The 72,089-nt window shown below is 37.5% G+C and overlaps 1 protein-coding gene across 1 annotated transcript; it reads left to right on the plus strand.

Moving 5' to 3' along the window:
* The first annotated feature begins 13,050 nt into the window (after nt 1–13,050).
* Nucleotides 13,051–53,095, plus strand: LOC145994299 (protein takeout-like). The gene is made up of 6 exons (XM_083130402.1): nt 13,051–13,143; nt 14,524–14,616; nt 26,018–26,165; nt 29,924–30,057; nt 34,265–34,417; nt 52,668–53,095. Exons 1-6 carry the CDS (start codon nt 13,071–13,073, stop codon nt 52,817–52,819), a joined length of 753 nt encoding a protein of 250 aa, XP_082986528.1. The 5' UTR covers nt 13,051–13,070; the 3' UTR covers nt 52,820–53,095.
* Nucleotides 53,096–72,089: the final 18,994 nt, after the last annotated feature.

The raw sequence follows: 72,089 nt of genomic DNA on the forward strand, positions 1-72,089 counted from the left end.
TGATTTTACAGGACAGCATGTTATTTCCATGTTAGAGCATGCTCTTTCCTTGTATAAGCAACCAAAATCTCTTTGCAATGGATGGAAAAGAACGTTCCAATCTTGGAAAATTCCTAGTTACAGAGCCCCTTCACAGAGCTATTTAACATCAAGTCTTAAGGGGGGGCCTTTGGCACTTGGTCATGCTCTTCATATACTGAAATATGTCTATATAAAGCAATAAATGCAGTACTGCAGAGCAGGGTGCGAAATTATTGAATACTAGTGGGGGGAGAAAGTTCTAAATCTACAAACCCTCCTCCCTCACAAACATATGTGTACAATATACATATTTGTAATGTTGCTAAAAGTAAAAATAAATTACTCAATTAAAAATATATTATTTCTATTTACATAAAGTAAATTAATTTGTTACTTTTATACATATTAGGTATATACTGCGAAGCAGCTAATTCCTTTACTAACTGGTCATAGATGATAAAATTATGAAATAGTTGGTGGTTTTATTATGTGTTAGTTTTTGATTAGTTTGTGCTTTATGTTAATATAAATCAATTAGATTTCAAAGTTATTATTGTCTTGCATTCTTCCTATACTTTCATTGTGTGTATTGATGTAGATTTGTTAATGATCTCTTGAGAGAGAAATCATTGAATACGCACAATTACACTAATTTTTGTGTGTTTTCGATATTATTCGCAGTCAAGTATATTTTAAATTGAAGTAATTGCCTCTATTTTATTTGTTACATCAAAAACTCTCCCCCCGGAAATTTTCGGGGGGATTTTTGAGGCAAAGATTGTTGGTTGGCAGAAATCCCCCATTCACCTCCACAATTTTGCACCCGTTGCAGAGCAGAGAAGAAATTACTATACAATATTTTAAGGTGAAATGATTTTATTCTTATTAGCTTGGCTAACATGCAGCAGTTTTTGGTTAAAAGCTACTGTGAATGCTCCATACCACGAACTAAACATTCATTTCCTACTAACCACGAGCGTTTTTTCCCTAGTTCTGTGGTGTGAAACTACTTGCTGAGACTGTTCTGCATGTACAGTCAAATCAATCAACCAGGGCTTCCCCAATGGCGCAGTGGTAGCGTCGTCGCCTTGAAATCAAGGGGTCCCGGGTTCGATACCCGGTAGAGGCACAAGTGGTTCGGATCTCACTTTAAACTGTAGGTCCAGTCCCGATTAGGTTTACTGTGAATAAAGTGGACTTAAAACACCAAATCAACAGCAAATCAATCAACCAGGGAGCAAGGGACGAAAGCCCCATAAATAGAACATTGATTGATTGAATTACTTTATACACAGTAAGGTTAATCGTAACTGTACCTACAGTTTAAAGTGGGATCCGAACCACTATGCCCCTGGAACCTCTTGATTACAAGGCGACGACGCTATCATTATGTCATTGGGGAGGCCCCGTAAATAGAACAAAATTACTATTTACTATGGAGACATCAAATCTTAATTTCCTTACCAAACCACCACTTTACATGACCAACCCAACGCATAACGCACTGCAAGCAAAACTACAGCTATTACAGAAATAATCTGAAACAGATATCAACCCATCATTCCCAGTTCAATTGTTGTCGCTTTCAAAAGTAACTTCTCGAAAGTTTCATCTCTATTTGATTTGGCAAAACTTCAATTCAATTATATCTAGCTTTCCAGAAGTGTATGTCGACCTTCGTGGCGTAGTGGTTAGCATAGCGCGCTACTAAGCTTGGATACCGGATTCGAATCCTGGCCAGGGATTGAGTGTTCGTTGTGAGTGTTCCTTCATCAACTTGATTCTATCATACTCATCCTCGTCGTTACAATTAGCCAAAAGTGACAGAAAATCGAAGTTAAATAACTACAATGAAATCTGGCTACATACAATGGAGAAACTGAATAAGAGCAAACGTTTGACATTTTCTTTCCCAAGCCCGATCAAACAGAGCGGGTCGTTCAGGCACTAAGCCCAGGAAGGGCTCGGGGACTGAAGCTCCACCCGAAATTCTACAAATTTATAATTTAAACACTGTATAGTGGAAATTAATTTTACTTCCATTAAACATCTTGTATAATAACTTGTACTGATAAATTCATCCTAGGGGATTGTACCGCCCCTCCTCACACACACAAAATTTTCGCTTTAGATGGCGGCTGCTGCTCTCCTCGATATAAAATTCAGGCTATGGGCCTGGGGCCGTTAGTAATATTTTACAGGAGGGCCCAACATTTGTAGAACCGGCACTGTTTGTATGTAGTAGTAATTTCAAATTAAAATTCAAATAATCTGACATGTAATGAGGAAGAGAGGAAAAGTTCTATTTTTAGAATAGCACACACTGATTTGCTGTTTCCATTTCTTCAAAATTTTATGGTTATTTGAAAGATACAGTATTCTTTAAAACAGGTTTAAAAATCGTTTTTCTGGAACAGACGAGACTCTGTACAGAAAAAGATGCATACACAGCTCATATTGAATTGTTATATCTATACTTAGTGCGTCTACAGATATTCATTAAGAGGTAAACCCTAATGTGGATTACAATGTGAAGCTGATCGTAGAAGAATTTGAATAAACAAATCTTGGTATTAAATTTGCATGGAAAACTACTTTTTACTCGCACAAGTTCAAGTATCTGTATATACAAAATTTTGATACATTCTAACGCGTAAAATACGTATATAAACTACACGAAAAGTTATTATAATGCAGCATCTCCTCGTTCAATGTCCACATCGCGTGATCTTCGATGAAAAAACGTTACAACACAGTTTGAAAACCTTGAGCCGGGCGTATACATTCTGCAAAATTCGTGCCAGTAATTTGCATCCATTTCATACTCTGGGGCGAACTGCAGCGATCTACGGGTGAGATTTCGCAACCGTTGTAGCAGTGTTCCCCCCATGTTTGCTAGCATCGTTATAACGTACGCTGGAATGAAAACTATAGTAAGAAACGATGCCCCCCACCCTGCTGCTACAGTCCAAAGGGGGAATGGCTCTGCCCCGTATGAAATTGGTTTGCTGCTGCAGACAACGAAGGAACCATAGACACAGAGTAATGTTGCCGGAGTTACGACCACCCAACACAGCCACCACAATCCATTAACTGTCCTCCTACCGTGAACAAACATCAAAAGTCTTTCGTACTTTTTCATGCCGTAGATGAACACAAATGCAAGCACTTCCATGACGCAGATGATCAGTAGCGTCGGCGTAGCGTGGGTATCCAGCAATTTGAACCAGTATATTCCATTTTCTCGAATGCAGAAAGCAGAGACTAGGAAAACAAAAAACACGGTGACTACGATGCGCGGCAATCTGACCTTCTTCAGAGTGGGATAAACGTCGTACAGACTCCACTGGAAAGCGTCAAGTTGTATCACTATCCAGGAGAGTGCGGTATAGCCGAGAGATGCAAATACCAGGACGTTCCATAGCTGGGGACAAGGCATGGTAGCTATCATCGCAGGATAAACGGAGAACATCACTGCCGGCCCGTCCTTTGCCAGGGAGAAGAATGGGATGCCAGTTTGCGCTTGCAAGAAGCCCAAGCCGCTAAATAGCACGAGTCCGAAGATTACGCTCACGGCCGTACTCAGACCAGGGACGCAGAACACTTCCCACCAGCAATTATGATTCACGTAGTTGAAGCGAGCTCGATGTACTGCAGTGCCGTCTCCGACCCGACGGTGAACAGCGCTTGGACTGCTGCGTCCACCCATGTTCCGACGCGAAGAAGTTCCTTAATTTCTGGTACAAAAAAGGCTCTAAGCCCGTTCGCTGCGCCTGGAAGAGTGACTCCACGGAACATCATGATTGTCATGGCAATGTAACCGAGCGGCACGAGAAAGTAGAAGCTGATGCGAAAGTTCTTCCAGCCTACGTTACAGCAAGTAATAATCAGAGCGCATAATACGAGATGCAACACCTCCATCTCTAGCACAAGTCCTCCAGCAGGATCCTCGATACTTGAAGATGTCCTGAGGGCGAATTTCGTAAGATACTGCTCCGACGGGCTTTGTGGGTTACTTGCTAAGCTTGTCAAGCCACTGCTTCCCAGCTCGGTACAGTTTCCGTCATTATAAACGTTCTTGCAGGTGCTCCAATCTACACTTTCTCTCAGGGGATATGCCATGAAGAAGAGTGAGTACGTGCCAATGACGCATGCGAACGCGCATAAGAACATATTCACTATCAGCGTTGCATATCCAGCTCCTTTCGTGATCGGAGACGCACCAAACATTTTGATGTATCCGCTACTAGTAAACTGAGCCACCACATGTTCTAAGTGGAACATAGGTAACCCACAAATGAGGATGAAGATTAGGTACGGTACGAGGAAAGCTCCTCCCTTATGAACGTAACACATGTATGGGAATCTCCAGACGCCACCGATCCCGATGCACGGGCTGAGGTAGTAGAACAGCACCTCCATCCTTTTTAGGTAAGTCTTGGCTTCGGCGGGATGTGCGTCGGGTTTCATCCGCTTGATTCTTCCGGTTTCGTTCCGGATTCGAAGTTCGGAGATTATTGACCGCCAATAGTTGCTTATGGTGCACTCCTCTACAACATCTGAGAACTGAACCACTCTTGGGGGAATGTCATCCGTCTCCTCCTCAGCTTCATCGTGTGGTTGTGGAATTCTTTGTGGGCGAATCTTCAGAGGAATCAATTTCGACCTGGTTTTCCTCAGTGGAATTTGAGAAGGACCGCTCTCAACTGAAGGGCCAGTCTCATCAGCCTCATCAGTTATATTAGTAACTATCTCAATCTCGGTAACTCTCTGGGAATCGATTTCTGTCTTCTTCTCTTGAACTGCCTCGGTCTCTTCTAGGCTTGGCAGCGGTTGCTCTACACTTGACTTCTTAGCCATGTCTTCAATGTCTTTGTTATCTTTCGCTCTTCTCAACTGAGGGACCAGCCTCATCAGTTATACCAATAACTACATCGGTAACTCTCTGGGAATCGATTTCTGTCTTCTTCTCTCGAACTGCCTCGGTCTCTTCTAGGCTTGGCACCGATTGCTCTTCACTTGACTTCTTAGCCATGTCTTCACTGTTTCTTTCATCTTTCCCTCTTTCGCTCTTCTCAACTGAGGGACCAGCCTCATCAGGTATACCAATAACTACCTCAGTAACTCTCTGCAACTCGATTTCTGTTTTCTTCTCTCGAACTGGCTCGGTCTCTTGTAGGCTTGGCACCGATTGCTCTTCATTTGACTTCTTAGCCATGTCTTCACTGTTTCTTTGATCTTTCCCCCTTTCGCTCTTCTCAACTGAGGGACCAGCCTCATCAGGTATACCAATAACTATCTCAGTAACTCTCTGCAACTCGATTTCTGTTTTCTTCTCTCGAACTGGCTCGGTCTCTTGTAGGCTTGGCACCGATTGCTCTTCACTTGACTTCTTAGCCATGTCTTCACTGTTTCTTTGATCTTTCCCTCTTTCGCTCTTCTCAACTGAGGGACCAGCCTCATCAGGTATACCAATAACTATCTCGGTAACTCTCTGCAACTCGATTTCTGTTTTCTTCTCTCGAACTGCCTCGGTCTCTTGTAGGCTTGGCACCGATTGCTCTTCACTTGACTTCTTAGCCATGTATTCACTGTTTCTTTGATCTTTCCCTCTTTCGCTCTTCTCAACTGAGGGACCAGCCTCATCAGGTATACCAATAACTATCTCAGTAACTCTCTGCAACTCGATTTCTGTCTTCTTCTCTCGAACTGGCTCGGTCTCTTGTAGGCTTGGCACCGATTGCTCTTCACTTGACTTCTTAGCCATGTCTTCACTGTTTCTTTGATCTTTCCCTCTTTCGCTCTTCTCAACTGAGGGACCAGCCTCATCAGGTATACCAATAACTATCTCGGTAACTCTCTGCAACTCGATTTCTGTTTTCTTCTCTCGAACTGCCTCGGTCTCTTGTAGGCTTGGCACCGATTGCTCTTCACTTGACTTCTTAGCCATGTCTTCACTGTTTCTTTCATCTTTCCCTCTTTCGCTCTTCTCAACTGAGGGACCAGCCTCATCAGGTATACCAATAACTATCTCGGTAACTCTCTGCAACTCGATTTCTGTTTTCTTCTCTCGAACTGCCTCGGTCTCTTGTAGGCTTGGCACCGATTGCTCTTCACTTGACTTCTTAGCCATGTCTTCACTGTTTCTTTGATCTTTCCCTCTTTCGCTCTTCTCAACTGAGGGACCAGCCTCATCAGGTATACCAATAACTATCTCGGTAACTCTCTGCAACTCGATTTCTGTTTTCTTCTCTCGAACTGCCTCGGTCTCTTGTAGGCTTGGCACCGATTGCTCTTCACTTGACTTCTTAGCCATGTATTCACTGTTTCTTTGATCTTTCCCTCTTTCGCTCTTCTCAACTGAGGGACCAGCCTCATCAGGTATACCAATAACTATCTCAGTAACTCTCTGCAACTCGATTTCTGTCTTCTTCTCTCGAACTGGCTCGGTCTCTTGTAGGCTTGGCACCGATTGCTCTTCACTTGACTTCTTAGCCATGTCTTCACTGTTTCTTTGATCTTTCCCTCTTTCGCTCTTCTCAACTGAGGGACCAGCCTCATCAGGTATACCAATAACTATCTCGGTAACTCTCTGCAACTCGATTTCTGTTTTCTTCTCTCGAACTGCCTCGGTCTCTTGTAGGCTTGGCACCGATTGCTCTTCACTTGACTTCTTAGCCATGTATTCACTGTTTCTTTGATCTTTCCCTCTTTCGCTCTTCTCAACTGAGGGACCAGCCTCATCAGGTATACCAATAACTATCTCGGTAACTCTCTGCAACTCGATTTCTGTTTTCTTCTCTCGAACTGCCTCGGTCTCTTGTAGGCTTGGCACCGATTGCTCTTCACTTGACTTCTTAGCCATGTCTTCACTGTTTCTTTGATCTTTCCCTCTTTCGCTCTTCTCAACTGAGGGACCAGCCTCATCAGGTATACCAATAACTATCTCGGTAACTCTCTGCAACTCGATTTCTGTTTTCTTCTCTCGAACTGCCTCGGTCTCTTGTAGGTTTGGCACCGATTGCTCTTCACTTGACTTCTTAGCCATGTCTTCACTGTTTCTTTGATCTTTCCCTCTTTCGCTCTTCTCAACTGAGGGACCAGCCTCATCAGGTATACCAATAACTATCTCGGTAACTCTCTGCAACTCGATTTCTGTTTTCTTCTCTCGAACTGCCTCGGTCTCTTGTAGGCTTGGCACCGATTGCTCTTCACTTGACTTCTCAGCCATGTCTTCAATGTCTTTTTTATCTTTTGCTCGTGAGGATATCGCACACTATTGTATTTCTTAATCTTTTTCTTCTTGTCGCAAAATATACGTCTAGTGCTGATCTTGTTTTTCGCTGCACTAATTCCATGGGAACACTTTGCCTATTTTTAAAATATCAACAATCAGGAATATCCAAGGCATTGCTCCTTGCTTGAGCACGAAAATTGACATACTTTCCATTGTTTCGAACAATTTATGTCGGGAAAGAAAAAAGAAGGGAACTTTCAAGTCTTATCAATCAGTGATATTGGCTTTAATAGAATTAAAATATTTTTAGTTTACCAAAAGATAGCCTACTTCCAGTTCCAAACACTTAATCCGAAATAAATAAATACACACACATACACGCACACGAATTTCTTTAACAATATTATTTCTGTTTGGCGTATATATAGTTCGGCTTACCTATAAATAGTCAGGTTGAAACCTGCTTAATACGTTTGAAGAAGTTGCATAATGAAGTTATTTTTGCGTAAGTCATTTTTGACATAATCTTGTACAGTCACGGACACTGCCGGCTTGTAATGAATACATTGACTTTCGATGGAATCGTTACAAGCCAGCAGTGTCCGTGACCGTACTCATGGGGTCCCGGGTTGATTCCCGGCAAAAGCACATCATGTGGATATCTTGTAGTTCTTCTTTTGAGGTATTAATATTTTGACATTTTAAATTGCAAATTTCCACATTTTTTCATCACATTATTAAAATGAGATAAGAATGCTTAAATAACTATCTATATTCATTAGCACAATGAAGTACATTGGCCATCTCTGAGGCCACCATATTACGCCTGACGGATTATACAAAGGGCGACATAATCTTTACCATGCACCAGTGTTTGGAAGTAACAGTTACCTCTTTTAGGAATTACAACTATAAGTAAGTAGCTGTACCTGTAACAAAGTTACCATTTGCAGTAGAAGTAACTTTATCAACAGTTGCATTACTACACTTAAATTACTACCTTTAAATTTTTTAACTTGGGGGAAGGGCTGCACTTGGCAACTCTGTTTCCAATTTGTATTCTCTGTATGCTAAGGTGAAAGGATTTTCATGGAAACTTGCCTCCATTGCATGCTAATATCAGAACAGACACGTTTTATTACAATTCGCCATTTCCCGAATTTAAAACAAATCTCTTCAAGTATAATACTGGCATGCACACCATATCTGCAGTCAAAAGAATGTTCATTTCAGGGAATGACAAAGGGGTACTGGTAAAATTACAAGTTTGAAATTAAGTTGCTGATACCAACTTCATGAAACTGAAAAACCTTCTTTTGGAGCTGCTAGTTTCCGGAGAAATGTGTTTATCTTTTGTGCAGTTTTCTTGAAATGTATGTAAAAGTTCTTACTTAAAAAGAATGATAAATTAACTCAGGTTAGAACCATCATGAGTCAGACCCTATAAAAGAACACGTTCAAGAAAAATAAAATTGACCTGTTGTTTTGTTACAGATTCATTTTACTATTTATTCATTTTGTAAATGAGAATAATATTATTACCATTTTTATTATTAACTTCTTGCTATGAATAATAATATTTATTTATTTATAATTAAAATGAGAAACGATAAGTTATTAAATATAACAATTTTGTTTTTCATCCGTGTATGTAATCTTTGTTTTACCTTTTACAATTTAATAATATTATATTTAGTTTCCTAATAAACTATTACTAATTTATAAGTAAATTTGCGTTCTTGCTGAAAATGAGAATATGGATTCATAGAAATATATAGCCTTTTATTATCGAATTAAATTCAACTCTAAGTTGCTTCTTAACTATGATAGTCGACCAGATTGCACCTCTAGCGATATGTCAATTTGTTGATATAGTATAATTGCTAAAAAAATCGTAGTACACGCTTTAATGTACAAAATGCAATCGTTTAGTCCAAATGGATTGTTCAAAATATATTTGTTTATTTGTTGATATTATACTTTAAAGGATTCACATTTTCCTGTAAAATGCAGGGTGGCTCAGAGAAATGGCAAAATTTGAATGTAAAATTGGCAAAACTGTAGCGCCGGAATTTGTTTGGGACCGATAAGACATCGTTGAGGAGGCTTTGCCATTTAATAATGATGCAGTATTGGAATGGTTCGGAGCGTGCTTTCGCTGTGAAAGTTTTTTATAAGAACGGTGATACTGTGACTGCAGCGCAAAGGGTATTTCGGCAGCATTGCCAGCTAGGACGTCATGCTCGTGTCCCATCGGCTCGTGTGATTACAATATGGGTGCGTAATTTCGAAGAAACCGGTTGAGCATTGAAGAAGAAGCCCCCAGGTAGAGTGCGAACAGTACGTATACCAGAGAAAATTTAAGCAGTTCGATCACCTTTAGGTGATCGGGTGATTCTGTCTGTCTCAAGAGCAACGGTTTTAGGGGAATCATTTTCGGACATAGGCTATAACTCTTGTCGGTTCTGCAACCTGGCTTGAGAAAAGGCGATTTTATGACGAACAACATTCCACCTGACAAGTCACGTGACTTTCCTACATTTCCTGTGTCTGTTGGCTATTGCATGAAAGACGAGTTGCTCTTGAGACAGACAGAATCACCCGATCACCTAAAGGTGCAATGTGTGTTGCCTACCTTTCCGGCATTATTTACTGCCATTAAAATCTTATGGGGAAGAACTTTTTCCACCACTGTACGCGCGCGATTAAAGCTTTTGGATATTTCAATTATAACATATTTGATTTTATTTACTGTCACGTGTCGCAATTCACTATTTACCTACCTGGAGGAATGTGGATCGTCTTAATCCCGATCACTAGGTAAGAGCTGATGATGCTTCCAACTGTCTAGCCGGAGCAAGAAGCAGTGTTGCCAATTCGTGGTTCCAAACCCTGGAGTGTGGTGGCACGTTGCAGCCGCTATGTTGGGAAACCTGCAGTTGCTTATAAAAAATACTGTTACGTGCGAGTTTGTTCATTTAAAAGGATGCTGCTACTCAGTGCTGAGGAGATACTTTGTCGGGCTTTGGGGTAGGAGGGGGTGCCTGTATGGATCAAGATGGTGACAATGCAGTAAGTGGGGGGAAGCTTATGCTCCATCTTTTCACTTCGAACATTCCTACTACACCCTGTCCCTAACTATCTCTGGAGCATAGCGACAAAGCATGGGAGGAAATCGAGTAGGCAGAGCGAAGCAGTACACGCTGCTGCGAAAGTTGGTAACTTCATTCCCTCCCTCTCCCTTCATCGCAATCGAGTTCCCCTTCACGTGTTCATTGGTGGAGCCGTCTCGCGTCACTATTTGCGCAGAGCCATGTTTTCGTTTACATGCTCCAGAGATAGTTGGGACAGAGTATACATATTACATATTAGATATACTATACAATTAAAACAGATCCAATTCTAGAGTGATATATTTATAGTCTCGAATACAATTTATAGCTTTTAAATTTTGTACCTATAAACGAATTCAAATTTGAACTTTTGCTTTGTATTGATTATTCCTGTTTCTTATTTAAATAGTGGTATTCGTATAATTTCTTTATTCTTCTCAAGCTTTTATAGTTTGTTACCTGTTTATGTTTTGTTTCTTCTGTCCTTTAGTTTTCTCCTCTGTTCAAAATTTGTAATATATATATGTTATTTTTTGTATTTGTGTAACTTTTGTATTTGTATAACTTTTTGTATTCGTATTTATGTAAGGTTTTGTGTAATAATTACTATGTGTTTGTATCATGTATTATATATTTATGTAAATTATATTGTATATAGCAAATTGTAATGCTTATTGTAATTGGAGCATTCGCTCTGTTATAGGCGACTGTTTATTAAATAAATAAATAAATACCTTCATGTTCTTACTTTGGATATTGTCTGTGAACATACACTTGCAATTGGTGAACGAAGTTCAATGTTTTATCCCTAGATTGCAGGAGCCTGCTGTTTCGGACATTTCAATCTTGAAAGTAAAACTTCTAACGCAGCTAGCGCACCCCGAGAGGGTAAGCTGTTGACAGTGATGGATTGCAGGACAGTACGTGGTTTACTTTGCGGTTTTTTTATTATAGACAAACGGTTTTTCATTTAAATTTACAATTTTATAATTCGGGTTTTACAGAACATGTGAGGGGGGAGGAGTCGTAACATACAGAAGCCATTTACTACTTCGCAGGGGCGCAGGAAGCTGTTGTGGCCGGTTTGCCAACGTGGTTGGTTTTCGCCGACACATCCCTCCCTTTCTGTCGTCTGCTCTTTTGGCGGGAAGGAAACAAGAGTTATACCTCTTACCCTATAAGTACCACACCAAAAAGATAATATTTTGGCTAAAAGAGCATTAATCTGACTAGTTTTATTGTTTACTGAGAGAGGAGAATTTTCAAAATTGCAAGTGGTGCCCTCCCCATGCCTTGATTGAATAACATAGTCAGATGTGTACACACTTGATACTGGCCTCTGACACGACCAATGTTGCCAGTGCATCTAGTAATTTCGAAAAACACTTTTTTATGAATATGACATAATTAACCCAATAAAATCGTCTGTAATGCATAAAATGTTTAAATATTTATAGCTCTTTTATCGATTCGATAAATATTCACACAGACCATCGATACATGTGGAAAATTTTTGCATGTTTTTCTTAACTTTCTACAACAACTTTTTTTCACCTTATTAACTTGTTCCACGTACTGAACGTTCTTTAAAGCATGATTTTATTGTTTAATGTTTAAGAAATATCCACATAGACAAAATTAATACCCAGTGTAATTAATATTCATGTCTCTATCGCTTTTTGTACAAAAGTTACGTACGTTCAAAATCTCGGTTCTGCGACTTTTCGGACACCCTGTTGTAGATCAGCATTAAATATGACATAAACCATCAATGTGTAGCTCCTGCCCATCTCGACAAAATATTTTGGTGACGTTATGCTTCGTTGATTCCTAAATTAAAATTAAATCCAAGTTTTAAGGAATTTAATTAAGTATATTTCACTTCATATCACGCTCTGCCCGACTGTTTGTGCTAAAACATCACTTTTCACAATACAACTTCACAGTTTATTACAACACTCCATCATAATTTTCGTTTATTTTTTAAACCTCAAAGTCACCTAAGGAGATTATTCTTGACCTGCCCCCGGAAAACACCCAAGTCCCAAGATGTATCGACTCAGGAGAGTCACTATTCTCTGACGTCATAAGAACAAGTCTAAAATTTTGAAGATACATCAATCACATACTAAATTACAGAGATTACAAACTAAAAACAAGAACTATTTATTTGTCCAACGGGAAAAGCCATACTTAGCAATTTCCTACTGAGCAGTTCGCTATAAGCAATTCATTATCGTAACCAAAGCTCCAACATCTCAGCCTCATGCAAACTATGATTTTCAAGATAGGAAACAAGAAGGTATTATTTATTCGTATGACGCAATTCTGGGAACAAAATGACGTAACAAATTTGAGAAAAGTGAGGGTAATAAATATACAAATACAAGGAAATTGTTTTATACTGCACATATATGTTTTCCTTTCAACTTGTATTATTTTGAGTAGCTATAAAATCATCACATACCTTCGGACCATGAAGATGTTTTATAATAACTATATTACAAAGGTAAATTCTTCTGAATACAACAATCTTTTTTGTCTGTGGCACTTTGCAATGTACATTTCAGAATCTACAACATATTGCCTTTTTCTATTGGTTGAAATCCTAGCCGAAGTTACATTGAAAAGAGAAAAATCTAAGTTCCTTGTATGCAAGGGCACTATTGTCAGAATATCAACTGGGTTCAGATCTCCAAATGATGAGTTGGACTGTTACTATCTATTGCTTCTGGCTTTACTTTACTGTCACCGTGGAAGCAGCGAAACTACGTAAGTTTTTTTCTATTTATTACACGCACGTATTTTCATAGCTCAAATATTATTTGTTGAAATATCTAAAAATCCCAATTATTGTTTAATAACAATAGCTCAATAACATCAACAACTTACAGTTTATCGCCTAATAACATTAACAACTCAAGTGTATCGTTTAATAACATCAACAACTCACAGTTTATCGCTAAGGAACATCAACAACACACAGTTTATCGCTTAATACCATAGGCGTAGCTACGGGGTGTGCCGGGTGTGCCTAGGCACACCCTAATGGACTGTTTTATCAAAGAGAATTAAATGCAGATATTTCAATAAGAGAGAAAATAAGCGGCAGTTTGTAAGAAGTTGAAAATGTCATTACTTGGTACAAACGTGTGCATTATCTCTGATGAAACGACTGTCTATAGATTTTCATTTTTTGATGTCATTGGAGAAAGAAGATATTTACTGATTGATACTCTGTACTACAGCGCTTTTCTTCTATACCTGTCACAAGCTACACGTGTAAGAGAGCTTTCTCCAAGCTTACCCAAGTTAAAACTAAATTAAGAGCAACTCAGAAGCAGGATAGATTGGAACCCCTGCTCTTGCTATTTGTGGAACAGGAAAACGCTTAGTCTATTGATGTAAATGATGTTATTGATGAGTTTAAGAACATTGTACCTTTTGACAGACGTCTCTTGTTATAAATTACATGTATTTTGATGTATTTGTTTGCATTTATGAAGATTTTGTGTGTGTGTAATTTCTATGCAATTTGATTTTTTCTACTACATATATTCAGAAATATTCAACACTGTTATTTAGTGAATTTATATTCCTTTACAAACATCAATGCAGTTAAAGACATACAAAATATGCTATTAAAAAGGTACAAGATCTATTTTTTTTCTTTGTGCACACCCAAATATAAAGTTCTAGCTACGCCTATGCTTAATACCATCAATAACTTACAGTTTATCGCCTAATAACATTAACAACTCAAGTGTATCGCTTAATAACATCAACAACTTACAGTTTATTGCTTAATAACATCAGCAACTCACAGTTTATCGCTTAATAACATCAACAACTCACAATTTATAGCTGAATGACATAAATAACTCACAGTTTATCGCTTAATAACATCAACAACTCAAAATTTATTACTAGAATAACCTTAGCTAAGAGTTTATCGATAAAATAGGCTTAATTACACTTTTATGTTTAAATAACCAAAACTCGCAGTTTATGGCTTATAATACCGCTAGTTCATAGTTTATTGCTAAAATAATTATAACTTACATTTTACAGCTAAAACATCCACAATGCATAATTTCTCGCTGAAACAACATTAATGTACAGTTAATTTTTCAATATTTTAATCCTTTTCAGCCGATTTTTTACAATTGTGCCACAGAAGAGACCCAAATTTGAACGACTGCGTGAGGAATTCTTTGATCAATCTGAAACCACATCTTGCTAGAGGTAAGGAAGTTCTAAAGAGGTTACAATTCCTGTAAATACGAGGGTTATCCAAATAGTAACTTATTAATTAGTTTGATCTATTTCTCAATGCGTCCTGTGGCTAGGGTTGTGTAATATATCGAGATATTATTGATATCGAAATTATATTTTTAAAAATATCGTAAAAGTATCGACTCGATATATCGATATTGACATTATCGACGTCGATATCGCTGTTCTTAAATTTTTCGATATAAAAATACATGTTGGTCTGTACATGCATTCTGTTGCGCTTGACGACAATTATCAACAGCAAACAGTACAAAACAATGAAATGTACAAGATTAAGAATTGCCCCTGCTCTGTTTAAGGCTCAGCTGGACCTTTGGCATGCAAATGGGCGACTTTTTTCAAATTTTCCTTTCCATTCGAAAAACTTCTTGGATATTTCAAAATATGAAACATTACATCAGCTTAGAATTCCTTCTAGAGCATTGACGTGAATTTCCATGTAGTTTTCTTTCATTGTTGTCTAGATATTATCAATAGTTTAATAGACTTATGTAATCACAAACTATTGATAATATCTAGACAACAGTGAAAGAAAACTACACGAAATTTCATGTCAATACTCTAGAAGGAATTCTAAGGGTATGTAATTTTTCATATATTGAAATATCCAAAAAGTTTTTTTTCGAATGGAGAGGAAATTTTAAAAAAAATCGCCCATTTGCATGCCAGAGGTCCAGCTGAGCCTTAACCATGATCTCACAATCTCGTAGGTCCGAACTTCATACTGACAATCTTCACCAGGAGTAGAAGGTGATTGGAAATTATATCCTTTTACTTTGTCGAGCTTTGATAAGAAAAATAACACTCCATACATAGCAGTATGATAATATATATACGTGAAATAAAGGTAGGTGTACAGTATATGAGAACATTTATTTGAGATTACATACATACATACATACATACGAATACATACATATGAATTATTCTTCGGTCAATCCATTTCTCAGGAGATACTCACGGACTGCTCTTGCATAATGTGGAGGGGCACCATCTATTCCATCTATTCTACCTACTGTCCACCTATTTTTGGTTCACCCTGTATATAGAACTGTCTTCAGAAATTTGTGAGAATAGAACTTATTGGTGGTGTATCACTATGTTTTTAAATTTCAAAGATATTATTATCCTGGTTTTATTAGAACGTCAACGTGGCAATTTCGTATCTTGCGTCAACAGCATAATAAATAAGAATATAACAATTGAAACCCGCACGAATATTGAATAAATTCATGATTGATAATGACTCGATAATGACACCTATAGTGTATAGCCGGTTCGTTTGTAATGGTGCTTTTTGCCAACCAAGATCACCACAGCAATATAGGTTACATGGTGTGAGAGAATGCCGTAGGCGCCAAAAAGGTAGTGAATAGGCGCCGTGAGGTAGTGAATATCTGAAGAGAGAAATGCCATATTGACAAACAAATGAAACGAAGTTGGGACATGGAGAGTAAAGTAAGTCATGTGGAACCTGGGCACCTCCTAATGTGTCTTACCATTAAAGTAATGAGAATAGTATTCGTGTTTTTTTAAAAAAGTAAGGAATTTTGTTTCTATGAGCCCGCTTTCTCTCTCTCTTTCCCCAAACAATGTAACTTTGTTTACTATAATAATCAATTATCGAGTAGCAAATATGTTTTCCACTTTATAAATTACACATAGCTCCTCCGCAACCTTTCTCAACTCAGAAGACTCAACAGTTTATGGAGCTCTGTGCAGTATATAAAGTGATAATAGGTGCGTTGCGTTTCACCTACGTCACAAACTGTTGCATTGTGGCTGCGATCAGCCATAATGGAGACAAGTTCTTTCTTGTAAGCATACGGGACATCCCCGATGGCGCAGTGGTAGCGTCGTCTCCTTGTAATCAAGGGGTTCCGGGTTCGATACCCGGTGGAGGCACATAGTGGTTCGGATTCCACTTTGAACTGTAGATCCAGTCCCGATTAGCTTTACTGTGAATAAAGTGGACTTAAAACACCAAATCAACATTGTAAGCATACGGAATTCAAACGGGCGGTCGAGCGGGAGATACGAACACAAACATTCGTGATTTAAAACAAACGTGCATTTCGTGCTGATGAAACGGGAAATAAAATTGGCCGCAAACATGGCTGTTGTGCACATCCTGACGTCACATGAAACCCACCTATATAATAGTGTTTTAATAACGGCAAATAGTAATTACAAGGAGTTATTTTTGTGGAATAAAGTGGACAATTTTTTAAAATGTTTTATCTTACAGTAGACCACTAAGTTACAAACCGCAACCCTCCCCTCCTCCCCGAACCCCCTCCCGTATGTCTGCTCCTGGCTGTAACCCTTGACATACATGCCTCATATTCTGCATATTCTTCGTAGATTGACATGTAATATTTTCAACCTGTTTACCTTTCACGATGTCAAGGATGACGTTCCTCATTTCGAACGAAGGCAAGCACCGCTCGTGGTGTGTTTTGTGTGAAGGTTTCAATGTATCATTAGTAGACCTTGGATTTTTATGTAATATGAAAGTGCAAGATATGTATAATGTAGCAATAATTGATAAAATATGTACCTAAATTTGTATTATCAAAAGTATAAATAGATAAATATGTAATATCAAATAATATGTAATGTTAATAATAATCGAGTATCCAAGCAATCCAAGAATTCTACTAGATATTTATTTGATTTGAACATATTCAATATAATTTTAAGGACATAAGTTTATTTATTTATTTATTTTCACCTATAACAGAGCTTTTGCTCCAATTAAAATAGGCTTACATATATTATAAACAATTAAAAAATTATAACAAAACAAAACTACACTAATCATTGAGTACAGAATACTAGTGCAAATTTTATAGAAAACATAAATCTAAAAATGACATTTACAGAGGTATAATAAGATGCATATCTATATGCCGACATTCATAATTATACACATGTATATACTCAAAAATATACACAAATATACACATATGGGCATAATTATATTTACAAACATACCAATGTACACAGAAAACATTTATAATGGTTTGATTTGTTCATTACGTTCTTCGAAGGACAGACAGGAACTGTTTGAATGGCATGGTGAAATCCAAGTCTCCACCGTTTCTGATTATTTCATTATGTTTAATACTTAGTCTTAGAATGAGCGAATTTTGGTGTACTGTTGAGTGGGATTTACCGTACTACAAAGGCTACCTGAACCGTAACGTGTCCTTCTTAGTATTAAAGTTTAATGTTTGGAGGAGATTTGGAAGTTGTTAAAATTAAAATTTCTATCAAATTTATAAAATCAAAATAGTACAGCAACGTGTACATATGGTAACAGTTTCATACATCGGAAACACATTTCTCTAATTTTACACAAGAAACTACTTACGGAAATGAATTTCTCCAGGTTTACAACGTTCATCGAGGTATTTTCTTTCATCGTGGAATATATTTGACCAGGAAATCATGTATTTTTCAAGAGAAATATCTCACCGACGCAAAATTGCCATTGCTTTCATTTGCTTACCCTACGACAACCGGATGCTGCGTACGTTTGATGACGTAAGCCCCTGTCAGTGTTTCAACCCCACCTTTTTTTACTATGCTTGCCTAACGTAACCAAACCTAACCTAACCTCATCGGAAATGGTTCGTGGGGCTATCCGTGAATGGTTCGTGGGGCTATCTGTGAATGTTTCGTGGGGCTATCGGTCAGCTACCGTGCATAATGGTTCGTGGGGTTATCCGTGAATGGTTCGTGGGGTTATCCGTGTATGGTTCGTGGGGCTATCCATCAGCTACCCTGGCTATTCGTCAGCTACCCGTGCATAATGTATAATTTCCACCGGTGACGAACACGATAGTAGGTATTTTTCGGTGCAGAAGGTTGAAACACTGCATACCCACAACGTGAGTCAAAATGTGCCCGCCATATTGTGTGTTCCGGAAGAGAAGAAAGGAATAAAAAAAAAGCACTCAGAATGTGAAGAATTGTGTTTGTTTTCGTGTAAAAAGCATAATGGCACCTTCAACTATGTTCCGCGATCCACAATTGGCAAGTACGAACCATGCGAAACACAAAATATGAGATTTTAATGTGTCTCCGATCTATGAAACTGGTAACGTAAATATTTACGACACCAATTTTGACAACTATTAATTACTTCTCACATCCACATTTTTGTAGAAAAATATGTAAATGTAGGGGCAGATTTTAGAATAATTAATGCATTCAGGACTTACTTATGTTTTGTTACAGAGTTAATCACTACGTACTTTTCCATGTTTTCAGCTGTCATACACTGCCATTGATCTTTCTGAACAATCGAATGAAAATACATAGCTACTTTTCTACTTTTTGGTGAAGGGAACATATTGTGTAACTCGCGACGTACAGGAAAGTAGCTTTCTTGTCCACCGATGCCAAGTTTCTAGGTGCTTTGCTTAAACCTAAAAGCGAAACGAAAATACGTAACCAGAAAGGGGGGAGGGGCGGAACTCCAGCATCTTTCAATAAGTAACAGTTCCCGTTTTCATTTCTTTCTTCTTCAGCCTGTCTTTCGACTTGGCAGTTAATTTTAAGTGACCGTAAGCACTATGAATCTTATTGTTTAGAAAATATGACGTCACATGAGGTACAAATTTTCTTCATCATGTTTCACAGATCAAAATATAGTGAAAAGGATCAAGATAGAAAAAAATCATCGAAATATGGTGTTTTATGTAAAGTAAATTAGCAAATACGTAAAATATGTAATACCGTGGAAAAATATGTAAAAACATAAAACTTATGCAAAATCATGTCATTCATATAATTCGTTGACATTTTCCTGTTCATGGTATGTATCGTGATACCTATACATTTTTATCAACATAAAACTAGATTCCAATATTAATATTTCATTCATTCTTAACTTAGACATGGTACATAACTTTTTTACAAACTGTTTACTATATTCGATAGTCATTTGTTTCATTTTGAACACGTATGTTCATAAATTCACATTACAAACTCATCATAACTCAACATAATACAACATTGTAACTTATATTTCAGTTTGTTCTATTATCCAACTCTCGATTTTGATATACTTATAGTGCCGACGCAGAGGCTTAAGGGCTGTCATTGGAAGGGCGTCAAACCAAAAAGTTATTACAATCGGAAAACGGTATTTGATATTGGATTTAATAACAGATGCAAAGAAAGGGGTTTCAAGAAAGAAAAACAGATGGCAGCACAAAATCAAGGAATATTAATATATTGTTAGGGGGGCAAGTATTTATTTAGTGGAAGTAACGAAATGACAGAAATATTTTAAAAAAAGATGAAAGCAATGTGTAAAAATTAAATAGTAGACCGAAGGAAAAAATAGAAGTGATTTTTATCGTTTTACAGGTTCGAGCCTATAGTCAATTTGTAGCTATGCATAATGAAGTATTCAACAAAGTAATAATTTAGTGATTACAGAATAACTGGTCGATCGGCTTCATTTATTTATTTCGTCTTCTTTTACATGGCGAAGTTAAGGCTGTGGAGCCTTTTCTTCCACTTGACCATGTTTACAAAAAAAAATGAATATGAAATAATTAAAATATAGAAAAAAATATAAAAATTACAGAGAAATAAAAAATACAAAGAAAAATTACATATAAGAAAGGTAATCTAACCTATAGATACGGGCACACGTACTCACACACACACATACATCATTATGTGCATCACTCCAAGGAAAAGAGATTTGAATTTACGGCTGCTTATCATAATATAGTATGCACTGCAACATTAAATAAATGCTTACTTGTGATATACGTATTTCTTAACAGTAATACTTAAAATATTAAAAAAAAAAAGGTAAAGTGTTCCCCTGTGCTTAGCACCACGCCATGAAGGCGTATAGGGGGTGTGGGGGTAACGCCCCACACTTTCTTGATCCGGTCGTGAGTGGGGGTGATGTGATCAGCATCACGCCCCTGACCGCCTTTACCCCCCAGGGTTTCCCCCAGGTACCCATGTTATTCGACGCTGGGTAGGCGCCGGGGCCGCTTCCACCGTTAGAAAAGTTCCCGGATTTGAACAAATAAGGCTATTATTTTTTAATTTAAAACCGTAAATATATAACATGATGAAGGATTTTATTGGAAGTGGAAAGGCCGCCAGGGTGGAAAGTTAAGGATGGCAGGTTGGAAGGTAGGGGAAGAGACGCCGAAAGTTCACATCGCCCGGGGGAAAATTTTATCTCGAGCCGCCCCTGAGAGACGGCTCCCTAAAAAGGGCTGAATTAATTCCATGAAAAATTATTTTTGCTTACATTTCAAGCAAGGTATTTTGAATTATGGATTTTATCAATTTCCTAATTTTAATATTTTCCGCTAGATGGTACTGTAGTAAGATTTATGTGTAATGTGTAAGTATATAATGTGTTTCCTACAATGGGAGCTTTCTATCTTGTATTATTTGTCAGAAATTAGCCTGGTAAACATTTACTTTTTACTGCAATGGATGTAGGTAAGAACTTTCAATATCTCGGAAGCAAAAAGGTGTACAGCTAGTAATTTTATGTACCGAAAGATATAAAGTAATCAACTTAAAAATGTATTGTCGATTGTTGCTCATATTAAAATGTTTGATTTCTGTTCATTGCTCGGTAACTAAACGGACATTAAGATAAAATTTCATGGATTGAAATACCTATATTCTGAAACAGCTAGCATCATGGAAGGTAATTATACAAACATGCACGTATGTATTATGTTGGAATTAATTTGTTATCTTATCAACACTTTAGTTGGAAAGTATAATAGTAACTTGTAACTATTTTGAGCAACGTAAACGTAACATATTTCTCAGTCCCATATTGAGGAAGTTCTTGGTAGGTACAGTCCCGCCATTCACTGGATAAAAAATGCTTTGAAAAGAGGCACAAAATGAAGCAAAAGCGAGAAATTTGAAATGTGGCAGAAATATTGATGTTCTGACATAACACTAACTGTTATAACTGACGTTGCTTGTAGGGAGGGCTTACAAAGTTGTTGTCTTCAGTCCTCCACATATATATCGTATCCTGGCTTGCCATGGCAGGGCAAAATCCTGATAGTTCGATCATGGCACCCGGCCTCTGTCAGGGGGGCAGAAAGTATGCATAGGCCATATTTGACACACTATGAATAGGGTGATTAAAAATAATGATTTTTATTTTAAAAAATCATTTTTGATGATTGTTTATAATTTAATCGGACCTCTTTGATTTAAATCAATTTTTCATATTTTTTTTTTTTAAAAAAAACGCTTAAAATTGCTTGTAAGGTTACTGGCACAATACGTATAGATACGATTTTTTTTTAAACAGCAATGTGAAAATATTTGAACAGTTTGATTTACAAATAAAAAATTATGTGAATATATATTTTTCTAAACTAAGCTTTCCTGGCGGCGAATATTGAAGAGGTTTTCTCTGGAAATCAGCTAGGTGATTTCCGGAAAGGCTTTCGAGAGGTAACGTCACTCTCATCTTCATTCCTTCATATATTTTTCGGTTTCTGATATTGTATGCATGAAGCTACTACGGAAATATTAATTGTTGAATGTGTTATTGATACTATTATAATATTAGTAGACTTCCAGTGAAAACAAAACATTCTGGATGCATTATATAATTTAACTTAAAATATTTTTTTACACTCTTTGCAGCTGAATTTTTACAATTTTTTTAATGACAGTTTGCAAAATAGCAGTTGCCATGTATATTTAAAGATTATGACACTATTTAAGGTTTAACATGATTAGTATTTTGTATATTATTGACAAAAGGTTTGCTATTTTTGCCTACAAGAATTATTTAATTTTAAATTAAGATAGATTTTATCGTGTTACCAGTTTACATATTACATTTCATTTCATATGAGCTTCAACCCATTAGTACATACATTTCGTTTCCTTTCATTTCTTTTCTTAGAGACTAGTAAACAGCCATTCAATGATTACAAGATTAATATTACCTTCACCAAAAGAGATTCTGGTATTAGTGATTTAGCTCAAGGTTATTAGAAGTATAGGTTGGGCCAATCCGTTGTTTACTCGTTGTGACGAAACGACGGTAAGAGGTGAATTTATCCATGAAATGAATTCCATATCTATGCGCTAGTGTTGCACTATGCAGATAGGAAACCATGCCAGAAACTGAACACACGAAATCGAGTACACAAATGAGCATTTCCACCCATTTACATTTTGTGGCTTCAGACAAATTGAAAATAAATATAGATAGTTATTTATTGTTATGCGGGACAGAATATCTTTGATCGGAACGGGAATTTTTTTTAAATCCCGACATTCGGGACGGGAAATATTCGCAATTTCTCGACTAGTCGGGAAATCTCAAATTCTCATTTTCACCTTAAGTGATTTTCTTTGCATTTCTGGAATGAAAACTAACAATTTCCGATAAGTTCCAGACACTTGCAATGAAGAAAACGTCAAGAATTAATACCGTTTTAAAATGACCATTCGGTATTTCCCGACTGCTCGGGATCCAGAAATTTAGGGAAGTCATTTGCTGAAGTCGGGATAGGTACGGAATTTTTCTTTCCGATCCCGGTCCCGACTTTTCGAGATACCGCACACCTCTTGTTATTATTATTTATTTTAGTTCAGCACAGGATACATCTTCCAAGTACGTTGAACATAATATATACGTTTTTCAAAAGGATTCTTCGGTCACCGAGCTTTGGATTCGTGTGGAAACGCTAACGTGAATCATGCTAATGCTAGAATCTGCAGTGCGCATTTCTGCCCAGAAGATTATGTACGTAATCTGAAAAGTCAACTTTTAGGTTTACATCGAAGAAAGATCCTTAAGCAAGATGCCTTCGACTCCTTATTATGAGCAGGAATGTAGGGAGTATAATCCTGGTAAATACTTCGCCTACCATTTCTTTGCCATTGGTGTACAATTCTCTCTCGCTTTTTCCCTACATATTCACATAAAGCAATAAAAATACAAACTGCTAACTTTTCATTCCATTTTGGTTATTTATTAAACGGTACGTGTTTGTATTTATATTTGATAAATTTACTTTGCTCTTCCGGCCATTTAAGTCAATTGAGATGATGAAGAAGTGATAAAATAGATGAATGGCCAATCACAGTTCCCCTTACTTACAAGAGCGACCACAAGAAAAAGAACCTTCCTCCTCTTCCGTTCAACTCGGACTATAAGAGAGCATGCTCCACTCTCCCCCTCCCCTCCACACTGGAGTACGGTGCACAGGAGTCGCGAGTCTGCGCAGGTTTCTTTGCTTGTGGTTGCACTATAATAGTAATAAAAAATTGTACACTCACCTCACTTAGTTCTCCGGCAGTTTGTTTCTTTATACATCATATATATAGAAGATACAATTCAATCTATAGTTGTACGTACACTGTATATAACACACCTTATTACTGACTTCCTTGACCCTGGATATACAGGGTCAAGGAAAACAAAGAAATGAGCATAATTTTCTCTTCGGTGAAGATGTTGAACCTAAACAAAAAAAAAACTCAAATAATGAATTCGACAACGTAAATTGATGAGATTTAGTAAATCATTTGATGAAGTGAACTAATTGTGAGTGGACTAATCGCAAAGGACATAATCAGCTCAGATCCTATTACTTCTTCATCGTATGTGACGTAAAGTTCCCGCCCAACCGTTTGACGGCGTTAGTGGTTTTCGCATCTCCTTTTCCACAGCCTGTAATACACATCCTCATCTAGATATTGTTCTTGTTCTGGTGTTTAATATCTGCATACTGCAACACTGTCGTTTTGTCATTTCACGTGACTTCACATTGAAGTGATTCATTCACTTGGCCGGTTACACGTCATCGCACGCAAAAACTTCAACCGTTACCATGGTTTTGGGCCAGGGCTGATTTAGCTGTTATTAATTAGAAAGACATTTGTTAGTGGCTGGAAGTTGCGAGAAAATAATCTCTCGTTTATTGCAAGATTGCAAGGTAAAGGTAAATCCATAACCAATTGGAGCAGTTTACGTCATTATTACAACCCATCATGGAAGTACAGCGCCACATTTCAACCTCGTGGCGGAAAATTGAACTATTTTTATCGCCATCCTCTTCCCCATGGTCCGCATAGTGGATTCACCAAATTTCAGAGTTCTACGATGCCTCAAACATGCTACAGAGGGCTCTAAGTTGGGTAACTTTAATTCTGTCCACCCGGTATATAAAACCTTAGGTCAATATCAGATAGGAGAAGTAATCTTTAAATAAATGAACTTTTATTTATTTTGAATAACAAAGTATCATGCCCCAATATTCTTATTAAATTGGCCCTAAAAACCATCAGTATGCTGTTCAAAATTATAGAACAGTAAGCGTGATGCATAAAAATAATGGGAAGAAATCATTTTTACATAATCTAATAACTCAATATAATGTCAATAAGAATAACGAATGTATATGTATTTTGTTTGGATTTTCTGTTCTTTGACATGTATCTTTAATGTTGGACTATTTTATATTTCTGTTCACATTTTTATATTTTTCATGTCCTCGTCAAACATTTTGTATTTTATTCTTATGTTCATTTTCTTCTTTTACTTTGTGACATTTGATATGACTGTATGTGTAAATGTGCCGTAATTTGAAATTTTCTGTAAACCGCACTACAAATACTGTTCAAAATATATTCTTGTAAGAACATCCTATAATATCCACCTACATTAATCCGCTCGAATGGCAGTGGAATTATGTACCAAAATTAACAAGCTTCTATTCTCGTTCATAGATGGCAGAAGATTATCACCAACTGTTTCGTTAAAAAAATGAGGTAAATCCTGAAAATTCGCAAGTGCTTCTTAGCTTTTTGTGCACAATAATTAAATCATGTGAGCAAATGACAAAGTGTGATTGATTTTATAGTAATGTTAATAATAATTTACAGTTTAAATTAAACTCTTAAATAAATAAATCTTCACAAATTCCTAAAAAAAGCCGCCAGACATTTTTCTTGAGATGCCTTTTTTCTTGTAATTTCATCCAGTATTTAGATTGTAATATACAGTGGCAATCACTATTGCTATTGCTCTCTCCACGAAAAAGGACCAGTCAAGGTCGGAGCTCCCCCCCCTTTGCCCTCCAGGGTTGCCACACTTCTTTTAAGTTGCTCAGTCGTCACTTCACGCGTTGTACGTATGCGGTTGATTTCGTCGGTTGAAATTGTTGCTAATTGGCAACACTGTAGATCGATGGCGTGACCTTGACTGGACTATTTTCATGGCTTTAGCTTTTATTACCGTACGAACAATGTCTAGGCTAAGCAAACAAAAGAGCTTATCTACCTTACAATTTTTCTCATCTAGGAATTAAGGAGTTCGGCGTGCCTTCAATAGCAGACGTGTACAATGAGGTCGTCAGCATAGAGCGTGGAACCAGATCTTTCAACATCGGGCTCTTTTTGGAACATCTTCGGGCATTTGGCATGGAACATTATGAAGTTAAGGAAGTAAGGTACATACATTAACTAGAAGTGTAAAAATTCAAACAATGTGACCACGTAACTGTTAATTTTTATTACTGAATCAGCCAAGACTATGAAAGTTTACGAATACTAATCTCTTTAATTTTCATTAGAAACAGAAATTTTGGTTTTCCTTTGGTATTTTGTGTTATTTAGGACTCATTGGTCATTTTCAGTATTTCTTTACGGATTTTTAAGCACGTTCTCCATGTTTCTTAACTGCATTTTGCACGTTATGGGTTGATACACGCATTTAAGATGTATTTATTTTTCCAAAATTCTGCAATGAAAAATCGGGCTTTCATTTTTCGCAAATCGCAAAAGAATCACGTACTTTCAGTCTACTTGAATAATTTAACACAACTTCATTTGTGTGGCTTAAGCTAATAAAAATGATAACAATTATTCTACTTTTAACTTGCATCTGTTCTTTTTCCTATCTCTGTTGTTATCTGCGATCAGGCGCCAAGAAGACGCCTGTTCTCTCGTTGTTTTTGTATCTCTCTGTTTCTCCGCTTTCTCTATGTGTATTTCTCAATTTCTCTGTTTCTCTCTATTTCCCTCTCTCCCTGTTTCTCTGTCTCCTTCCTGAATTCTCTCTCTTTACCTTCTCTCCGTGTTTCTCTGTCTCCTTCCTGCATTCTCTCTCTTTACTTTCTCTCCCTGTTTCTCTGTCTCCTTCCTGCATTCTCTCTCTTTACCTTCTCTCCCTGTTTCTCTGTCTCCTTTCTGCATTCTCTCTTTTCCTTCTCTCCCTGTTTCTGTGTCTCCGTCCTGCATTCTCTTTCTTTTTCTTCTCTCCCTGTTTCTCTCTCTTTCCTGCATTTTCTCTCTTTTCCTTCTCTCCCTGTTTCTGTCTCCTTCCTGCATTCTCTCTCTTTTCCTTCTCTCCCTGTTTCTGTGTCTCCTTCCTGCATTCTCTTTCTTTTCCTTCTCTCCTTGTTTCTCTGTCTCCCTCCCGCTCTCTCTCTCTCTCCTTTCATTATTTCTTTCCCAATCATTGTTGCTCTTAAGCTTGATTCACATCTACAACAAGTAACGCTCAGATCAGCCTCCTCTCACGGTGCTGTCAGATATTGTTCAATGATTTTTAAATAGCAGCATTCACACCTAGTGGTCCGATCAAGGTTCGCTTCGATCACGCTCAGCTCGCTCTTCGGTCACGATCAGGTGGAAAGAATATTTGGCTGGAGCGTGAGGGGGCGGAGCTTGACTTTGCCGAAGCTTGATCCTTCATGGGAACTTGTGTAACGCTTAACCCACGGTTCAGTAGCAGTCTTCAGCCCGTCGCAGAGGATATGTAACCCAGTTTTGTGCGTAGAAGATGAGGGGGCTGAAGTCAAAGACCTATTGAGACACAGAGAAAGGCGAGTATGGATAAAATTGATTATTGCGCAAAAAAATCGCAAAATATTTTTTTCTCAATTCTGTTTGTATAACATCGGTAAACATATGCGATTTCATGAACCCGAGTAAAGGAAGCAACCAAATTACAATTATAGCCAATGATAGAAATTCAAGAGGGGACTGATCACAAATATGATCCATGAACACTAGTTGTAATAACCTTTTTTGCATGAATTAAAATCCTTAAATCAAGAAGCTGACCTGTTGACGGTCATATTTTTCCGGACAACAAAATTGTCATTTGTGTGTGTGAGCAAAGGGAAATGAGGTGTTGGTCAGCCCTCTGCCAAAGGAAAACCCAATTCTTGATATCTAGACGAACATGTTCTTACTTTTCGGAATACTAAACAAAATTTTTCCTTTTTTTTTTTAGTCGAGGAAGATGACTTTTCACACGATGTGCGTAACAATCGGGTCCTTGAAACTAGGGTTAGAACCTGATGTTTATCTGTCACGTGTTGTGTCTGAAACTTTCTGATGAAAGAAATGGTCAACAATGTCGATATGAAACAGAGACTGAAAATGTTCATTCCAAACCTCGTAGTGTTTACCACCGTTGACATTTACAGTTTTGCACATTGTAGCTGCAAATAAACGTTTGCCGATTTCAAACCGAAAGTATATCAATAAACAGTATTATATTTTAATAGCCGACCTCCGTAACCGAGTGGTCTCAGGTTCGAATCCCGGTCTGGGCATGAGTGTTTGCGAGTGTTCATTCATCAATTTTATGATATCATCACTCATCCTCATCTTCGCAAATTAGCCAAAAGTGGAACAAAAAGCGAAGTAAAATAAACTAAATCAATCAATCCGTGGCCGAGTGGTTAGCACAACGCGCTACGACGCCAGGTGCTCCGAACTCGAATCCCGGACTGGACATTGGTGTTCTTTGTGATGTCCCTTTCTTCTTTATTTTCTTGTAATTAAGCGACGCCAAGGGTCCCGGGTTCGAAACCCGGTCGGGCTTGGTTGTTTGTGAATGTCCATTCATCAATTTCATCCTTTCATCACTCATCCTCATCTTCGCAAATTAGCCAAGAAGCACAAAACGCGAAGTAAAATGAACTAAATCAATCAATCAATCAATCTTGTAATTAATGCCAGTACTGTAACAGACAAGTCCGTCGTTGAAAATATCTTAAACATTGTACTTAGCACAATCGGCAGGCTTTTTATACAGAAAAATCGGTGTACCCTGTGAAGACTCACGTTGATCGTACCTTGACGGGAGCGAAACTTGATCGCTAGTGTGGATACCCCCTTATCGTGAGGGAAGCGTCAGGGGACAGTGACCTTAGTGGTGGTTGAGCGTAGATGTGAATCAAGCCTTAATTTTTCTCGCCCTCTGTTTCTCTGTCTCTGTTCTCCTTTCCTTTCAAGGTTTATCTCTTTTTATTTCTTTCTGTTTCTCTATCTGTTTCTCCATTTTTCTGTTTCCCTTTCTCTCGTGTTCCGCTTTGTATCTCTCTCTGTTTTTCGTTATTTCTGTATATCTTTCTCTCCGTTTCTCTTTCTATCGTGTTTCGCTTTCTCTTTGTCTGTGTGTCTCTCTCTCTCTCTCTCTGTTTCTCTCGCTCTTTTCTCTCTCTATCTTTTTCTTTCGCTCTTTTCTCTCTCACTCTCGGTTTCTTTCGCTCTTTTCTCTCTCTATCTTTTTCTTTCGCTCTTTCTATCTCTCTGTTTCTTTTGCTCTTTCTATCTCTCTGTTTCTCTCGCGCTCTCTCTCTCTCTGTTCCTTTCGCTCTTTTCTCTCTCTATCTCTCTCTGTTTCTTTCGCTATCTCTCTCTCTCTCTCTCTCTCTGTTTCTTTCGCTATTTCTCTCCCTCTCTTTCTTTTGCTCTTTCCATCTCTCTGTCTGTTTCTTTCGCGCTCTCTCTCTCTCTCTGTTTCTTTCGCTATTTCTCTTTCTCTCTCTCTCTCTCTCTTTCATTTGCTCTTTCCATCTCTCTCTTTTTCTTTCGCTCTCTCTCTATCTTTTTCTTTCGCTCTTTTCTCTCTCTCTATCTTTTTCTTTCGCTATTTCTCTCTCTGTTTCTTTCGCTCTTTCTCTCTCTCTCTCTCTCTGTTTCTTTCACTCTTTCTCTCTCTCTGTTTCTTTCGCTCTTTGCTCTCTCTATCTTTTTCTTTCGTTCTCTCTCTCACGCACACATACTTTATTTCTCTTTCCCTTCTATCTCACGTGACTCGTTTTTATTCACACAATTTTTCCGCTTTCGATTTTTTAATTAAGAGTTTCCCTTTGAAACTTTTATATTTCCTCTGACAATTTATTTCTAACCCGCCATTACTATTGTGTTCTGTCTCACTGTCACGGACGTTGCTCTTACATTCTTTCAGAGTGGACTTGAAGAACTACAAAATAGATTTGGAGCTGAGGATCCCTGTGTTGAACTTTGCAGGCAACTACAAAAGCAGCGGACGAATATTCTTAGTTCCTGTCAGCGGGGAGGGCAAATGCAACGTCACGTTCTGTAAGTACGATCATTCTTTGTACAAATTAAGCTTTATTTTCATAGTGTGGAGGAGAAAGGTTGTCAAGGGAGTGATATGAAAGGCAGGGAGGGGTGGAGTTCGACCGACAAAAATATCTTCGACATAATAGTACTAAAAGTCAAGTATATTTATCTGTCATTACCTGCTTTCTTTATGTAGCAATTCTCCCCAATTTATTGCTTATACAGGGTGTACCCAAAAATTACGCGAAATTTTATGTAAGTATTGTACAAATAGCGATAGAGTTGTGAAACTTACACTGGGTAAAAAGATATGTAGATTAGTTTTTTGTACGCTAAATTTCAAATCTCTTCTTTTCATCTGCGCACTGATTGAATAACATATCCAGATGTCGGGCACACCTGGTACTGTCCGCTGACAAAACCAATGTTGCCAGAACACCTCGTAATTTCAAAGTAACATACATTTTAGTGACTATGCCATAATTAACCCCATAATGTATTACCTGTAATGGATAACATGCTTAAAAAATTATCTTTTTTCAAGCAACACCAATTTTTCTTTTCACCTTGGGGGAGTAAAGGCGGTCAGGGGCGTGATGCTGATCACATCACCCCCACTTACTACCTGATCAAGAAAGTGTGGGGCGTTACCCCCACACCCCCTATACGCCTTCATGGCGTGGTGCTTTTTTTTTTACCACAGTAACTTTCCAGTACTGAAAATTCATGTACAGCATGATTTTTCTTATCTAATGTTTGAAAAATATCCACGTAGATAAAGTTAATATCCATGTCTCTATCGCTTTTTGTACAAAAGGTACGTAACGTACGTTCAAAAACTTGGTTGCGTGACTTTTTGGACACCCTGTAGATGGAGTTGAATTTTTATCTAAACGGCCAACTACACTGTATTCTGTGGCAGGTGCAGGGATTTTCGTATTAGATAGTAGTACATTTTGCCGTTTTTGTGGTAAGTCCAGTTTGCTACGATGCCAGGAGTCCCTGGTTCGAATCTTGGGTGACGCATCGATACCCTGAAGGGGTAATGGGGCCATGCTCCGCGTGAACTATGAAATATTTTAATGTGAACCTAGAAAAACCTACAAAAATGACATTCACGATTCCTTTCAGATTTTCAAAGTATTCTCTCTTTGTTCTTGCATATATGAATGATTTTTTTGTGGAGAGGCACTCTACAATAAATATTTAGCAATTTTAGTTTCGCATTTCATTATGCGAAAATGTCCCGGTAACTGAACAGGGAAACGTGGCTTACAGGTTTTCATTTTACAAAGAAAGTGTGTTAAGTGATCGATTTTAGATTTCGCCTCAGATATTCTAGGCATTGGAGTTCTGACTATGAGTGTCCCATCAATTTATTACAACGCGCTAGAACAGCAGGCTTAAACAAATGACTACAGATGGCAGCACGAGATTTTTAGAAACTTCCATGTCAGGTAACTGAACATAAATCAGACCAAAAGTTTCAAGGTTAGAAGAAACTAATGCACGATATTACACTATATTATGTACAAGGAAAGAATAAAAATTGCTAATGAGATAAGGAATAATATTTTAATTATATATAATAGTGCACATATGGAAAAAGTCCTAGACATTAAAATTAAATGTCTTTTAAAGGTATGTAACAAATCTAGTGTATTTATGTTGTACTAAAATGGCATGTTCCAGGTAAATAGAATCCGTAGCCTTAAGTTAACGCATGTCTACTGAGATCTGGTAATAGTGGAAGCCATTAAGTAGGCAGGTAGCAAATTTCATCTAATCGTCATTCATTAACGTCATCGTCATTTGCTAATTAGCTAAGAATGGCAGTAAACTGACGTAAACAACATGAAATGCAAAACTGACGACTTTTCCTGCATTTCACATTCTTCTTTTTACGAATACTGAGTCAAAGTGACAGAAATGGAGGGGGGGGGGTTACCTCTGCTTCAGCACAAATTAATTCTTCTACGCGTAATATTTTTCTTCAAAATTCATTATGTCCCATTCATACATGTTTTTAAACTTCCAATGTATGTTTTATAGATGTTCGATAATATTTTGTTACCTAATAAGTTGTGCAACATTGATGTATGTGGCAACATTGACGTTGCTATGGTAACAAAAATAACAGCTAAAATTACGGATGATAAATTGTAGACTTGGTTTGCCGAATTTCTTTTCTACAGTATGAAGTCGTGGCCACAATTAATTTTTGCCCTACGCAGAGCCTTTCGAAGCAACGGATTGTGCTGAAACTTGGTAAGAGGCTATAGAGAGCACGGGGAAGGGAATATTCATGAAAAAGATAATAGTTCATAATTTCACCACCAGGTGGAAATCTGGCGCTGAAAATTGTGGTGTATAGTGAGGAACATCTCGGTAAACGCTTCGTGCGATCACACTATTTTACTCTATCAAAGATTCATTCACGTAAATCCGCACAGCCGCCTATTTTCATTGCGTTTAGCTTGCTTGCCTTAGGCGATTTCACAGAAATCCTTTCACCTTAACATCCAGAGAAGACACACAATTGGAAACAGAGTAGTCAAATTTACCTTTTGCACCACGTTACATATTGTTGTAAAGCAACCGTAAAAATAACTGTTTGCACCGTTACTTCTATTGAAAAAAGTAATTATGTTACAGTTACGGTTACTTATTTTTAAAAGTAACTAGTTACAGTTAGAATTCCACAAAAAGTAACTATTACTTGTAACTGAGTTACAAGTGACTAGTTACTTCCAAACAGTGCGATATACTGTAGTTGGATAATCTCACCTTGCGCAAAGTAAATGAAAACAAATTTAACTTTGCCCTGAGAGTGACCGAGAAAGTTTAATCACACATTTGAAGTCCTTGCGAAGTACAGAGATCCGGGGGTTGGGGTCCCTATCCCGACCTCCGATTTCGGAAAATCATTTTCTTTTCTTGATCCCAAAACAGTGGACAACGTCGCGTATTAAAAAGTACTTAATTCTCGACGGTTTCTTTGTGCACTATAATTGTCGTACATTTCTTGGAAATGGCTATAGTCATTCCAGAAATGCGAATATAATAATTGCAGGGAGAAGTAACGTGTAGAATTCGAGATTTTCACACGCGTCTATCTTAGAAATTGCGTGTGATGAAGTCAATAAATAATAACAATACACGCACAATGCGTATGTTCCGTGGCGGAGTGGTCAGCACAGCGCGTAACCAATCAAGGGGTTCTCGGGTTCGAATTCCGCCTGGGCAAGGGTATCCATCAACTTCATCCAGTATCTTCGCGATTTGCCAAAGTGGCAAAAAAGCGAAGTAAGATAAAAAATATCAATAAGTTAAGAAAACTATGAATGTAAATGAATATTATGACCATGTAAATACTCAATTTTTTCTGGATACACCCTTGGAATATGTCATCCATTGGTGTATACAGGGTGTCCCAAAAGTAATAGCACAAACTGACACAGGTGAAAGTACACGATAATAGAAGCCAAAAAGTCTCAGTAAACATGGGTCTGGAGACGAGCCGTTTTCGAGATAATCGCGAATGTGTGATTACAAGCCGCCACTGACTTCATTGTTTGTAAACGTCGTCCTAGTTGGCAAAATACCAAAAATACGGAAATGTTCTTTAAAGCACTCGGTGTTTACAAAATACAATCAAGGACGGCTTCTAACCACACATTCGCACACACTATTGCATTTTACCAACTAGGGCGACGTTTACAAACAATGAAGTCAGTGGCGGCTTGTAATCACACATTCGCGATTATCTCGAAAAACGGCTCGTTTCCAGAGCCATGACTTTGCTTCTATTATCGTGTACTTTCACCTGTGTCAGTTTGCGCTATTACTTATGAGACACCCTGTATACGGTAAATCCATACACTCACTACATTCTGCAACTCTTGCTTTAAGTCAATTTATCCACAGACAAGCTAATCGAGACTGCACCTGCAGTCTAAAGTGGGATCGGAACCACTATGTGTCTCTACCGGATATCGAATCCGGATCACTTTGATTACAAGACAGAGTTACCACTACGATACTGGCTGGGGAGGACTCTATCTTGGGGGTTAAATAATAATAATACCAATAACAATAAAATTTAGAGTGCTGTCTTAATTTTTGATACATATGATCGCCCTTTACAGTTCCTTTTTGCCTATTTGAGTACCTTTTTCCTCTGTGCATTTGCCACACTGATTATTTTGTCTTCCATTAACAGGGAACTTCCGGTACACAGTCAACTACACCGGAAAACTTGTTACAAGGCTAGAAACGGACTATCTGGATATAGAAAGAGTGACCATGAAGATTATTGGTGTTAAAGACATGGCTATGGAATTCGGAAACATCTTAAGTAACCGTGGATCTTTAGGTATCTTAGTAAATAATTTCTAGGTTTATTTAGTGTTGGATTTGGTGGCGTGGCAGACAACTTTGTTGGGTGTTTGCTCAAGGGTGTCTGCTTCTGAATGGTTTTTTTTATCTCTATCGTTCATTTCTCCCTTTCCTATTGTTTGGCTATCCTTTTAACATCTCTTTCCTCCTTCAATATTCATTCTTCCAACCAGTTTCCTTATCTCGTTCTTTCTACGAGGGCTGTTCAATAAGTAATTATCATTTTCTTTTACAACCATCCTCATAATCGTTATGGTCTTTATCAACGTAGTCCCCAGTGGGTGCGATGGTCTTCTATAAGCATTTTTACCAGTCTTCAAGCCGTTTCTTTTAACTTTTGAATTTGCTGCTCCATAACGTAATACATACATTGCAAAATCAAGTAGCAAGTTAAAGAATTACTGTTATTTTTATATCGTTATGTAGGTATTAAATGCATACCTACAATAAACGTATTATTTAACAATAATACTTAAAATATTTTAAAATGAGGCTATTATATTTTTGGGACTAGGGATGAAAGTTAGGGATAGAAAGTTGGGTGGGGGGGAGGGTCACGCCAAAAATTCACCTCTCCCGGGTGAAAATTTTATCTTGAGCTTATCTTACTGTCTTCATCCTACTAATTCAAAAATAAATTACACTACAGTCTTAATAGTTATTAAAATACAAGTGTCCACTTTATGCTCAGATAGCTTAATCGGGACTGGACCTACAGTTCAAAGTGGGAACCGAACCAGTGATGGCTCCAGCGAATATCGAACCATTGATTATAAGGCAACAGCGTTAGCCACTAAGCTATCGGGGATGAACGAAATAATCATCTTCGCGCTAGATATCTTATCACGGGTAGCTACTAGTGAATTTATCTGGTTCCCTCATGAATATGTTTCAAAGGCGTTTCGGATATGTTTGCCTTATAAATGCATTTCTGAAATATCTCGAAATTTTTAAAAAATGTGTGTGTTCTTATTTGTCAGCCCTTATGTTACGTTAGGCTAATCGCTACGATGGGAAATGATGAGGTTGTGAGACTTGGTCTTTCAAACTTCGACATATCCGCCCTTCCATCTTTTATGATTGCCTGTGCAGCAAATAGTGTTTTAGCTGATGGAGTTGCGGCGTTGAAAGAAAACATCTCATTATGAGTAGACGAATATACCGAAATTATGATATTCTTATTTTTCTTTGCAAATACTATGCTCAAAAGGAGGTTTCGAATCAATTACAACCTCCTGTATCCTCTGATTCGAACAGCAGTTACTACCTGAAGTAGTTCACAATTTGTCCGCGAGATGGCAGAGCAAAACGTAATTTTCTTTTGAAATCACTGCAGCAGAGACACCTATCGGAGAGATACAGAATTAAGAGATATGCATCGAAATTGAATGATATTTCTTCAAGTATTTTTTATTAGATTGACGAAAGAATTCATGAACAGGAAGAGGTTGGGGGGGGGGGGTGTAAACTATATACTCAGGGTACTTATATTCTGAAAGCGAGCATTTAAATAACTCCCATTTCTCATACGCCAAATTGTAAGTGAATACATATCTTCATATGATGCTTAAATCAATGTTATAGCGTATTATCTTTGCAAGTCTTGGTGTGTAAGCTTCGGAAATGGTCTTTTAATTTTCTATATTTTTATATAAATTTGCTTTTAGCACACATCAAGATAATTCATTATTTAATCATGTCATCTCTCATTATCATATTCGTGGGCCTCCCCGATGGCGCAGTGGTACCGTCGTCGCCTTGAAATCAAGGGGTCCCGGGTTCGATACCCGGTGGAGGCACGTAGTGGTTCGGATCCCACTTTAAACTGTAGGTCCAGTCCCTATTAGCTTTAATGTGCATAAAGTGGACTTAAAACACCAAATCAACCAACCAATCAAAAAACCCCAATTTTCATTTATAAAGTAAAAGAGGACGGAAATAAAGAAATTTTATCTTCGTCAGGCCCCCACGTTGGAAACGCCGGGCAAGAATTATGCACTTGCTGATGATACTTTCGGATAGAAATATATTTTCTAATGTAAAAGTCGTGATTGTCTTAGGCGGGGAATTTACTCACCACCGCAAATATAACGAGAGTAAAATTAAACTATACTAATTTCTTGAACTGACGGGAGAGTGTCAAGCGAGGTGGGCGGCACTTGAGAACTGGAAGAGAAAGCAATGTTTTCTGAAAAACAATTTTAATCGGCTTCTTAAATCATTTGCCGTGCTATTGATTGATTTGCATTATTTTACTTCGCTTCTTGTGCCACTTTTGGCTAATTTGCGAAGATGGGGATGAGTGATGACATGATGAAATTGATGAATGGACACTCACAAACATCCATGCCCAGGCCTGGATTCGAACCCGGGAGTCCTGGCGTCGTAGCGCAATGTGCTAACTACTCCGCCACGGGGGCCGGTCCGTGCTATTGAGATGTTCTGAAAAGTGTTCCCAAAAGTGATCTAATTTTTTAAAGTATTTCATTATCGAAAGCATGATACTAGTTGCTATAGCGAAATGGGAGCATTTTCTTACAATGTGGTATGGAATTGTTCTAATTTATTGAACTTGTCAACGTAATGATTAAATGCATTTGTTACCTATATCTTGAAATACATAAAAAGCATATTGAAACTAAATTTGAATCAATCATGCATTGCGCTTTTAGCTGGTGCCGGATCATCGGGAAATAGACTTCTACATTTCTCCCCACATGTTTCATATGTCTCACATATCGTCTCAGTGGGCGACAACCTTTAGGATAACCTGCAGACTTCTGGCATGGAAATTCCGTGCTTCTGTTCCACACGTTTCCCTGTAGTGGTTGTTGCATCATTTGATTTCAATAGAAGCAGACAACAGAAGTTGTGTTGCTGCGTTTCTCCACGTCTCAGTGGGCGTTGTGTTTAAAAGGCATTGTTGACCAACTGTGATTATACGTCTCACACCAAGGACTGTAAGAGCAGCATTGCTCTAAATATAAGATAAGCTCGTTTTTCAAGGTCATACTAATCTCTACTGGCAGGCTTGCCAACTCATCCAGATGAATGCCTTAGTAGCTTATTTTTTTTAAAAAAAATATGAATGCGGGGACTTTTCGAACGCACTGTAGTATTCGGATAAATATCCACATTCTTTTAGGCAGGGTTCCTAATGGGTTCCGCTGGAGGACCGAAACCTTCTTTCTCGCACAATTTGAATTCGGTACAAGTTGCTTATTGTTTCATTGAAAAAAGTTCCCTGGACCGTATTTAAATTGAGCCGGAGAAAAGGTTCCTGGACCGAATTGAAATACGTTACATATAAAAAGGTTCTTTACGGTCCAGATCCGATTTACGCGTGCTGATTTTCTCTCCTGGACCGGAATTGAATTCATTTAAAATCCCTGGACCTGCTTTTAGGATCCTCGTATCCAGGGTAAATTTTATCAGGACTGGAAGAAATTGGCCTCTCCGTTGACGTAGTGGTGACGTGTCAGCCTGTAATCAAGGCTTCGATACAGAGTTGCCAAAACCAGTGAGCAAAATTTCGCTTTCACGGGTACAAATTTTCACTCATTCATACAATTTTTCCTTTATCTAAAAGAATTGAAATCGCAATCAGGAATTTTTTTTTATTCCAATTGACTCTTTACAAAACACAAATTAAAAAAATAAACATGATTAGATGAGTGAAGGAAATTAGAAGGGAATAACAACAACAACAAAAAATATATATCAAGTTGTACATTTCGCAAAAATAATCAGAAATTTTTCATGAAAACTGCTAACATTATGTTAATTACCTGTGTTGTTACAATAATTTTAGAAATTAGACATTGGAAGTTAATGTTCGGTCTCAAGGCAAATTTTATAAAAATAGCTACGCAGAACATTTTTGGGGGAATAAATTACGCCATTAAGGAAAGTGAAAACGCCAAGCTTTGAAGCTTCAAAAGACAGTCCAATATTTTCAAATTTGAAATTTGTAATGAAATTTTCCCTTCTCGCTATTCGACCGAAATTTTGCCTGAATTTCATTTCGATGAGGAAAATTTCTATTCGTGTGGCAACACTGGTTCGATCATTGTGTAGTCCCATTCCCGATTAGCCTGTATGCGAATAAAACACAACTAAGAAACTTTGAAAATGACTGGAAGAAATAGGAATTGAAATTCCAACAATTACATTTGCAACAATGATCATCGAGGTAAACCTGGTAACAATGAATTGTTTGAACATCGTTGCCATAGTTTAGCTTAAATCAATAATAATCAACAGCTTTAAATTAAAAAATATTAAGTGTCGCAAGAAATGTTGACTTGTAACGGCGTGAGTACGATAACATTATTATTAAGTCATTTAGGATTATTGTAATAGTATGTTTAGGAATATCAGTGTGTTGCATAGTTAGTTTACAGATTATGATCTGTAACACTTATTTCGGTTACATTGATAAGTTGAATTCTAAGAGCTCTGTCAGTAAGATTACTACTTTTAGCTCCCTTCAAAAATATGGATAAAACAGTAATAAAACAGAAATAAATCTGCAGAGAAGGAAATGTTATTAATTAATATTTATCGATGTGACAGGGACAAGAGACTTGCTTGCAAATGTAAAACATGTAAGGAACAGTTTCAAAATATGCAAATGTGCAAAATTAACGGAAAATCTAGTTCCTACAATAAAATTTATCCCAATGAGATATACAAATCGAAGAAAATTTGCTCTACTTGAGTCAAATTTACATAAAATATTAGTTCTTCCATCTACTGACTTAAACTGAAACTAATGCTAAAAAAATTGCAGATTTTTCTAGACAATAGACATCATTGTAAATGCAATTTATGTGTTATTAACTAATTGTGGCTGGACTTTCAGAGAATGATCACCATAGTACAGTCACGGACACTTCTGGGTTGTAACCAGGTCCAGTCTGCAATATTGGCGAGTTTTTGTTTTTGATGCAGGGCTACCAGACGTCCGATTCACCGATTTAGTCAGAACATTCCGTTACTCTTAATCCATGTCCCAACTTTCTTCGAACTTCAGTCGTGATGCGAAAATTTTGCTTTGTTATTCTTTTTTGTTAACTCACATTTAGACATGTGTTTTATTAAATATAAAAATTACTAATACGGAACATTTAATTTATAAATTTGAAAACATTGTTAATTTGCGGAACACAGGGCTATTTGAACTATTTTGTAATATATATATATATATATATATATATATATCTTTCTCACACAGCCATAAAAGAATCGTGTGTACGGGCTTGTGATCAATGTATTTGTTCTACTTAGTTTTGTTATTTAACTCTCTGGAAAAGGATTGCTAGGTCATTCTTTGTTCGTTGCAATTACGTACACCCAACGGCAAAGGAAACAGTAAGCGACTTGTCCACCACCATTTTCATTCGGTCTGTATTACACAATGCGATGATAAGTAATTGAAATAATGATGTCAATAAGCAGAGGGTAATGCCGACTTAGAGCGAATATAGTTTCATTCCTTAAAACAACACAGGATGTAGAATAAAAGAGTAATGAATTGATTGATTTATTGATTTATTGATTTAGTTTATTTTACTTCGCGTTTTGTGCCTCTTGGCTAATTTGCGAAGATGGGGATGAGTGATGAAATTGATGAATGGACATTCACAAACAACCAAGCCCGAGCGGGATTTGAACCCGGGACCCTTGGCGTCGCAGCGCGATGTGCTAACCACTTTTTTTTTGTTTTTGGTGTAAATATGCATTTGTACCTGTAATATAAATATACATTTCTTCATATATTAAATACCTGTTTACACTTTCACACCACAAGTACATAATTATTGTTTTCTAAACAACACTGAGGTAGTTTCCAAAATACTCATACATTTTTGGATATTGTAACAATTTCCATCTAGTTCTTTTTAAATACTGTGTGAACAAAATGCTATTGCTCTCATACTTTTTACAAAATACATAATATATTGTATTAGCTATTAACCAAATTACTGCATTGTTTTTCTTTTCTGGAAAATATTTGAAATCTGGTCTTGTACACATCAACGGATGAAAGTATTGGGGTGCTGTTCGACATATTTGTCCCAGATATGTCCTTAGGCATTTCCAAATTCCCTGTACTCCATTACATGTTACTATTCTATGCTCAGTGGTGTCTATCTCTCCACATATGTGGCATTTATTAGTTGTTTGTCTCTTGATATTATGTAAGCGTTCATTAGTTGGTATAATATCATGTATTACATTGTACCAAACCCTATACGCCTTCATGGCGTCGTGCTATGCACAGGGGAGCACTTTACTTTTTTTTTTTTACTATACACTGATGTATCCAGAAATTTCTTATTTAAATTTTTCCAAATATTTTGCCATCTGTTATTGGGAAAATGTTTTTCAATGCGGTGAGTCGGTATCTGCAACTGTTTGTGAAACAGTGTATATAAGTATTGAGAGAGTTTTACATCTTCACCTTTTGGCGGAAGCGCCACATAACTGAATTCTTGCATCAAACTTCGTAGATATATCGGTCCGTTTTGCAATCTGCGTAGATCTGGCGGATTTTGGGGTGGAAATTCCTCCGTCCATAACTGTATCCATAATGATGTAATGGAATCTTTAATGCCATAGAGCGTATAGGATCTTGCCAGGAATAGGGATTTGCATTTGATCTCAATATTTGTGAGCTCCAATTCTCCTTTTTGTTTCATTTGCCATAGATTGGATAGTGGTATTCGAAAAAAATGTCCATACCACATAAACCAACCAATTGCTGAATTCATTATTCTGAGGTATTTTTGATTGATTGGGATCACTTGGGCCGTATAGTTTAATTTACTAAACATATATGTTTGCAAAAACCACACTCGTTGTATCATGTTCAACTGTCTGCTTCGCATTTTACATTTTATGCGAATGTCTCTCGCTATCTTTTGCCAATTGGATTCTAACATTTGTTCCTCGTCCCTGTGAAAAATTATTCCTAATATTTTAATTTCCTGTACATATGGTATCCCTATATCTGGATATTTTTGATCCCATGTGCCAAAGGGTAGCGCCTTTGATTTTTCCATATTTATTTTGGCCCCACTAGCACGGCAGTATATATGTATCGCTGCCATCATTTTTTCCATTTGCTCGTTTGTGGTGATACAAGCGGATAAATCATCTGCAAAAGCAAACACTTGGTTTTCCTTAAAGGCGTGTATCGCGTCGGGAGTAGTTTTCCTGATATATTACAGCAAAGGATCCAGGGTTAAAGCAAACAAGAGCATACTTAGTGGACATCCTTGCCGAATTGATCTTGTTATATTTATTGGGGACGACAGGAATCCATTGACCATTATCCGAGATGTTGCCTGTTGATAGAAACCTTTCAAAATATTAATAAATTTATCACTGAATCTATATGCCTTTAGCACCTCAAACAGGTAGTCATGTGACACTAAATCAAACGCCTTTTTGAAATCAAAAGCAAGCAAACATGCATCAACTTTCTGCACCAGATAATAGGATATCATATCGCGAATCACTCCAACTGCACTGAATATGTTATGCTTTTTGCCAATGCATGTTTGTTTCTCGCTGAGTGCTAAAATTAACTTTAACCTATTTGCTAAGATCTTTGCCATTATTTTATAGTCACAATTTAGTAATGTTATTGGTCTGTAGTCGTCTACTTGTTTTGCGTGTGGTTTTTTCGGTATCAATATGATGATGCCTTCATTTTGTAAAACTTTTCCATTTTTAAAGGCATCTTGTATGATTTTGATTAGTTCATATTTTATAATCTCAAGAAACTGCAAATAAAACTTGTAACCAATACCATCTTTTCTTGGTGCTCCTTTAAGGTTGCATGTTTGTAACGCTTCATATACTTCTACTATTGTTACTTCAGCATCTAAAAGTTGTCTATCCTCTTCTTGCAAACCATTAGTTAAAGAATTCAATATTGTCTCTCTTGCTTCTGATTCCCCCTCCCCGGTCTGATAAAGCTCCCCATAATAGTCATAAAATGTTTGCATGATTCCTGGCTGACTCACATGCTATTCTCCACCTGAACCCACAAGATTGTTTATCATGAGTGTTTTTTGTTGTTTTTGCATCTGTACATAGTGATACATCGAAGTTCTTTCATCTTGAATTAAATTCTTGGAATTGGTTCTTATTGTTATGCCTTCCATTTGTTGCCTCTGGAGTGTTAAGATTTTGGTTTTATACTGCTGTATGGCTTGGTAATTTTTGGTGACATCTCTCCCTTGACATGCCTCGTGTAAACACTGGTAATAAAAGTTGATCAATCCGTTTCTGTCTTTTGCATTTTCTTTTCCATACCAGCAGAAAAAAGTTTTTAATTTTGGTTTTACATATCGAACCCACCAGTCATTATGATTACTGTAATGCTTTTGTTGTTTACACCATTCGACCCATTTTTGTGCAAATATTTCTTTGATATGTGGAAGCTCTAATAACTGTATACGATATTTAGCTTCCAATATGAAGGACCCCTGACTAGTTTTGTTTCTTCCAGGTTAATTGCCATTTTTACTGCCATATGATCAGTAAAGGGCGCTGGCAATGCTTCTATGGATGTTATATTTTTTATTTGATCTGTATTTGTATATCGATTCTCGATCCAGATTTATTATTAAAATATGTAAATATTATTTCCTGTCTCTTCTGTAACCAATTATCTTTCAAATGCAATTCTTCAATTAATGTTGCAAGGGCTGGACTCTTTTGATAAGCTCCTAAACAATCGCTGGGATTCAATACCTGATTAAAGTCACCCCCAAGTATTATTTTAGATTCATTTAACGGTAGCAAATATAAAATGTCCTGATTATAAAATTGTTCACGTGACTGTCTATTTTGATTGCCTGATGGGGCATAAATATTCACAAAAGTATAGTTGGTACTTTGAAAGGTAATGCCTCTCCCATCTACTAACTTTTTTACATTATTAATGGTTAGGCTGTTTCTAACAAGTGTTGCTGTCCCACGGCCATTGATACCAGTATTAACTATGGCTTCGTAACCATATATTGATGGAAAGTCACACATACAAACTTCCTGCAAAAACAATACGTCTATGTAGTGTACCCGTACAAATTCTTCTAACATTTTACAGGCGAAAAGATTCCAATAATATTAATAGTAGATATTCTAGTGGTATACACCATTAATAAATGAATAATGTAGCACACAGTTAATAATACTTTCCGATCGTCTCTCATAACGTTGAAAAAATATACAAACAACAAATGAAATATCAAATTTAATTTCCCTTTTTAGGGTTTACTTCTTCTGTTCATTACTCTATTCATACCTCCTACCTCTCTCACTGATCTCCTCTTCGCTACTGTGTTCTCGCTACCTTTCGAAGTATTCTTGGTCCGTTTTTTTGCACCCATCTGCTGAGATTTTTTCCACTTTGACACTGAAGTGGCACTTTCGTCACTTTCTTCTTCTGTATTCAATTCACTTTCCAGCTCACAGTCTTTCGATGGTCCCTTGTCCTCTTTTGGGACGTTGTCCTTTGCCGCTGGGATACGAGGAAGATCAACTGAGTTCCCTTCGTCCTGCATCTGGTCATCCTGCATTTCTTCACTTCCTTTTTCCTCTTGTTTGTCTAGGTGGGAAGTTCCCGGTTGTTTTGTGTCCATCGATAAGATTTTCTGGTTGTGTTCTTCCTTTGTGGTCTCCGTATTTACTGGTGGGAAGATTTCCACCGGGCGGGTGTCACTTGGCACATTCTTTATCCCCTTATCTTTCATTTGTTCTTTTATCACATTTTGTAGACCTTCCGACGTGTTTTGATTATTCTCTGGTTGGAACTGATTGTTCGCGTTCGAGGAACTCCCCTTTTCCACTATTATATCACTATAATTTCTCTCTCGGTTTTTATTCACATGAAGCGTTGTTATCTGACGACTATCACATTGCCAGCTATCGTGTCCTTCTTTTCCACACGCCCTGCACGTTCTCGGCTGTCCGTCGTATATCACATGGCACTGATGAGATTTTACTGTAATGAACGACGGAATCGGTTTTTTCAGTTCCATTTTCACTATTCTCACCCCGTTGTTAACTTGATATTTAAAGTTTTCAGACCACGTTTCTTTGTTTATACATTCCACCTTCCCAAATTCCGTCATTCTTTCTTTCACACAGTCATCATCTAATTCTAATGGTAAGTTAAACACTCTTACCGCTCTTCTTTCCCTCCCCGCATCACTCAAATGCACTTTTACAGTTTCACCATTATCGTAACAAAAGTTTGTTTCCGGACCACATTTCTCTAATGTTCGCGTCATTATAGCTTCTCTGATACATTTTACGAAAACACATCGAAAATGCGTAGGTATTTGTATTCCCAAGATCTCATCTACGTGGAGTTGAAATTGTCCATGTATAAAGTCATGAATTTCTCGCGCCGACGGCCTCGGTGCCCCGAACGGAAAACGTATCTGGATGGTATTTTGTCTAATAATATTCATCTTTTTACTATTCTAAAGTACTTCTCCAATTCTACTTACTCGCCAGCCAACTGCACCAAACACCACAAGCAACACGCACACGGCACTCCCGCTCGTTGTTTCCTGAAGGCAACTTTTCACTGACCTTCACGGAGCAACTAGTTTCCGCGTCCGCTCTCTCTGAAGGCTTCCACGGAACTCAACCACTCGGCCACAGGGTCGGGCAAAAGAGTAATGAAAAATGTGGTGCACAATTTGCCTACCATTATCTTTGCCGTTGAATGTACATACATTTTGAAAATATAGAAAAATGTCTCAAGTCTCAATTCACATTTTATATCGATATAGATTCAATGCCAAAATAATGACCGAGTGACCTAAATTAGAGAGCGAGAGAGAAATCAGCAGAAATGAAAATTGAGAGAAACAGGCAAATGAAAGAGAGAGAGAGAGAGAAGGGAGAAAGAATGATAGAGACAAACAGATTTTAAGAGAGAGGGACGAAATGAAGTGACGGAGAGAGAGTATGAGGGAGATGCCGATAGAAAGATAGAGAAAAAGAGACAAAAAAATAGTGATATAAAAAAGAAAGAAAGACTAAGCCGCGCGTCAGGCTAAGTTTGCAGCAGGTTTTATGTATCAATCCGCGCGAGAACTGAGCTCAGAATCTTCCTTGCCAGTCTTGCCTCAACCGCCGAGCTGCTTACATCGCAGACACTGAGAAAATCCACAGTATTGCCAACCGCACAACACATCAAAACCCCCATGCATGTCAAGCGGAATGTATTTGTGTTTCTTTTTGTCTCCTGAAACATAACATTTTAGAAGTACTTTGGGCGCATAAATTATTTATAAAATGTGTCATTACTTAATATAAATGCGAAATATCTTCGAAACATGAGAGCATGTGCATGGACGTCCGCAGGATTTTTTCCAGGGAGGGACAAGGAAGGTATTTTTTCCCAGGGGGGCAAACAAGTCACATTTCCCCCCAAAAGAGTGTAGTTCCCTAAAAAAAAACATTGCTTAAATTTGAATTTATGGTGTTAATGCAATAATTAACACATAGTATTGTGGCTAAAATGAAATTATATGTGTGAAATACATAATTTTTGGTTGACTTTCATTTTCCAGGGGGGGGCACGGCCCCCTTTGCCCCCCCCTTCCGGACGCCCATGAGCATGTTTGTTTATTTCGAGCACGCAAAAATAAAAATAAACAAAGATATAAGTAAACAACGACAGGCCCTCTTGAATTTAATGACAAATTATTGTTTTTGGTTTATAAAAAAATACATTTGTGAACACCTTTGTTACTGTAAGACACACGCACTTCAAGTTATACCAGCAAAAAAAAGCATGAGTTGTTATTGGGGATATATACAATCAGGTGCTGCTATTACTCTGGTTTCAATTTATAATTCACTTCACTAAACCAGGATTCAAATCTTGTTCTGTCCATTTCTTGCTAATCATCCATCCCTTTCTTTGCACGGAACAGTAAATATGCGCCTTCAACAAAGACGTCATTGCCGCCAGTGGGCGAAACAATAAGCCTCCCCCTTTCCCTCTTCTTTTCTCATCGGTTTATTCAGCCCTGGCGGTGGTTTTGCACGGTGTTATATATAAAAAAAATCAATGTACGACCCCGCTCCGCCCCTCCCCTCACCGAGTTAAAGCACTTCTGGTCCAAATAATAAACATGTTTCTTCTCACGGGGATATATTTTAATAATGCGGAGATTCTTTTGTCGTCAAACAACAAACAATCGTTTCCTCTTCCTAAACTCAAACCGCAAATCATTCTGCACCCGTGATACAGTTCGTGCGCACATTGACGGCAAATCACCTCACGCCCTGTTTTACTTTGATCTTGTTTCCGTAAGGAGGATTATGCATTTTAAACAACTTGCTTGATTTGAAGAGCTTTTCCCTTCGGATGAAGCCCACAATAACCCTCGCTGAACAGGAGACCACCATTCAGCCATTCTCGCCGCTGTATAGCACGATTATTAATCACAATAAACATAGGGTTAAAATAGTGGGATGTGCAACACTGGTATCACGGATTCCACGCACTCTGCAACGTATTCAGTCTTGCTCGACTCGCACTTGGGCTTCAGCGATTCCTCAACGCAATACAAACTCAGTTGGCGAATCTGCGGATCCAAGTTCGTCTGCACAGTGATTGCATCCGATCAAGTCCACACCTGCTAATGGATGTATTATTTTGTCTGTATTTTACAAATTAAATAACTGTTTTCTTGCAAGTATGCAGTTGTGTCGGAATAGAACCCGTCTCAGTGGAACTATATTCTGCGCGCACGTTTGGATCTACATATGCGAAAACCTGCTGCAAGATTAACCTGACGCTTGGCTTAGAGAGGGAGGAAGGAGAAAAGTAAAGTGACGCAAAGAAAGGAAGCAGACAAATAAAGGAGAGAGTGAAAAGAGAAACAAAGGGAAGGAGGGGAGAGGGAAAGTGAAAGTGAAATAAATAAATGGGGAGAGTACTTTACCTTAATTATACATAATCATCCCTTTTGGGAGGGGCGCCTGCCCACGTGTCCCTCCCGCTAAATCCACCAATGAGAGAAGGTGCCATGATAGACTTGACACTTGGCACTATGTCAGTCTTGTCTCAAAGGTCGTTCCGAACCCTTGGAGACCAATGACACGTTGCTACTCAATTGTTCACTGAAAGAAAGTTTTCTATTTCACCGCAAATGTCGTGGACATCGACCAGGGGTATTTGTTATTTACAATTTTCCACATACACTATGTAGCCTGAAGTCACCGGACAGCCAGTGCTGTTCATTCCAAAGACACCAGCCAGGTGACTAATAAGATGTCGGGCCTCCCTTCGCTATTATTACAGCATTTACTCTTCGGAGCAGGCAGGCCTTCCACTAAGTTCTGGTGGATTTTTTTTTCCATTCGTCCTGTAGCCTCGTGAATAGTTCCTGGGTGGTTTTCGGTCGAGAGGGTCTGACACGCAAGCGACGCTCCAGTTCATCCCAAAGATGTTCTATGGGGTTCCAGTCGGGGCTTTGAGCGGGCCAGCTAAGTACATCCACCTGATTGTCCTCCAACCACGATGAAATGGACCCTGCTTTATGGACAGGGGCATTATCGCGCTGATAGAGGAAAGGAGCACATTCCAAACTGTTGCCACAGTGTGGGCAGCATGCTATTGTCTAAATTTTCCTCATAAACACCATTGTTCATGTTGCCATTGACCAAAACTAATGGCCCTGAGAAAACCAGGAAAAACAGCTCCAGTGACACTACCGCCAAGTTCACTTAGGTGTCCGGTGACTTTAGGCTGCATAGTGTAATGTTACTAAGGAAATTCTAGTAACAGCAGTAAATATGGGACTATTCACTAGACTAAGGTACACAGGTGGTTTTACGCTTATTGGACAATCCTTGTAATTAAAGGGTCCCGGGTTCAATACCCGGTCCAGGCAAATAGTGGTTCGGATGCCACTTTATACCGTAGGTTCTGTCCCGATTAGCCTTACTGTGCATAAAGTGGACCTAAAACACCAATTCAATTAGGGGACAATGTAAAGTCACACCTCCGTAACAACAGTTACTTAGCTTGTGGAGCAATTCTAAAACAATCCTTGTTCTAGATATAAACTATTTAATGTCACCAATTATAATGAAAAAATGATCAAAAATAAGACATAAGAAACTATATCCATGTAATTTGTCATTAGCATGGCATGGCATATTAAAGATTAAGTGCATTTCCTTCCCAAATGTTAAGGCGACGTTCTCGTCCACCTTCTGCCAACTAGGGACCTGCAGAATGTTTATCGCTGTTCCCTTCTTGAGACATAGCAGACAGAGTGGGATGAGGTAAGGGGGGAACAAGCTTCGCGCAATCAAGCCCACCGCTGGCGCTTGGCGTTCCTCGTCCCGTCCCTCTCGCCGAGAAGAAGTCATCTTAACTCGGCTTCGAATCGGACACAGCCTTCTCACATATGGGCACTTGCTGCAAGGGCTCGACCCTCCAATGTGCCATGTTTGTAATGTAATTTTAAGTGTTCAACATATTCTTATTGAATGTGCCGTTTGTGCTTACCTCAAGCTACGTTTCCATTCTGACAAGTTCCAGACTTATGACGCGCAACATGCGCCGGCGCATGTTGCGCGTCATTTAGTGCACTGTTTCTAATTCAAAACTATTGTACTTCTACAAAATATGCCCGCAACAACACTGGAGTGCAGGACCGCAGTGTTGCGTTGTGCAGTGCTTTAGAGTAGTCAGTGTTTCTTCTCTTGTATTGTAATAATTTGGTGGCGATTTAACTTGTGTAAAAATGGACAACACAGCTATGGCGGGTTTTGTGGTTATGGCAGGCGCGTACCATGAATTTCTAAAAAAGAGGCGAAAGCGACCTAGATGGCGGATTAGAAGTTTTCTAGCAAAAAGAAATTCGGAAGGAGCGTATAACTCGTTGATGAGAGACTTACGTCTTCAAAGTGGATACGAAAACTTTGTAAGAATGACTGCAAGTGATTTTGAATTGTTATTAAATCTTGTTGGACCAGAGATTACGAAAAACAGGACAGTCTTGCAATCGCGTCGTCTGTTTCTACTCTAGTGCGCATGCCCCTGCCCCAGCAACTTGCTGCAGGCTGTTTCCATTTCCGCGTCATGTTGCGCGGCAAATTTGTGGTAATGGAAACGGGGCTTCAGTCAAACTTTTTATCTTCCCAACTGTTCATCATCCATGTTTGAAGAAAACAACAATGTTTCAACAAACTATTTTAGCTTTTTGAGAATAGCTGATCTCTTCCACTGTCTGTGAGGACGTGTTTAATTGATTCTTACCTTTTTAATGTGTTGTGTTTGTCCCGTGCAGGTTCTCTTGCAACCTTGCCCTTTTAACCCTTCTCAAGGGGCTTTGTACACCCCTTTTTTAACTCTTAGGTAAGAATTGTAGATAAGGAGCTATTTCCCCGTAGGGTGCAAAATGACCATACGTGCCGACGCACCCTAAAAAATTTAAATCAATCAATGTTATTTTTAATTTATGAAGTAATTTTTTTTGTATAAAATAAGTATGATAATTCATAATACCATAGAAACGAAAATCAATAAACAATATAATGGAATGAATGCTAATACGCCTTTCTCCCTAGATCCTATGTCATCAACAAGGTCAAATTGTAATTCGAGTTTGGAAGGCAAGGATATTATTTGTCTTCATATGGCATCACAATTTAAGATACAGTGAGTGACCATGTGCTTTGGAGGAATCTTGTTTGACTGATTAGGTTACAAATACTTTTCTTCTGAGACCAAGGTGAGTCTATTAATTTGTTATTAGTATGAACAAAGTATAGTTCACCAGACTAGTGATAAAAAAATAATAAAGAAGACTTAGGTGGCAGCCCATGTGGCACGAAAGGGACAAGAAAGAAGAGTTTTCAGGATTCTTGTTTGGAAACCTGATGGTAAGAGACCTGTAGGAAGGCCAAGACGAAGATGGAGAAATAACGTTGAGGTGGACCTAAAGGAAATCGGAAAGTATAGAACAGATTGGACAGATCTTGCCAAGGCTAGGGACAGATGGAAGGCTTGTGTTGCTGCAGCCATAAACCTTCTGGTTTAAGAAGGCTAGAGAGTGAGTTAGTTAGTTTTGAATGATTTGCAATCAGAAACCCAAAACAGGGTAATTCTTGGACTCAGCATACGCCACTGGTATATTGATCTAAAGTTGTACAGCCGATCGGACAAACCGATCTGGAGTGGACATGGTAATGCCCTAGGATGGATACCTTGCATAATGGCAATTGCAACACAAATAACTTTGATAACAGCAATTTTAGTGTTAGGAATATAATCCAAATCACTTTCTTCGGTAATGTCACTTGGAGATGGATACACTTCTACTGTAGAAGAGTCGAGGGACTTTATAGCTCTTCTGATTATAATAGTTTGCTTCTTGTGCAGCACAAAGTACAATAACTTTGAAGAATTTCCTTGGTCTGTCGCAAAATACTTCAATCTGCCTTCCAACTTTTCTCTTCATGTGCCTGGTAGGCCGAGCTCAAAGTCTCTTCAAGGTATTCATCCATTTTGGAAAATTGGTCTCCGAGCAGTTGATCTTCATCATCCCGTTCCACCTAAGTACAGGCCTTTGTTCTAAGACTTGTTGGAAGAACCCTTTTCCCATTTCAAACATTGGTGATGGTAGACGCAATCCAACATAATATCCCAAGCAGCCTCTCACCTTAACGACCATTCATCATAGCGGCCTTCACAGCACTTCTTATGGTTTCAACTAACTCTGACTTTATTACTCTTACGTGATCTAATTTAGGTCTATGTTCAGAAGAAAGGTTCACAAAGCTATCATAAAACAAGCAGTGGGTGACACTAGGCCTTCATTTAAACGAACAGTTTTCCGTGGTAAATCTTCACCTGTGGTCTGTTGTCTCTTTATTAAGTTATTCTCATCTCTAAATAGTTTCCAACATGCAACGTGAACACTTATTTGAGCAACTGCAACACATCACTTCCACAGCTGTGCTTGGCTTTATTTACACAATGTGCGAAATCTTAATAACCACTTGTCCAATGTCCAGTTTTTCCTCACAAATCTTGCGCAATTAAGAGGTCTCCATTTTTTAAAGGCAAACTTTAGCCTGAAACAAAAACAGTACACAAAATATTTATAGTTATTCAGAAATAAACATAACGGAGGATTTTAGTGGTTGTGAGTCCAGACAGCAGAGCCTCGTTAGTCTGCAAAATGCAGCTCCGGCTATACTAGAAGAGCATTTGGGTGTGTCCACCCCATTACCTCAGAATCTTGATTTGAGTAATTCAAGTTGTGTATGCGCCTCCCCAATGGTGTAATGGTAACGTCGTCACCTCGTAATCAAGGGGTACCGGATTCGATCCCTGGTAGAGGCACATGGCACAGTGGTTCGCGGATCCCACTTTAAACTGTAGGTCCAATCCCGATTAGCCTTTCTGTGCATAACGTGGACTTCAGACAATTCAATTGAATCAAGCAATCAACTTGTGTACGGGGCAGGGACGAGACTTTCAAATTGTCTTCCACGTAGTGTGCATGCATATTTCCTTCAGGCTAACGCAGTTCTGGAGGTGGAACCTCTGTAGGGTCATGTGCCTAATACTCTGTACAGTATGATGCACAAGTATTACTCGGCAAATTGTTCCTGACTGTTTGCATTAATTTTTATCTTGCATCCCACGACTTTTAGGCATGTATTTTTACTTATGCTGGTGTTTTGTCTCACGTTTGAAGCTCTCATTGTGTACAACTGCGGGAGTAAACATGGCGATGGACAATTTGCTTGGTAATACTTATGTACTATCTCACTGTACATCCTCAGCTCTTGTAAAAGGATGTGGTAATTTCAAAATTTAGACGTGTTTCACTTTGTTCTCAATAAATATTATGAAAGGCATTTGTGATATAGATATGTATGTATGTATGTATGTATGTATGTATAATCTGTGACACAGCTTCTGTTACTTCAACGGAGTTTGTGATATCGTATGAGGGAAGTTGGCAAATAATTTTAATAATACATTACTTCTTTTTTCACGAATTCGAGCTTTATAATCATCCAACGTTTTATTTCATATCAAAAATTCTTTCTTGTTATTAACTAATACACCTAATTTATCCTGTCAAATTAATTTGGCTCCACGCTCCCTATTAATGCAAAAATGTTAAGAATGCTAAACGTTAATTTATTTTCAGGCGAGACGGTAAACACATTCCTGAACCAGAATTGGCAGCAGCTGCTGGAAGAAGTGAAACCTTCTCTGGAAAAGGAATGCGCCTCCTTTTACGAAAGAATGGCCAAAAGCGTTTTTGAAAAATTCCCTTTCGACGAGCTGCTCCCATTGTAACACGAAGTTCTCTCTCTGCAAAGTTCAAAGACGAATAAATTAATTTTTGCAATTATTGAATATGTTTCTTGTACAAGGTGGAACACACAAGGTGGGTCCATCGGGTGTATGCAACGAACACGATTATGACGTCACTTGGTGAACTTTGATTTTCCGAAGGAGAACAATATTTTAATTGGAACAATTAGATGAAAATAATTTCACTCGTATCCATAAGTTTATTGAATTTATCTCGTAATGCATTAACAGAAGCTTTTAGAGAAGCTGGCCTCTTACACTTATATCAATATCATTTGCATGTTATTGCCATTTGGCAAAAGAATTAACTTGCTTATTACTTCTATAAAAGGAAATTACATACATTTTTCTTTATGAAAATTAGAAATTAAACTTTGTTATCTTCCTACATATGGTTTATCTTCTCAATTTCAAATAAAATTCTAAATTCCATTAAAAAAGATCAAGATATCAAGTCATTTCCACCACAGTAAAACATTCAGAAATAATAAAGAAAAATGTTAGAAAAATAGTCATAAGTCTAGAGCCATCTATTGTTCACCATAGCAAACCATATCCCAACACAGTAGCGAATTGTTTTTAAACCTATTTTATTTCAAATTATTCAATAATATGTTAAAATCAGACAATATTGTAAAAAACTATACAAATTTGTTAATATAAAACTTTGTAGAAATTATGTCAACTTATATTCGATTCTGGAAAGAAAAAATATCAATAAAGAATGAGGTAAAAAATTATCATGGGCACTACTAAAATAAGATGGCTGAAGCCTGAAATCGAAAAATTGTAAGTAGTTTCTTATTTCTTTATCCCAGGTTTCGTTCATGCGCGCCGACTACGTGGGTGCTCCGGGCTCGAGCACCCACATAAACAATCTTGTGGGTGCGCCGCACCCACAAGATTTTTAATTTCATAAAAACAAAATAAAATAAATATTTCTCACTTGCCATTATCAAAAAATAATAAGCAATTAAAACATTGAGATGGAAGTTAAAATGTCTAACCTCTAAAACATAATTGTTTCAAATGTGTTTGTGCAAAGGCAACCAAGCAACACATTCCCCCCTTCCTTGCCTGTCTCTGGCCAAGTCAAAGGCAGTCCTCACAATAACTATGGAAGTATATTGTATTGTGAATAGAATCCCGTCTTTTCGGCTTGCTTTGATGTTTCCTTACAAGTGACACACTACAATACGCCCACTCCATTCTTCAACAATTGTTTTAAAATAACTACTTGCCGATATTGAGCACTAATAAAGAATAATCCCAAACACAAGGAAGCCGATTGTGACCGACTACCTCAATAGTTGATTTGATAGTTGAATTGAACATTGATGAACCAGTTTTGCCTAGAAAAACGAAGATGCCAAAACGCTACGACGAAGGTAGTGATCCTCATACGTATCAAACGCCGGAGGAAATGTACAGACAAATATTTTTTGAAATAATTGATGTGGCTGTGGATTCGCTAAATCGTAGATTTCAAACAAAGATTTTGGAACTTATTTCACAACTTGAAGCTTTTGCTATCGGTCAAATTGGTGCTGATCGAATTCTGCAGTTCTATGGGACAGACTTTGATAAAGACAAGCTAACATTGTACAGGGACATGTTTCTAGATGTGCAGAACGAACAAAGAAAAAGTTGCCAACTTGTCAGACATTACAAATATTTTAAGTAGAGAAAACAGTGGTCCCATGCGTGAAATGCCCACAGAATTTGTGAAGTTTGTACGGGTGATTTTAACTATACCTGTTACTTCTTGTACCTCTGAGAGGTCATTTTTAGTACTTAGACGATGGAAAACGTTTTTGCGGTCACCAATGACCCAAAAAAAGATTGAATGATTTGGCAATTTTGCATGTTCATAAAGAAATAACTAAAAATATTGATATTAACAAAATTGCAAACAAATTCATAAGTGCAAATGACGTAAGAAGGAATGTGTTTTATATTGAAAGTTAACATGTCATGATTATTATTATTATTTGGTACATAAAGTTAGTCATTTTGTAGTTTCTCTTCACAACAAAATCCTTGCATAGTTCTTTCTGCAATACAATTAAAATTATTTGCATTTATGAAGATTTTTTCATTTTAATTTGTATGAATGTGGTATTTTCTTTTAGTAACGTGTTGATAATATCATTGTCTCTTGCAATCATTGTGCATGTAAGTTGTTTAAAGTATACAATACTTGATAATTACAAATCTAAGCGCCATTGTGCACCCACAGAAATTTTGGAAAGTCGGCGCCCTTGGTTTCGTTTGTGTTTTACCGAAGCAATGTGACGTGTAATATTTGTGTATTACGCCTAGTGTGCTTGAAAAACGTCATACACTGTTTCTGGGGAGGTTTCTAGTCTCTGCTAACCATTCTGTGTTCTGTATGTCCTGTGTACGCTCCTTTACATCCTTACATCTCCTTACAACCCCTTCTTAACTTTAGGGCAAGGGTTTTTAGATAAGAGGATTTTTTTCTCGTACACTTTGAAGGGTGCAAAATGACCATATGAGCCGATACACCGAAAAAAAATATTTCATTCATTCATTCCTTTGTTGTTAAAGAGAGTAATTAAAGACTTTCACGTTGTGCAATTTGTGAGGGTTCCAACTACGTCACAGGAAGATTCATTTACACAAAATGAACCTAGTGGGCCTGCCTGTGTGTTTGCACCTTGGGTATTATCCTGATTTTACATATGGCTGGCGAAATTAGTACAGTTGTAAAGCTGCCAGTTTAATAAGTGATTATTATGATGACGACCATACTCTATTAAATATTTCCAGGGCCTCCCCGATGGCGTAGTGGTAATGTCGTCGCCTTGTAATAATCGAGTCCCGGGTTTGATACCTGGTGGAGGCAAATTTCACAGTGGTTTGGATCCAACTTTAAACTATAGGTCCAGTCCCGATTAGCCTATCTGTGCATAAATTGGACTTTAAACATAAATTCAAACTCAAACCATTAAATATTTCCATAGCCTAAAATCGCCATCTTTCATACTGGAATACAGGTAGCCTCATTGGACACTTTTTTGTTTTCGAAAATCTTTCTATGACGTAGGTCCTTACTATTTTTTTAAAAAATGGCAGTTTTTAAATGTCTTGTTTTATATTTAAGTGTTTATGAACAACATACAGCGTAAGGTATGTAAATATATGTGCATGATATTAATTGCATAAAACTGTTAACATTAAATGCTAATATTCTTAACAAATTAGATTCCCTCTACCCTCGCAAGGACTTGCCAGTTGGATAAAAGTCCAATAACATTTAGAAACAATATTTATAAAAGAAAATAATTTTGTGAGAACATAAACTGTGAATTGAAAAATATTCAGATACTAACAATGTACAAATAAGTGGCACAATAAAATACATTTCTGGTATGTACATTAAATCTTTTCTAGGCAATAATGTGCAAACCTGTAATACGCTTAATAATTTTTATAATTTAACAGGCAAATATATAATCAGGACTGGTGAACCCGTCGTATTTATGTAAGAGCGCTCTCGTATGCACGTATGGATTGCAGAGTGAGCCGAGGTACTGTAGCACTGGAAGAGGCTTCGTCGATCGCGTTCGTGCAGTGGGGGACATCTCGTCTTATTCGTGAGTAACACGCAGCGTGGCATTTCATTCATGGCAGAAGAAACAGAAGGTGGTTTCGTGAAGAGGATGGTGTCTTCCCCGCAGTATATTTTCTCCTTTCAACGCAAGTGGCGCCCTCACTCCACCTCTGCTTACTGGCAGTATGGAAGATCACCCCACAAATGGAAGCGAGTTACTCAAACCTTACATAAACCATCGACAAGAGTGGGTAACCGTGCATTACTCACGGAAATATATAAGAATGATGTTTTGTTCATTTGAATGCCCTCTACAAAATAATATATGTTAAGATTGAAAATTTGGATTCATTACCATTTTGAGGGTGAGTCTTATTTAACATTTCTCGACTTTATAATTTTAAGTTTACTTTTAACTCCACTTTGTGCACTGAGAGGATAATCGGGCATGGGTCTGCAGTTTAAAGTAGGATCGAACCACCGGGTATCGAACCCTAGAACACTCGAGTTGTCCAATGTGGTTGACTTGTAAATAGAAAACTCCATAGCTCGACCACAAGGAAAAAAAAACCTTCCGTCAAAACCGTTCACGCATCTTCCTTGCCGTGCTCGGGGCAGTGTTGCCAGGTCAGACTTGAAAAAATCGGGAGATTGTTCCTTGGGAAATCAGAAGATCTGCTACAAAATCCGATGATCTAATAGCAGCGGATGAACAACGTTCTGGGTGGAGAGGGGGGGCATAGGAGCGCGCACAGGGGGCAAGGGGACGTCCGCAGATTTTTCCAACAAGGGGGAAACAATGTATTTTTATCAGGCGGGTAAAAAAGACATATTACCCCGTAATAATGTTGCCCTCTCAGAAAACACCACTTGAGTTTGAAATTATCACGTTCCTACATCCCTATTATAATAATGGATGTTAATTACTGTGACTGAAATCAACTCGTACGTCTGAAATCATAGGTACTTTTATGTTAACATTCATTTTCCACAATATTTCAAGTCGAATGCTAACAATAACAAATTTGCCTTCTGCTGGTGTGCGGTGTACAGCTCTCCTGCACCATAATGAGAAAATGCATTATGTATATGTGAAATATATTTGGTGAATTAGACAGCATTATCTACATCAATAATTCAAGATAGCAACGCTTATGCTAGGGTGCCATAGCAATAGTTTATTAAGGAATTCTCCCGAGAAATCAATATGTCTGGCAACACTGACTTGAGCCGCGCTGAAGGCTCCTGCCTTCCTGTCCTTTCTCCCACCCGCCAGCGCGATGAGGTTCTGCGCAGGTTTCTTTCCTTGTAGTTCCACTATAGGGGCTATCCACGAGTAAACAAAAATATATCGAACGGCACAATCGATTGTTGAACTGTAGCACAACAACTTCCGGTTCACGGCGGCCGGGTAATTCAAGCGCGTACTTGTGGCATTTCTTCTCGGTTTGTATATCTGATAAAATGGATCATATAAAAGCGTTTGATGACGAGGAGAATAAGAGATATCAGGGCAAAGTAGAGGTCTTTGCATATCAATTGGATGAGCAACTAGGAAGTAATGCGGCATTATTCCAGGATGAGATCCATTTGCTGACCGTCGTTGCATTTGGCGATATTTGTAGCCTACATATTTAATAGAAAGTAATTTTTCCTACAGAGCGAGAGCGCTTAAAGCATGTAAATCTTTGGATGCATACATTTATGTTTTAAGTGAAAAAGTGCGAGATATACGGACATATAAAAAACGGGAAAAGGAGCTTTTTTTCTTCTTTCTTCAGTCAGGGCGAGTCAGAGGGATGCGGTTTCGTTCCCGTTTGAAGGCAGAAATACAAAACGCTCATTGTTATCTTAAGTCAATTTTCTGCTATTTGTGTTAACAATGAAGGTCAATAATAAACTGGAAAAATTACTGATGGGACAAACACAATGACACACCATTGCCTGACCATGGTGTTCAAACCTAGGACCTCTTCTCTATCAATGTTGAAAATATTTCCATTGCAAAAGACGAAAATTAATAATAGTACCGGCACTTAATTTTCTGGTTACACAAAAAAATATTTCCTCTGGTTGCACAAAAATTTATTTCCTCTGGTTGCACAAAAATGTATTTCCTGTTTGCACAAAAATTTATTTCCTCTGGTCGCAAGAAAATTTATTTCCTCTGGATGCAAAAAAATTATTTCCTCTGGTTGCAAAAAAAATATTTCCTCTGGTTGAAAAAAAATTATTTCCTCTGGTTACAAAAAAAATATTTCCTCTGGTTGCAAAAAAAATATTTCCTCTGGTTGCAAAAAAAATTATTTCCTCTGGTTGCAAAAAAAATTATTTCCTCTGGTTGCAAAAAAAATTATTTCCTCTGGTTACACACACAAAGAAAAATCTGGTTACATAAAAATTTAATACAGTTCGTATGTACTTCAAGAACGTAACGTGTAACCTATCTGATTATGACCGAGAATCTTTTGAAACGAAAAGTAATATTTTTGCTCATATCAGTAAAACAGAGAGAAAATCGAGATTTGAATGATTTCTCTTCTACCTTTAATGAAGTGCAAGGGGTGCGGGTCGCAAAATTTTTGGTTGGGAAGGAAACAGGACGGGGTATTTTTAAAGTCCTGACGTTCAAAACTGTAAAAATAATGTTATTTCCCTACTAAATTGGGAGCTTATAGGAGCGGAAAATATTCAACATTAGCCGATACTAAAATAAATGTTAATTACACACACAATTTCACCCTCGGGTAATGATTTATTTTGCATTTCTGGAATAAAAACTACTAATTTCAATCAATTTCGGACATAGTAGTATAAAAGTATATACTACTGGCGCACTTATAGCGTAGAAAAGAAGAGGTTATTTGATTAAACAGCCCGATTTGCCCACACTTAAAATTATGCCAAGATGCCCATATTCCCCAATTCTTCAAGTGTGATATGCTCTTAATTCTAAGAATTTTGAATCCTAGTGTAGAAAAGAAGAGTTCATATGCCTCGATTTGCCCACACTTAAAATTATGTCAAGAGGGGGCATATAGCCCAATCGGCCATGTGTGTACATATTTAAATCTAAAGAATTTTGAATTCTAGTGTAGAAAAGAAGAACTCCCCTCAGACAGATTTGCCCATGTGTGTAAAAGCTACATCTCTCAGTTTGTTGTCCATAAACTTGTCAAAAATATGCCCCCCCTTGATATTGTTTTGGCTACACTTAAAAACTAAGGCAAAAAGCTTATATTCTCATCCTCTACAACTTACAGATCAATAGAATAGGACAAGGGGTTTCATGTTTTTTCTAATCTTTGATCAGTTTCATGTCCCGGCCAGCAATAAATTATGCACGCCTGGGAGATTTTATATGCTTGCATGCATGAGATAAAATCTACACTGTGCCCTTTCAGGGAAAATTGCCATGCCATCATGTTATTAACTCCAATTTACTGGAAGAGCATAAAACTTCACTCTTGCATGTTATCATATATGCCTGAAATGGATTCAGGTTTTGCCTTGTTCTGATAATATATATACCCGAGTGAGACTTACAAAATATTCATTGCACAGTTCAAAGTCCAACTTTGAATTGTATTTAGTTGATATAGAGCTCATAACTCCTGGGTTCTGATATTCAATATGTATTGCATGTGGACATAGTCCCATGGCTTATTGTCTTGTAAACAAAAGCTCTGTGTTTGAGTCCTGGTAAAATGTGAGGTCTCCTCTGATGGCAAAGTGTTAATATTGTTGCCTTGTAAACAAGAGCTCTGGGTTTGAGTCCTGGTAAAATGTGAGGTCTCCTCTGATGGCAAAGTGTTAATATTGTTGCCTTGTAAACAAAAGCTCTGGGTTTGAGTCCTGGTAAAATGTGTAAGATTGAAATACATGTGGCAAAATAATATCTCCACACGTGAGATTTTGAGAATATTCACTGCTAGCTGATATACAGCTGAGGTTTGAAACCTGGTAAAGTGTGTTGTACAACAGCATAAAAGAGCAAAACTATTTTATATTGGGGATCACCAGTGCCTAGTTATTGCTGTTGTTTGGGTATAAAAGCACCAGCTCAGCCACTAGCTGCTGTTATAATTGTTTTGGCATATTGTCCATAGTTCTGTTTTTTTGGACCAATAAATTTTATAAAAACAAACAACAAAAATGCCAAATCAAAAATATTGCAATCAGTGTAATAAAAATATATCTAGTTCTAATTGGTCTAGACACCGTCATATTTGTGACCCTAAGAAATGCAGAAAGGCCACAAAAATGTGTCCAAGATGCCAAAAAATATTAAGCAAGGCTTATTACAAATGGCATAAGTGTATTTGTTATGAACAGTCATCAACATTGCCCCCACAACCATCTACATCTGGTCTGAAAAGGAAGCATGAAACACCTGTTAATGCTGGACCAGCAAAGCAGCCACGCTATGCACCACCTATCCATAGCAGTTTTAATGGCCAACTTAGGGATCACCGGTTTGTATCAGAGCCAAAATGTGACATTAAGAATTTTTTGAACAGTATAAATCCAGATGTGCAGGCAATTCTAAATGCACAAAATGGCTCTTATAAGCTGTCCCTCAAATTGTTTACACAATATAAGAAGCCAAATGGCACAAAATTTACACAGCCCCACATAACAGAAACTGTACCTATATATTCAAATGCAAATTCAGACAAAATAATAAGCAGTTTGATAGATCAATTGAATATTAAACACTCTGAATTTGCGGCAAAAGAGTCAGGATGGAGCCTATGCGGATCTCTACACAAGCTCTATGTTAATATTTCTGAATTCAGCCCATTACAAGGATCTACATATTTGCCATTACCTGCTAATATTAAAAACAAACAAGCCGTGGTTAATATAAAAAATAATGATGAGAAATGCTTTTTGTGGTGTATTTTAGCTGCTTTGTATCCAATTTCAAAGGATCCTCAGCGAATAACTTTTTATAAACAACATGAAAATGATTTTGATGAGGCAATGGAGGGTTTAGAATATCCAATGTCTGTTCAGAATATTGATAAATTTGAAAAAAAAGGCCCGGGATATCAATGGCAAACAATTATCTATTAATGTATTTATTTGTTCTACTGGCCGTGGCAATTGCTTGATAGCACCTCTCAGAATCAGTACATTTGATGATGATTCTGCTGTTCCGATTGATCTGCTCTTAATTGAAGGGGATGATACACACCATTATACTCTGATACATAATCTTGAAGCTTTAGTCAGAACACAACTAGAAAAAATTCATAGAATATTCAAGTTGTGCAGAAGATGTTTGTCTGTATTTGATGGTAAAAAAAATATGAAATGGGGTTCGGGAAGTGAATGCAGAAATTGCTAAAAACAAGTTAATTGAGCATCTGAAATACTGTGGCAACCATAAACCTGTTCATATGCTTATGCCTAACCCAAATGAAAATGCCAAATTCAAAAAATTTGAAGCCTTGTTGGAACACCCAGCATATATAGTCTGTGATTTTGAATCAAACCTCAAACCCCTTGCATTCTGTAGCCCAGATCCTGATGAACCTTCAATTACATCATACCAGTTACATGAACCTTCTAGTTTTTATTATGTGGTTGTACAGGATGGGGTTGTTAGTAACAAAGATTTATACATGGGAGCAGATGCCATCAAAGAATTTGCACAAAGAATAGAAAATGAGTGCCATGACATAGCATCTAATGTCTTATTAAAATCAAAACCTATGTTGCCTTTAACAGAGGAACAGATTGAAGATTTCAACAATGCAGAAAAATGCCCGGTATGTGATTCTGAATTTTCAGATACAAATATCAAGGTACATCACCATTCCCATACAGATGGTAAATTCTTAATGCCCCTGTGTAATAGCTGTAATATTAAGATCCAGAGACCAAAATTTGTCCCTATATTTTGCCATGGTGCATCCAATTATGATTTCCATATTTTGATCAGGTACGAGGGGTTTGACAAGCAGAATTTAAATATTTTAGCTGAAAATAATGAAAAATGTATTGCCATTAGCAAAATAATTAAAGTTAATGGTGTTCCTATTCACTTAAGATTTCTTGATTCATACAGAATTTTGTCTGCTAGCCTGGCTACAATGGCCACTCAATTATCTGATGATCAATTCAAAATCACATGTGCTTCGTTTCCAAATCAGGACCTGAAATTAATTAGGCGGAAGGGTGTATATCCATATGATTATGTTACAGATTTTTCTAAATTTGATGAGTGTTCTCTGCCACCACAACAAGAGTTTTACAGCAAAATCAGAGGATCTGGAATCACTGATGAAGATTATCACCATGCCCAATTGATGTGGAACAATTTAAAATGCCAGACATTTGGTGATTATCACAAGGCTTATTTAAAACTTGATGTCACTCTCTTAGCTGATATACTTCAGGCATTTAGAAAATCTTCCATGGAAAATTATAAGCTGGATCCAATGTATTTTTACAGTGCTCCGGGCCTAGCATGGTCTGCAATGTTTTTAAACACTAAAATGCAATTGGATCTGATCCAGGATCAAGATATGTATCTGTTTATGGAACAATGTATACGAGGAGGCATGGTGCAATGTTATCAGAGATATGCCAGAGCAAATAACAAATATATTCCTGATTATGATCCAGCACTGCCATCAAATTATATACTGTATGTAGATGCCAACAGCCTCTATGGTTATGCCATGATGAAAAAACTGCCATATGCAGGGCTTGAGTGGGTTGAAGATTTCAATATTGAAGATCTTAAGGATTTTGATGACAGTAATTAAGGCCTGTTCTTAGAGGTTGATCTGACAATTCCAGATAATTTACACAATAACTTTTCTGATCTGCCCCCAATTCCCGTGGTTGAGTGCTCACCTGGCTCTAAACACAAGAAATTGATGATGACTCTAGAGCCGAAACAGGGTTATGTCATATATTACAAAAACCTCCAGTTCCTGATGCATCATGGTGTTCAAGTGACCAAAGTTGGAAAAGTTTTGAGGTTCAGGCACTCAAGATGGTTGAAGCCATATATTGATACAAACACAGAGCTTCGAACATCTGCAATGAGCCAATTTGATAAGACCTTGTTTAAATTGATGGTCAATTCAGTGTATGGCGAAACAATTGAAAATGTCAGAAAACATATTGATGTTAAAATAATTACTGACCCCAACCGGAGCAAAAAATTGATTGCAAAGCCCAACTTCAATTACAGAAGAATTTATGATGAGAATATGGCACTTTTCAACATGAAAAAAACAAAGATTAAGTTTGATAAGCCTATTTATGTAGGGGCTGTGATATTGGAATTGGCCAAATTACACATGTTAAAATTGTATTATGATGTGTTGAAGCCTTTTTATAAGGATCGTGTAAAACTGATGTACATGGACACAGATAGTTTTGTTCTTGATATTCAAACAGAAGATGTTTATCAAAATGTAGCACAGCCTGAATAGTTTAAATATTTTGATACCACTGAACATTCAAAAATGAAACACCACAACAAAAAGGTGCCTGGCAAGTTAAAAGATGAGACACTTGGTGATGTTATTGTGGCATTTGCTGGGTTAAGGGCCAAGATGTACAGTTTTGAAACATGTAGTGGCGCTGTTGCCAAAAAGGCCAAGGGCATTGGCAGAGTGACTGTTGACAAAGAGCTTGAATTTGAAGATTACAAAAATTGCCTCAAATCATGTAGCACAATCAGAACATCAGAAAATAGAATTCAGAGTGTGGATCACTTGTTGACTACAAATATTGTAAGAAAAGTGGCTCTGGACCCACATTATGATAAGAGATGTATTTTATCATGTGGCATACATACTCTACCATGGGGTCATTGTGATTTGGAAAGTGGTAATCAATGCCCAATTACAGAGCATAATTTGAAATAAATAAACATGCCTAAGAACTTATTTGGGTTCAAAAAACAGGCTATTATGGACCTGCCAACACCACAACCCTCTTCTGATATAATATCTAAACTAAGTGCTTTGTTAATTATTCATCTGAACAGCATACTTACAGATGTTGATGATGAAACAGGTAAGACATTGTACATATTTAACAATAATTTAAATCATTACCAATTACCTGTGGGTGGTCAATTGCAATTTATTGCAACCCCTGAGGGTAATGTCAAGATTTCAGTAGGGAGAAATATTTATAGAATTAAGCACTCAAACATGATTTCTGGCACTGTATATACTGTTTCTGCTGGTGACTGCTTATATATTGAGGTCCCTGGATCCTATGACAAGCTTATACCTTTTTTTATAGAATTAAGAATCAGATATTCAATAATAAATAACCACTAAAACAAAATGCCTAATGATATATTTGGCCATACAAGGCATGAAGATCACAGTGATGAGATTCTGATGCTTGATGTCAGAGTCAAGAAATTAAGAAGTGATTTACAAGCTTTACAAACCACACTCAATGCCAGTCTTCAACTAGAAATTACAAATTTACAATCACAATGCATGGACCCTCTTCTTAAAATTGATTCTGAACTCAAATTGCTGCTTCAAAAATATACTGACTTGGCCACATTGGATAATTTTCAAAGTTTAGAAGAAGCTGTAGCAGCTCTTCAAGCCAAATTTAAGACCCAGGCCACCAACTCTGAGCAATTGAAACAGCAATTGGAAGAGCAGATAAATAATGTCCAGACACAGCTCCAAACAATTGTCAAAAGCATAAAATCACAAGAAGATTTTGATCTAGTGATTTCCACTCTAAAGGAACAGATTCAATCACTCCAGATACCTAATCTGGACCCCTTGAACAATGCCATAGCCGAGGTTAAAGAAAAAATTGAGACACTTGAAAATTTTATGAACAACTTGCCATCTTCTGATGCTTTGAGTGCAATAACTCGGAGTGTTGCCAACATTAAGCTGCAACTTGAAACATATGAAGATTTTGGAAAAATTCAAAGTACCATAACCCATCTTGAGGGTACAATAGCAGCAGTGCAAAGTGATTTGACAAATGTACAAGAATCTCTAGAATCCCGCCTGCGTGGTATTGTAGACACACTTGTCAGTGTCCAGCAACAGATCACAAAGCTTGAAAACCTCAACACTGAATCTGAGCTATCTCATTTTCATCACTTGATCGATGATATCCAAACAAAACTTGAAATTTTACAACAATCAACACCCACTCAGGCAGATATAGCCCTGCTCCAAAATGCTACGCAAAATGTGGCTGATGCTTCTGAATTAAATAATGTGAAATTGGCACTTGAATCTTTGCAAAATACTGTATCAAATCTGCCTACATCACAGGAACTTAAAAATATTAAGAGAGCAGTGAATCGCATATTGAAATAAGAAGATATCAAGAATATCCAGACAGAGATCAAACAACTTACTCAGACAGTGGCCACTCTACCAACTAATCAACATATTAATGAACTGCATGCCCTGTTTGAGGATATCAGAAGACAGGTCCATGATCTTACTGCTCAAAATTCAAAATTGGCAGTTATTGAAAATTTGCAACAAATTGTAGCTAATATCAAGCAACAGCTAGGGACCATGGAATCCAATCAAGCAAATGCTCTGTCTGTTTTTGCCACCCAGCTTCAAGAGATTGTGCAACAATACAAGAAACTTATTGTGGACATAAAAATCAAGCCAGGCCATGATGATGTTGTTAGGACCATCAATGAGCACCTTGAATCTGTAACAAGCAGATTGCTTACAGCAGAAAAAGAAATAACAGGCATAATCGAGAATCCAAAACCTACAGTAATTCTTGAATTGTACAGCATCCCCAACAAAGAATATGATTCACCATTTACACCAGGTGGCAAAATATATATATATGCTGTCCCCTGCTCAATTCTATTACCAGTTTTTTGTTGGGGGCACACTGAGACCAATCAAGATCAAATATTGGCTTCAACCACAGGCACACCACTACCCCACCTTATCAATAACAAATGCTGACAACAAACCAAAAATCACCAGTGTAGAGTTAGAGGATTTTACAGATCCCGATACATTAGAAACATCTTATGCTGAAGATGATGGCTCTCTGGAATTTCATATACAAATAGGAGACAAATTATATTTAGAAAATCCTGTAGTGTCAGCTGCTGAACACCCCGTAGTTGCAATATTCTTGTTTTCATATTATGTCTAGACAAATTATTGTTGATGAATTACACAGACAAGCCAGACATAATTATAAGAGACTGCCAGTAGTCGCAAAAGGCATAGATGATTTATGGCAGAGCGATTTGATTGAGATGGCAAGTGGACAGCTGAAAAACTTAGACAAAATCAACAAGGGCTACAAGTATCTACTTACTGTAATAGACACATTTTCAAAATTTGCCTGGGCTGTGCCACTCAAATCCAAGACTGGAAAATGTGTTACAGAAGCCATCAGGACAATCATCAATCAGAGTGGAAGATCACCGCGCTATTTGCAAACAGATAATGGCAAAGAATTTTATAATTCTGTGTTCCAACAATTTATTAAAAGCCAGTCAATACAACATTATTCGAGTTACAGTGATCTCAAAGCCTCAATTGTAGAGAGATTCAACAAAACCCTAAAAAATCTTATGTATAAACAATTTACACTTCAAGGTAATTATAAATGGCTTAATATTCTTCCAGAACTTCTACATAAATATAACAACTCGGTTCATTCCACAATCAACATGAAACCCTCTGAAGTAACTTCATCTGATGAGCAAAAATTGATCAGGACTGTTTATTATCCTAGATACCAGCCAACAACAAGAAAGGCCAAATACAAGGTGGGTGATCAAGTAAGAATCAGCAAATATAAGCACTTATTGAAAAGAGGCTTTACAAGAAACTGGAGCACTGAATTATTTACAGTGGTTCAAGTTAAACCTGGGACCCTTAACACATATATAATAAAAGATCACCGAGGAGAAATTCTCAAAGGCAGATTCTATGAAGAAGAACTCAACAAAATTAAACAGCCTGACACATATCTCATAGAAAAAATCATCCGCAGAAAAGGCAACAAGTTATTTGTCAAATGGCTAGGACTTCCAGAACACAGCTGGATCGATGCAGACAAAGTGATAATATGAGCACCTGGGATGTTATAAAAAGGCTGCCAGAACCTGAAGAGCAGATTAAGAGAAATGGCAAGTTGCTGCCTGAAAATATTAGATGTCTTATTGTTGGGCCATCGGCTTGTGGTAAAACTACACTAATGATTGATAATTTTTTATTGGCACCCAACTGGTTAGACTGGAAAAACAGGCACTTGTATGTCTTCTCTAAGAGCTTGGAACAATTAAAATATCAGCAGCTGATGAAGCTATATGATGGATTGGATATTGCCACTTTTGAATCAGATGTTAAGCCACTCCATGAATGTCTCGATAATTCTGTTGTTGTGTTTGATGACATTATACTGGATAATCAAAACAAGGTTAGAAATTTCTTTACACAGGGGCGACACAAAAACATTGATTGCTTCTACCTGGCACAGACTTTTTCAAAAATACCGAAGCAGCTGATCCGAGACAACAGCAATTTTATATGTGTGTTTCATCAAGATCATACCAACCTCAAACACATACATGATGAATATGTAGGTGGGGACTTGAGCTACAATGATTTTTCCAAGTTTTGCAGTAGGTGTTGGAACCAGGACAGTTATGGGTTTGTCACAATTGATATGACAAGAAAACCCAATAGTGGCAAATACAGAAATAAAATCAACAATTTTCTAGACATTGAAACATATATAAATAACCATGAAAAGGCCAATCATTGATGATCTTAAATTAAGAGATTATCTTGTAAAAAGATTTAAGGGATGGAAATCAGAGAACCGAGGAATTTATGAACAACACAAACAAACAGAACAGCCTATTATTGATGCTATTAGTGAATTAGGTAAAAATATCAAAACTGTTACAGAGCAAAATCAAAATTTGATCACAGAGCTTGTACCTGTAGCTGCTAGGAACATATTAGATTATCCAATCACCCCACTTTCCAGTATTCATACACCTAGTCCTGTTGCTCCTCGAAGAATTGAAGCTACTCAGGATCCTATTGAATTGGGTCTTCTTGCTCAAAAATATTTAAGCACACCTAAAGACAACAAAGATGAGGTCTTTGGCTTATATGCTGACACAGAGCGTGATGGTAGCATCATACATAGAATTGGCAATTTTAGAGTAACATTTATGGGAGATGATCTCATTGTATATTCAGAATCTCATCTTGGACAAAGAGGTGGTTTTGTTAAATATCCCGGCACACCTGGATTGTGGGAACTGATGACTCGGAAAAGGCCTGGCAGCTATACAGATCAAGATTATGAGTATTACAAAGAAATATTAATAAAATCAGATGCTCTATACCAGAACAATGATCCCACACAAAAAAGAGTCAAGTCTAGCAGTGGAGCAAAATACAACAATTTAATCAAGCCCATATGGTCACAGATCAAGACTGGCAGTGGAATCAAACAATACAACACCCTGCCTAAAGAATTTGTGTGGGTTGATGATGTCAGGAAACTTGTAGATAGGTTATTGGTGATAGCTGGGTAGGAAAATGCTGGCAACCACAATTTTTACAATGAAAAGGTTGGAATTATGGACATGATAAGCACAAAATTGTCTAATTTTATAGTGAATGACACTAAGGGGATTGGATATCTTATAAAAATTATTAATACTCTACCACCTAAATTTTGGAATATTTCTGAGTGTCGGGGGTTGGTTAATGACATTATAAACAAGCTGCCATTTGAACTACACATTCCAGGCTATCAGTATTGTGGTCCCGGTACAAAATTGGACCATAGATTAAACAGAGGTGATCCTGGTGTTAATCCCCTAGATGCTGCTTGCAGAGACCATGACATAGCATACAACACACATTCTGATCTTGACAAGAGACATGTTGCAGACAAGAAATTAGAAGAGGCTGCATTTGGTAGATTTGTAAGCAAAGATGCTTCTTTGAGTGAAAGAATAGCAGCTTTGGGAACCACCATAGCTATGAACACCAAACAAAAACTGGGGTGGGGGCTGTGAATATGTATATAATAAACCTAGAATGAAAGCCAAGGGTGTTATGTATCAAATACCTTATGCAGGTCTTAAATCTCTTAAAACTATTGATAGTCTTTTAACCAAAAAGCAGCGCAAGAAAAAAATTCTTGTCTTGCAAAGGGCCATGGTATGAAATTGTTGCTTAGTACCCCCCAATTAAATAAATTACAACAATCTAGAAAAAAATCACATGTGGGGGGTTTCATATTTACTATCCCGGCCATCTTAGCAGCACTTGGGGCTGTGGGGAGCTTGGCTGGGGGATCAGCTGCCATAGCAAAAACAGTAATAGATGCCAAGAAGAATAGGGCAGAATTAGATGAATTGAAGCGCCATAACCTGGCCATGGAGAAACAAGGCAAAGGTGTTAAGAGAGCCATGAATAAGTTTTAAAAAAACAAGAGCCGCTTACAAACCAAGATATTGAAGCTTTAATCATGCCACTGGGCATCAAAAATTTTAGAGGTGTGTACATGTCTGATTCTTTACCAGAACAACCACTCAACAAAGAGTGTGGCATTATTAATTTTGATAAGTACAAAAATCAGGGCACTCACTGGATCTGTTATCTTAAATATTTAAAAAATGAGGCATTTGTGTTTGATTCATTTGGAGGTGTTCCACATGAAAATTTAATAAAATATCTAAAATCAGCTAATCTTTATTACACTAATACCCGTGTTCAAAACTTCAAAGATGTTAATTGTGGACATTTGTGTTTATCTGTTCTTAGATATATGTCTCAAATAAATAAACCATCAATTGAAAATTTTCAAAAGTCCTTGTGGTATTTAAAACATCATGGGGGTATTCCATCTCACCAGCCAAAATTCAATATTGAAACTTAGATTACATGATGATATAGTGTATCCCAAAACAATAGCTCTCAGAGCATTTTATGGCATGTACTTGATCCCTAATATTACACACCACAACAACAAAATTGCAGTAGGGGATCAAAAAATTGTCATCACTCCAGGGCAATATAATCTGTCCACTCTAAATGCTCAATTACCCAGAGGTATAGTATTAACTCAAAATTCTGTCACTCACAGAGTAGAGATTGTATCTGCTACAGAAACAGTGGATCTGGGTACTATAGGAGAGCTGTTAGGCTTTGAGAACAACACAAAACTTGAACCAGCCATCAAACACACTGCTATTAATATACCTAAATTCTTAGCCATAGAGACTCTGAATATTCACTGTAATGTGGTCGAGGGTATGGTCACCAAATCAAATGGCATAGGCACTCACAAACAAACTGGCATCATTGCAACATTTAAACCTAATTCTGAATTTATGGAGCCCATCATCTACACTCCATCCCCAACATTATATTTTCCTGTGTGCCATAATAGAATAGAAAATATTGAATGGAGTAGCTTAACATCTGGTTCAAAAGTGGCAATATCCAATCCATCATATAGCTTCATCAGCTGCTGATATTTTAATTGTTCCAAGCTCATAGAGAAAACATACAAGTGCCTGTTTTTCCAGTCTAACCAGTTGGGTGCCAATAAAAAATTATCAATCATTAGTGTAGTTTTGCCACAAGCCGATGGCCCAACAATGAGACATCTAATATTTTCAGGCAGCAACTTGCCATTTCTCTTAATCTGCTGTTCAGGTTCTGGCAGCCTTTTTATAACATCCCAGGTGCTCATATTATCACTTTGTCTGCATCGATCCAGCTGTGTTCTGGAAGTCCTAGCCATTTGACAAATAACTTGTTGCCTTTTCTGCGGATGATTTTTTCTATGAGATATGTGTCAGGCTGTTTAGTTTTGTTGAGTTCTTCTTCATAGAATCTGCCTTTGAGAATTTCTCCTCGGTGATCTTTTATTATATATGTGTTAAGGGTCCCAGGTTTAACTTGAACCACTGTAAATAATTCGGTGCTCCAGTTTCTTGTAAAGCCTCTTTTGAATAAGTGCTTATATTTGCTGATTCTTACTTGATCACCCACCCTGTATTTGGCCCTTCTTGTTGTTGGCTGGTATCTAGGATAATAAACAGTGCTGATCAATTTTTGCTCATCAGAAGAAGTTACTTCAGAGGGTTTCATGTTGATTGTGAAATGGATAGAATTGTTATATTTATGTAGAAGTTCTGGAAGAATATTAAGCCATTTATAATTACCTTGAAGTGTAAATTGTTTATACATAAGATTTTTTAGGGTTTTGTTGAATCTCTCTACAATTGAGGCTTTGAGATCACTGTAACTCGAGTAATGTTGTATTGACTGGCTTTTAATAAATTTTTGGAACACAGAATTATAAAATTCTTTGCCATTATCTGTTTGCAAATAGCGCGGTGATCTTCCACTCTGATTGATGATTGTCCTGATGGCTTCTGTAACACATTTTCCAGTCTTGGATTTGAGTGGCACAGCCCAGGCAAATTTTGAAAATGTGTCTATTACAGTAAGTAGATACTTGTAGCCCTTGTTGATTTTGTCTAAGTTTTTCAGCTGTCCACTTGCCATCTCAATCAAGTCGCTCTGCCATAAATCATCTATGCCTTTTGTGACTACTGGCAGTCTCTTAAAATTATGTCTGGCTTTTCTGTGTAATTCATCAACAATAATTTGTCTA

This window comes from Lepisma saccharinum, chromosome 10 (assembly GCF_977018435.1).
Source record: "Lepisma saccharinum chromosome 10, izLepSacc3.1, whole genome shotgun sequence".
In the NCBI taxonomy this organism is placed as follows: domain Eukaryota; kingdom Metazoa; phylum Arthropoda; class Insecta; order Zygentoma; family Lepismatidae; genus Lepisma; species Lepisma saccharinum.

Bases quoted from the DNA above. Each gene is read 5' to 3' on its own strand.
- LOC145994299 (XM_083130402.1), top strand. From the start codon at position 13,071: ATGATGAGTTGGACTGTTACTATCTATTGCTTCTGGCTTTACTTTACT. The intron at 30,058-34,264 runs GTAAGTACGATC...TTCCATTAACAG, and splicing joins CAAATGCAACGTCACGTTCT to GGAACTTCCGGTACACAGTC. The intron at 34,418-52,667 runs GTATCTTAGTAA...ATTTATTTTCAG, and splicing joins AAGTAACCGTGGATCTTTAG to GCGAGACGGTAAACACATTC.